We start from the raw sequence: 72,089 nt of genomic DNA on the forward strand, positions 1-72,089 counted from the left end.
GTTTGTTCTCTGACCTTAATGGAATTTAATTAGATGAAATTGGAAGAAAGAAAAAATATTTTCAAATATGTAGAAAAAGTGCTTAGAAGTTATATTTCCTTTTAAAGTTGGAAGGAGAAAAAGAGAAGACATCCTGAGTAAACTGAGAGTGTGAGGGTCATGGGAGAGGGTAGAAATGGAGAAGAGAGGAAGGGAGGAAAGAAGAGAAAAAATATATAGTTTAATAAAAACAATAAACAAGAAAAAAGTTATTTCTTTTATGTTTTGAAAAAATAAAGTAATTAATACCATTTCCTCCTCATCTTTCACCCCTCCAAGCTCTGTAATATATCTCTCCAGTTCTTTTCAAAATTCATCATGTCTTTCTCATTAATTGTTGTCTTACACACACACACACACACACACACACACATGCATGCATGCACCACTCTTAAAAATATAACATATCCAGCTCTTTCGGTATAATGCTAAATGTATGCATGTCGTCAGGTATGACTACTGGTTTAGTCCTTATAAGTAAACAATTAAAATAACAGATATAGAATTTGTATTATGAGAGTAAAGTGGTATTTAAAGACATGCTTATAACATTAAGTGGTTATATTAGAACCAAAGTACTGTCTTAAATCAACAAACCAATTTTCCACCTGAAGAAATTAGAAAATTAATTTTAAAAAGTAGTAAAGGGGTAATAATAAAATAGAATCAGGGTCAGTGAAATTAGAAACAAAATAGAAAATTAATTAAACATATTTACTTTAAAATGATTAGTTAAACATATTATTAACTAGACTGACACAAGAAACAAAGATATCCTATAAATCATGACTAGTAGGAATAAATGGTTTTCGATCACAAGGATTTATGTAAACGTTATCATTGTAGTAAAAAGAATTAGTAACTGCTACACCAGAATTCAATGTGCAGAAGTGAGTCAAAGCATATTAGAGAATAATTGCTTCAGAGTGCTTTTTCTTTCACTAGAAAGAGTTTAAATATAAAATTCATTGATGATGAAATGACCTCAGAAATCATGTAACTGCTTTTAAAATTCAACTTATAGCTAAGCCCCTCTGAAAGGGAACACTATGAGCCCAGCCAGCATTGCAAGCAGATTTTGGTACCATTTCAGCAAACAAATAGTCAGGTAGTGATGATGCACACCTTTAATTCCAGTACTCAGGAGGCAGAAGCAGGCATCTGTAGGTTCAAGGCCAGTCTGGTCTATAGAGAGAGTTGCAGTACAGCCAGGCTACATAGAGAAACTGTCTCAAAATAAGAAAAAGAAAAGAAATAACATCAATTAAGACATTCTTTTCTCAAAAACCAAAATGGAACAAATGCTCCTCCAGTAGGGACATCACTGCCTTGAAAATCAAACCAAACATGTAAAATACAGGGAGTAATAAATTAAAACAATTAATAAGTACGAAAAGCCCTCTTCAGTGAGGAAACCATAGGTGGACATGGGTTTACTGTGAGAATCCAAGGATTCAACAGAAAAATAGAAAAGAAAAGAAAAAAATCAATCAATCAACGTATTGAATAATTTAACACTTACAGGAGGAAAAAGCAATACAAATTAACAAAAAAACTCTATCTGACAAAATTTTGAAGCAGTTTGAAAAAAGAGATTTAGAAAACTATGGAGAGAAATTAATATATTTTCAGCACTTTGCTCTGAATATGTGGAAAAGAATCCACAGTCCAGTTTGGGGCCATTAAAACCATAGGACCAGAGATAGGCACCCACATGCTCCCTTGGAGCAGTTTCCTCTGAATAGGCAGAGAAGAAGCTGCTTAGTGGTCTGGTATCCTTATGGTGAACAAATATATGGTGGGGTATGGGAGGAAAGAGAAGCAGAGGGAGGTGTCCTATGAAGACAGAGAGATCATGGTGAAAGCCAAGAGCAGACTGATTTGAGAGGCCTGCTTGCCATCTAGGGCCACAGTGACTTCTGGACCCAGGCTACTTATGAGAGACATATCTAGGTCTATAGTCCTCTCATGGCAAAAGTCTGTGTTGATGTCTGTGGCCTATAGTGCCACCAAAGTCTACACAGGTGCACACAACTTGAGGCCAATATGTTAGTGCCTGAGGGCCAACACTGTGGTCATGCCACATGAGGCCAGGTGGTATCTGAGCCAGAACTGCTGCTGAGGGCCATGTCTAGGTCCCTGAACTTGCTGCACCTAGGGTCTGTGATTATGTCCATGGTCTGTGTTGACACAGGGGTCATAGGGATCATGCATGTTGAAATTCAAGAGATACAGGGGGAGAACCTTTTTCCTGCCTCCAGTGTTGTGACAGACTTTATTGACTCCACATGGGAGGCCTTGTCCTCTCTAAAGCGTGTATGGAGCACAAGATGTTGAAGTTGGGGAGAATGGGAAGACAGGAGGAAAAAGGAACTGGAACTGTTATGTAAAATAAATACTATTGTTTTAAAAATATCAAAATAAAAAATGAGTCAATATTTATTTTTCATATAAAATACATATGATAGACTGGGATGTATGTGGAATTTAAGGAAGAAATAAAAGAGGTTATTAAAATGTTACAGTTAAAAATAATCCCATGTTATACAATGATGAATTTTAAATTCAAAGGTTCCAGTAGGTCAAAAGGACATTCTTTATGCCTGGTGCTGCTCAGTTTTCTGTTAGATTGTTTGTGCTTTTGAGGGTAGCTTTGTCAACTCAAATGACATAACTTTATTTAATACATACACACACACACACACACAATTATGTATATAATTTTTAGGCAAATACAAAATAATATAATTTCTTAAAGTTTTTTTTCAAATAGTTCATTTTTACCCGCTGGATGTCAATGCCAGTTCTTTCAGAAGTGATACTACCAGACATTGTCCAATATACCCAAATGTGCAAAATCAACCTGGCTGAAAATCATTGGCTTTGCCTAATTAATTCTAACTATTAATAACTTACCTTACTACTAATTTTATTAACCAATATTCTTACTTAATATTATGATTTCTGTTTGCCATAATATTATTATGGTGATATGAATTTCTCAAATGTATTTACCTTTTATAGAATACATTTTATGGAATACATTAAAGTCATACAACAAAGATTTAAAAGTACTTACATCTTTTTAGTATAAATTTGCTTTATTCTTTATATATTTGCCTATTTGTTGATTAATTCCAATATTTTCTTAGTTTTCTATAATGAAGGTTAACAGCCAGAAGTTATTATGATCATTATGTTTTTATTGAAATAGTTTTTTTTCATACAATGAATGATGAGCTTATGGTAACCAATTGCATTTAAACTATCTTAGTGCTTACGCTTAAGAATAGTTTCTTTTCTTATTGAAGTTCCCTTGGAGAACATTTATTTTTCATTTGTAAGTGGTTAACAACTGGAAATAGCTAGTGGGTTAGGGATAGGTGTGTGTGTTCACTTCTTTTAGTTCTAGGACCTCACGTAGTGTGGAACTGCAGGCACTGTGTGTGCTGTATCACTCTCTGTGAGTTCATGTGAGCACCAGTCCTATCAATGTCTAGAAAATCTTGAGACCTCAGTGTCTTCTGTCTTCTCTTGCCTTCCACTCTTTTTATCCCCTTTTCTGCAGAGTTCCCTCAGCCCAGGGGTTCCAGCATGCTTTGATTGAAGCATCCTTTCAGGACTAAGTGTTATGATCATTATCTTTCAGTTTCTAATGTTTGTTAGCTGCATAGAAAATATTCTTACATCATTTTTTCTAAGAAAAATGATGATTTAGTAATAAATCTACTTTTTGTAAGGGGCTAGACTAGAGAAAATCTATGATCAATTTCCTGGTTTTGAGATCATTCAACACAACAGATAGCCCAGAAGAGGGAATTTTCATATATTGTGTCTTAAGCAATGGGTATTATAAAATTTGAAAGAGAAGAGATTGATAGAAAACTATTATATCTTTATTATTTTACAAAGTCAACTAATTAATGCTACAAAGTCTGTTGAATAACTAAGTCTTCTTGTCTGTCATCCCTTTGTTTTGGTCTCCCTTACAACGTTGTCACACTATTTCGATGTGTATCTATGTAGCGTTTGAGCAGATGTGATTTGTGTGAGTGCAGCTACACATTTGCTTACTTACTGCCCATTGATGATTTTGTGCTACACAGATACAATTGAAGAGTTACAGTAGAGATTGTCTGACCCAGAAAGCTGAAAATATTTGACTGTTTGAAGAAAAAGTTCATTAATGAGGATTCTAACTTTAAAATATTCAGATTAGAATATTAGATTAAAATTCTTTGGAATCAGAAGGAACCATATCATTAATGAGTCTGTTCTTATTTATTTGACCCATATTCAAAATTGTAAGTAAATTTGTTAAATGAAGGAAGAAAATATGGAAAGAAAAAACAAAGTAACATAAAAGAAAACACAGAGTCCAGGAATAAAGTATAGACTCGTGGAAGTAAAGCTATTAACTGATCTGAGTGAGAAACATCTATAATTACTAGGGGCTGAGAAAACCCAAGTGAGGCTGCTGAAATCTTTCACTACAAGTTTCAACTGTCCTAAGAAGCAGTTTAGTTTCCTTGCTCAGAAGCCTTCTTGCTGAGAGGAAGGTGACCATGACTCATAAGGAAAATCACAAATCATGTGTGCATTGAGCTGAGAGCAAATAAGGCCAGTTTTCTTATCTCTGCTCAACTGTCCAAAAGGGATACAAAAGCATAGCACCCTTAGCCCCTGAGTTCATAGGTCAAATCTCTAGTTTGTAGGTTAAATACACAAGATGATCTGAAGGCAGGAAGGACAGCTAGATTAAAAGACCTGCTGCATTTGTAATATCTTACCACCTCTGGAGCTCTTAGCTTTACTTCATGCTCATGGCTTTGCCGTGTTGATTTTGAAGCCTAATATTATACATCTATTTGTTTCTCCTTATACTGTCATCACTGAAGCATGCTAGCCTGATTCTATTCCAAGATTTTCTAGTTCTCGTTGGGTACCTGAGTTTCTGATTATAGTATCTCACCTGGGCTTGAAGCCTATTGCCTTCTCTCTAAGTTAAGCTGTCTTCAACCCTGGGATTGGGACCTGAATTGAATAAAGTATATTTTGATGTACTTATCAGGTAAGTTAGTTTCTTATATTTTTCTCTTCCATAGAACTTAAACATTTTATGAGAGACTCTGATGTTTTCAATGAATACTTCTTAAAGAAAATTATTATTTGACTTTATAGTTGAAGAATCCTGAAGTTTTAATATCTAGAATTATTGATTCTAATTCCATAAACTTACATGCACATGACAAAAAGTTCCTACCAAAAGTTTTACAGAAAAAGTGGATTTGTGGAAAGCCATCATTTATAAACTACCACTTAAGTCAGTGAAAAATTGAAGACTGCAAACTAAAGCTGGTAGAAACACCAACAAAGTTAAAGAGAAAGTTTAACAGGTTTGAAGTAAGCTACTGCAGTGAGCCCTTTAGTTGGGACTTTTTGAGCAGTCAGGAATACTGCTAGATCCTCAGCAAAGGCAGATGAAATTACAACTGGAGCACCATGGAGCACCATACTCACATAGGCAAGCGTGATTATTTGTGCTATCAAAAGTAGTTCCCCCTTACTTGAAAACTTTAAGATAATCCCAATATAAGTCTTTGCAAAGTAGAGTTGTTCATACATTGCATAAAGACATGATGTGGGATTCCCCTCCTATGCTCTGAATATATTTTATTAGCATTGGTTGAAAAAGAAGCTGCTTTGGTTTATGCCAGACTGAAAGAGAGAGAGAGAGAGAGAGAGAGAGAGAGAGAGAGAGAGAGAGAGAGAGAGAGAGAGAGAGAGTAGGTGAAGTCAAGGAAATGTCATGTAGCTGCCAAAGAAGACAGATGCCAGCTCTTTACCAGTTAGTCACAGCCTCATGCCAATCTGTAGATTAATAGAAGTGGGATAATTTAAGATGTAAGAGTTAATTAGTAAGAAGACTGAGATAATAGGCCAAGCAGTGTAGTAATTAATATAATTTCTGTGAGATTATTTGGGTTTGGGCATTTGGGAAACACTTGAGCAGTCTCATTCTCCAAAGTGGTGCTCATACATTTGGGGCTAACCGGTGTGGCCAGTCACACAATTTGGTAATTATATGCTCACTTGGGGTTACGAGTGAAGTAGCTGGGAACATGCTTGCTGTTCAGCACTACCACCTGGGCAAGCAGCTGGATTGGGTATGCTAGGCATGCACAGGTAGAAAAGCATAGTAGATTACCATCTCCACACACTGAGACATTTTCAGGACAATGGCAGATTTAGCTTTTACTCAGACCCAAAGGGTTTATGTGCTTTATGCTGCTTCTCAGAGTTGAGGCAGTAAGCACAGCTCCCACCTAGAAGTCCCAGAGCTGGCAGTAAATATACCTCTGCCATATTGAAAGGCCAAAAGTGGTGGAGCCAGCATCCATGGCTGCCACAACCACACTGCTAACCATTTAAAAATGCTCCTTACCAAGAAAGAATTTTATATAGACAATTAGACTGATGCAGTTATAAAAGACTTATAAATGAGACAGAGTGTGTTTAAAAATGTACATAGGATTTGGAGAGAGGGAAAGGAGTATAGACAGTTATAAAAAGAAGTAAAGTTATAAAAAGACAGTAAAAGTAATATAAAAGAGTACAGACAGTCGTAGATTAAAAGAGTAAAAGATAAATAAACCACATAAACATGAAAAATACACAGAGAGTCTGGATTATGTGTATTATTGTGTTTTCTTTAAATTTTTTGACTGTAGAGAAACATTTGATTTTGGGGGTAGCTAAATTAAACCAACATAAAGGAATCTTGACTTCAAAATTTGAGTCTAAGAATATGTTACTATGGGAAAGAGGTTCTGCTTTTGTTTCCACAGGAAATAAGAATCTGTGGATTCTATCTAGGCTAATGTGGCTTGACAGGCAAGAAACCCTGAAAGGTTTCTGTGAACCCTACAAATACTTGTCTAACAATCAGTAGTTACTAGTATCAAAAACTAAGCCCAAATTTCCAAGATTATTGTTTATAAATGTTTGTTTGTCATTTAAAGGGGGATATGATAAAGAAATACATATTTTACATTGGTATGGATTTTGGTTTATTGATACAAATTTAAAGTCAATTTTGTTATATGTGTATTTCTACTCTTGTTTGAGATATTAATGTTTAAGCAGCTTATTTAAAATTTAATATAGAATTAAAAATTGCAGATTAAAAGAGAGTCATTTATAATAGTCAAGCTTGTATTCATGTTAGTTAGATTTTCTAGATATCTAGATATATATTTAATATGCATATGTATTCTTCAAATCTTTCAATGACCTATAGAACATGGCATTTGAAGTGCTTAAAGAACTTAGACTTTTGTTGACAGTGAGGCATGTCTGCTTCTTGGCAGCACCAATTACTTCATAGAAATTGATGGCCACTGAAGAAACTCATTATGGTATTTGCCTTCAATGTGACAAGGTATTTGAGCAAGAAACTCCTCTTGCTTGTACTGTTTTATAGTATACTGTATGAACTGGCCATTAAAAGTAACTGCTGAAATTTCTCATAGACAGGATGGTTCTTCAGGGTTCCTTCTTCATTAAAGAGTCTGCCAGACATTCTATAGGACACAGAAGAAAGCAGCTGATGAATCTTGCCATTACAAGACAGAATAGATCTTCAAATTTCCTGCTTCATGGAAAGTCTGCCAGATAATATAGACCTGTAGGCTGAAGATGGATGTCCCAACATTACTGAAGATCTTTGGGTGACTCTCCAGGAAGCATGATGTCTCTGTCAATTTTCGAAATTTGAAAGTTGCTTACAATGCTCTTTCTGTTTATTTAGGTAATATTATATCCTTCTGAGGTCTTTGAAAAGTTGAAGACAGATAGTTATAGTTTTCCTTAGTTATGATAAAATATAAATTATATATGAAACTTTAGACTTACAAAGATAAAATAGGTGATAGTATATTTTCATTAATTTTGCCAGATACAAATAAACTAAATATTGTAACTTTAGTTCTTGCCTGATATCTATTTTGTTATATATAATTTTACTGTGTTAGTGTTAAAACCTTCCTTTCTAATTGGACAGAAAAAAGGGGGTGATGTGGGATTTCCTTCTGTATGCTGTGGATATGTTTTATTACTATTGGTTAACGAATAAAGCTGTTTCAGTCCTTGGCTTAGCAGAGCAAAGTCAAGTGGGAAATCAGAACAGAGATATATAGAGACAGTAGGTGGAGTCAAGGAGATGCCATGTAGCTGTTGAAGAAGAAAGACACCAGAACAGAACCTTACCTTTTAAGCCACAGCTTTGTGGTAATATGCAGATAATATAAAAGTATGTTAATTCAAGATGGAAGAGCTAGATAGAAATATTTCTGAGTCATTGGTCAAACAGTGTTATAATTAATGTAGTTTCTGTGTGATTATTTGTGTTTTTGCAGTCGGGAAACAAACAAGCATTCTTTGCCTACAAAGATGTATTTAAATGACGTGTGACACAGAAACTATGAAGTTAATAGGCTATTTATAGGGGAGCAATTTTGGTCAGCAGGAACATTGAGAATCTTATTAAAAATTTAACACAACATATTATGAAGCAATATACTAGCTGTGTTGAATAAATTCATCAAAATGATTTTTTTGCTCAACAAAAATCACTTTTGACAAAATTGACATGTTTTTCATGAGCCCCAAATAGTTATAGAATAGAATCACTATTATTATAGCTGAGGGACAACTGAATGGTTTCAGCATGTCTAGATTGTACTGTTGATTCCTTGTCCCAATGGCAAAATAAGCTAACTATAAATTCTATTACTCAAAACTAAAATATAAACTTCAAACTCTGAAAAATTTTTCTAGTATGTCTGACATAAAAATGAGGATTTACCTCAGATTTTCTGAATCCCTTTTTCTCTGTTTTTTTCAAGACAGGGTTTCTCTGTGGAGCTGTCATGGAACTTGCTTTGTAGAGCTGGCTACAACATAGAGATCTACCTGCTTCTGACTCCTGAGTGATGGTATTGAAGGATGTGCCACTACTCCCCAGAAGATTTTCTGAGTCTTATATTGATTATATTGTATTTTTAATTATATGTATATATACATATAATTATATATGTGTGTATAAGTGTAAATTACTAGTTAGTAAATTACAGCTTATTGATGTGGGATGCTCTTCTGTAGGCTGTGAATATGTTTTATTAACATTGTTTAATAAGAAGCTGATTTGGCCAATAGCCACATAGAATAGAGTAAAACAGAAAATCTAAGCAAAGATGAAGGGAAAAATAAGGAGGAATCTGGGAGATTCCAGTAGCCAGCCAAGAAGCAAGATGTGAGGTAACAAGCCATGACCCTTGTGGTAAAATATAAACTAATAGAAATAGGTTAATTTAATTGTAAGAGTTAGTTAACAATAAACCTGAGATAATAGACCAAACCATTTGTAATTAATATTAAGCCTCTGAGTAGTTATTTTAAAAGGAGCTGCGGAACCAGGCAGAATAAGAAACCTCCAGTTACAGTTTATGGTTTCTGCAATTTCAATTTCCCCTTGAGTTATAATGTTGATTTCCAAAATATGTCATTTACTTTTATCAATTATTTTGCAGACTTATATGTGTTGATATATTGTTTGTCTTAAAACAAATAAAGCTTGCCTGAGGTTCAGAGTGTGTAGTGAGCCACTAGCTAGCCATAGAGGCCAGGCAGTGGTGGCACACACCTTTAATCCCAACACTTGGGATGCAGAGGCAGACAGATCTCTGTTAGTTCAAGGTCAGCTTGGGCTACACCAGATTGATCCATCCTAAAAGAGAAACAGCCAGGCAATGGTAGCTCATACCTTTATTTCCAGCACTAGGGAAGTGGAGACAGGCAGGGATATGCCTGAGTGAAGAGCAAAATATCAGGTGGGAGGAAACAGGAGCTCAGCACATTCAGTCTGAGGATTCGCGGGGACAGGATCTTGCCCCCTTGATTTTCAGGATTCTGTAGAGGTAAGAACTAATAACTGGCTGCTCTGCTTCTCTGATCTTTCAGTTTTCACCGACTAAGATCTAACTCTGGATTTTTATTATTAAAACCAACTAGAACTTGCTCTATGTCTATACATTTACTGCTGGTGATTTCTGAATGTTTTTGAGCCCTGACGCGATCTTCAAAACCACTTACAAAAGAAGGTGAATTAAGATCGCATGATTCTTGCTCTCAGGGCAGGCATCTGATTGACAACCCAAAGGGTAGTCGCCAGGTGATGATCAGGCTGTCTTCACAAACAGCACAAAACAGCCTAAAAAGTCTCTCTCTTTGCCAGGAGTGGACTTTTAGAGTGACTAGCCCCTAATGCTTCTGGCTCCAGAAAACTGCTCAAAGTGTACTCTGTGTCTGAGGTTGGGTCATCCCAGAAGGAAACCCTGAGCCAAGGATTTTAATGGAAGTGATTTATTAAGGCAGTGATCCCAGGAGGAAAACATAATGGAATCCAGAATTGGGAGGAAGATGAGTTGACAAATGCAGCAATTTCAAGTGAAAACCCAGCATCAGCCAGAATCTATGAAAAACTATGGACGAGAAATTCCAGATCAGTTTGTCACATCTTAATGCAAAGCACCTTGCTTTTTACCTCTTTACCAATCTTTTTTAATAGACATATATTTCATATTTTCTCTACGTGAATTCTCAAGTAGTTGGGCAAATCTTTGTGTCACCCATGTGATTTTTTGCCTTGATGTTCTCCTGAAAATCATTCATTTTCCTTTGTAAGCATCAAGTAGGGAATTAGAAAAGAATTCATGAGTTCAATATACAAGCAAATGCTAGAAATTATCACTTTTAGTACAAGTATAAATAATTACAAAAGACAGATGACTTGTAATGACAAACTTGGTTGACATCAATAGTGAGATGCTTGTTGTTTTTTAGGTATTCTAGAGTGTATGCTTTCTATAGTTGTGTAATATAACAGACAAAAGATGTTAGCTTCAAAGTCATGAGGCATAATAGAGTAGGCAGAATTATAAAATGTCACACTATATCTATCTCCCAGTATCATTTCCTGATAGTCATGCTTCATATAGAGTAATAATAAATAAAATTATTCAAGATTAAAAAGGTGTGGGCAGAAAAATTTTAGAGCTAAACTAATATGTTCAGGTCGACTCATTTCAGAACTTTTTGCCAAGCTTTTAGTATGGCTGTATCTTAATTTATGCCTGAGAAAACCCCAAGCAATAAACCTAAGCCAAGTTCACCTGAAAGAGTAACCTATGATTATGAGAGCTCTTAAAAGACTGTGATTTTGCTGCTGTTTGTGAGTTGCTATGCAGCACTGGAACTTCTTCAGAAATGATGGAACATTTCTCCAAACAAAACCACTGTAACACATCATCTTAAACTCTTGGACTCAGTCAACAAAATCTTTCTGAAGGTATTTGCGGAACTATTCTTTAAAGCAAACTCGTGGGAAAATTAGTTCAATGCACTCTTATTCTGTTGGTTATAAAATTATAGATGGTGGCCCTTTCATTCCATTATCTCTTTGTCTCCACTGTGCATTTTTGCCTTCTCCTCTTTGTCCTCTTCCTTTATATCCTCTATCCTCTTCTTCCCTTTATAACCTCCTTTCTTTTTCTCCTCTCTATCTTTTTCTCTCACACAGAAGCATTAACCACATACACACATAAAATCTTATAACCATCTCATAAGTTTGCATGCCTTTGTACTCTGAGCCCATCTAAATGGATTCAGGTCCATCTACCTATATCATGATCCTTATTCACATCTATAAAGTCTGTAAAGAATCTCTTCTTTGGGGGAAGGGAGAACTTATAAAATGACATTCAAAAATTCCACATACTTGTGTATGAATAACCTTTGGAGCATGCCAGTTTTCTCCCTGCACTCTGAAGAGTCAACCAAAATCATTTGAGATTTTGGTGCCCTTATTGAAAATATGGGAATGAAATGCATTTTTCGGTGCATTAGTATCATCAGAAGTGAAATCATAGAAAATAATAAAGTGCCTAAGAAAGAGTTGACACTCAAGGAATGATGTTGATTATTAATATTAACAGAAGAAATAACCAATGGAGCCAAGGAGGTTAAATACACACATACTTAAATATTCAAGCTAAAAAATGTAAGAATCTTTTAACATAAAGATTTAAATTAATTTTTCTTTAACATAACCAAGAAATTCATAATTGTATAATACTTGGTAATAGAAATTGTCCAATTAAGTATGTCTATTTCAGAAAATTGTGAAATATCTCTTTGCTTCTTACCATTATAACGCAGCTGCATTTGACCTCAACTTTGGATGTTTTCTCATTCTGCTACATGTAATGAACTCTACTGTTCACCAGGACATGATTATACAAATCAGGCACACTATACGACTTAGCTACACAGCCCATACTAGAAGAACAAGGATTTGCAGGATATCTTGTTTCATGCACAAATAAATAGAGTAGTAATTGGATTACTTTAATTTTACAGGATATGTATCAAAAATTGAAAACCAATATCACCAACAAACAAGAAAAAAAGATAAAGTACTAAAGACAATTGTCCAATTCATGGACAATTAAATGAAAATAATATATACCATCAAATGTTTTGATGACAATATTCTCCACTGGTTTTTGCAATTTGACATCTTTAGGAAAATCAGCGTGTGAGAAGTCATTATCATTTGTTTTATTTGTTCACTGTCTAAGGAAAGCCTGTTTGCTCCTGTATCTTATAGCAATGCTGCATCAAGCTCCCTGACATTCATAGAATGGCTGTGAACTCCTGCAAAGTCTGCAGCTCCTCAGAAAGTCACTGCAAGAACTTAGGGGTCCTTAATAATGAATGGCTCTGATTTGATTGTTATCCTTTGCTTTAAGTTCTTTTATTAGCCAACCCTAGTAAATAAGGTACTGCTACTTGTATTGGCAGTGACCCTTGGGTTCACAAAACTTGTATATAACACAGCATAAAAAGTACATGGACTACAAGTGTGCTAAAAGTAGACAAAACATTAGAAAAGGACACAGAATGGCTCCAAGGAACTCCCCTACTTCTTACTGGTTTTTTTTTTGTTTGTTTGTTTTTTAAATAATACTTCTAAAGTTAAGTCTAGGCAGGCAGTTTTGTGATATTAGAGACAGCTGTTTCTATTAGCATTATTATAATAACATCAATGCACTTTCCAGCAAGTCCCAATATAAGGTTTCTTCTCTCATAGACTATTAGCATATGAGGACTGGCAAAAATATAGTAAAATTAAAATAAATTTAAATTATTTGCTTTTATAATAAGGCTTGTCTTTTATGTGGAGGCCAACTGTCAACAGAATCAAATGCAAAATAACATACGAGCTGGGAATATGTTGGATTTTAATATTTGAACTCTGACCCTTTGAGTCTGATGGAAACACTTTATCTTTCTCATTTCACACTTTATAAAGCAGTTCAGAATAGTTGGATATGCAGTGTTATAAGTATCTTTATATAACCATGGGGCATGTGACTTCTTGGTATAACATTCTAAAAGCCACATCGCTATACAAACAAGTAGATTGATGCAGTAGAATCCAAACCAAACCTTCTATTGGAGTGTGACTGCCACAACCATTTTCCAAGTGATAGAACAATCCATTACTAACTTTGACATCAACAAAACAAAGCTATTATCTCCTTTTTTTTTTAATGAAAGAAAAGACCAAAGTCAATGTCTTATTTTCTTGCTCTTCCTTTCTAGCTTAGGTCTACACAAATATGTAATATACTAAAAATCATGTAAGATATGAAAACAGTGGTGGCATACACCTATGAATCTAGCACTTGAGAGGTGGGGTAAGAAGAGTCAGGAACTTAAAATCGCTCTCGTAGATAATGAGTCAAAACTTAGCCTAAAATATGTGAGACCTTCTCTCAAGAAAGAAATGTAAGAGGAGAGAAAAGATAAGGCAGAATAGTAATTTGGTGGTCTTGAAATACATGTGGATACCTTTTCATTTTTAAGTGCCCTGCATAGTCTATTGATCTCTAATCCAATTTAGAGTTTAATGATCGTTAGAGAGGAGATTGCTCTGGGTGATGACAAGAACTATAAAAGCTCCAGAGCAGTTTCACAGGTTCAGCGCCTTCTGTTTTCTTTCCATTTGGAGCTAGCTTCACATGAGCTGAGGCCAGGGAAGAGCTGTCTGGAAAGAATGATTAGAAATATCAAAATTTGTTTCATGAAACAATTTTTTTGTCTCCTGTAAATGGAGTATTTTCTTTTAATAGAAAGGTAAAAACATTTTGAAATCCATTCATTTTGTATTTCATTTACGTGAACAAAGGGAACAATTTAATGCCATAGTTAAACATTGCATTTTGTCAGTCAATATCATATAAAATTTCATTCTTTTTTGAATAAACTATAATTTTGACACCCACACAAAGTACAAAATAATACAAGTGCTCATATCATATCAAATCATATATCCAAAAGACGTGAAGCTCATTGACTCAAACCAGAAGTTAAAACTTACTCTGTAGCAGAGAGCCCATGAGAGTCAGTGACATATGCCGCAGAGGCCAATTTCTAGAGCTTTCTGGATGGTTGAAAACGGCCCACATGTGTCTCAGAAAGAGGACTACCACTTCTATTCTGATCTGAGAACTATGTTTAGTTGTGAGTTTTGAGAATTTTAAATTTAAAACAAGGCATTAGACTCAGTCCCACCTCACTATGCTTTCCTGTCCGTTGGCTGTTAGATTTGGTGCCATGGTCGTGTGGCACATTCCTTCTTTTTGTTGTTTTTAAAACAGTGGGATGGACCTGCATGGAACTGACCTAGACACTCTGAATATATGTGGCATCTGTGTAGCTTGGGCCTCTTCTGGGACTCGACTCCTAAGAGTGGGAGCAGGGCCAGTCTCTTACTCTTTTACTGACGTTTGGGTCTCCTTAAAACATGGGGAGGTGCTTAGTATTACTGCAACTTTATATTCCATGTTTTGTTGATACTCAAACTGAGTGGAGTGAATGGTGAATGTGGAGATCAGAGACTGGGAGGAGACAAGGAAGGGGAAATTTCGGTTGGAAGGTAAAACAAACAAACAAAACCCTGTAAAACAATGGTGCTCAAAATCATGTTCAGTGATCAAGAACTTTCCATTTATTTTGCAAAGATAAAGTTAATATCCTATTCTCAACTTCAGAATTGGGTACTGGCTACACCAATGAATATTCAAAGGCAACAGGATAAGCTTCCAATTCTGATTGCATCCAGCACTAGAAGATTGCACTGTCTAGAAAAGAAAATGACTTCTCATTGACTTGGGCCAACAGCAGGCTGGGTTGCCTCTGCGTGGTGGCTGCACTGCAAGCTTCTTATTAGGAGTATTTACTCAGCTCCTGCAGCAGTCCATGCTGCTGCTTGCTCTCTTGTGTGCTCACCATCTATATTGATTTGCTTTGATAAGTAAGAGTACTTGAGCTTTGTTCTGTTTAGAAACTCTCCTTTTGTACACAGAATGATTGCTGAGTGTTCAATTAGAGCTGAACTTTTAAATGGTTGAGATCCAATTATAATCGACTTCAACATAAGTCAATAGAGTTTCCTATATGGCAAACATAGCAGCCCTGAAGTTCCATGCTGAAGGACTGGTTAAGCCTCCATCATTATAATTCATGCCTGAATCAATAAATAGTATTATATTTCAGTTGTGACTGGGTTCATGTTCTGTCTGGAATTGAGGCAGTTGGAGCAGCTTGTTGACAGACGGGTGTATGCTATTTTGTAAACCTGTGCCTAGCAGGCCAGAGAAAAACACTTGAAATGAAAAAATGATAAACAACATGCTTAGGAATATTTATTTTAATCTGAAGAATATTTTTAGGGGATGTGAAGAAAGGCAGCTATTGCTTGGCATTAGGTACTCATATTACCTTCAATGGTGGACAAAGTGTAATTTATTTTAATACACAATGTCATGATTACAAAGCATTACAGTAAAATGGTTAGACTTCAGGGAAAGATAACCAGAAAAACCAGTTCTTAAGAGGGTGGCTGATTAGCTGTTTAGCTAAAGATAAATGTTTCCTCTTCCAAATATTCTGAAAAAAAAAAGTAGACTAATAGCTAGAAGTGTAGTGATTTGCACATTATCCAAGCCATTGAGTTATTCCTGCCTGTCCCCATTCTGGTTCTTGATTTGCAGGCCAGCTATGCTCTGCAGCTGGAGCAAATTATATCAGCAGAAGTGCTGATGTGACCACAAGTTGACAAAAGGACATGATTTCTAGTAGCAAAAAAGCAACTAGATTTTATGAAATTGTATCTAATAATGTTGTTTAACTCATGGATCCTGCATCTGACGCCTGCTTTTTATCCAGTCCTTTCAGCGGCCCTTTGTTAACAGTCACTCAGAAGAGGAAATAAAATGTAGCCATTGAAATAAAAATTGCTCTACTCTTTTTAATAGCTCAGCTGCAGGCTCTATTGTTTTATTAAATGGATTGTATAACTGAAGTCTCCTCCTGATGATTCCCATTTGGCTTCTGAGTCCCCAATCTCTGTCAGAATCTTGAGGGTTCCAGAAGGTGTCTGGCATATTTCTTGTTTGGAATACAAGTGGGTAGTAAAAGCAATAATAGTCTTAAAAAGTAATTTCTAATACAGACTTCATAGTAATGTGTACAAAAAGTTAAGCTTTCTCAAAAAAAAAAAAGAAAAGAAAAGAAAAAAAGAAATGCACAATTAGTCTCCACCTTCAACTATTCCAGTCCAGGATATTGTGAATTTCCCTGCTTTAAACAGAGAGATTCAAGCAGACTTGCAAGTGGTGTAAAGGACAAAAGGTGAGGGAGAGCCCAGAAGAACTGAAAGAAAAAAACAAAGTAAAACAATTGCCTTTTTGGTTTGCCAAAGTCAATGTCTTTTCTTTGTCCTGAAGAACCTGGAATGATGCTCCTTCTGCTTGACTATCGTGGCAACTATGGCCAATGTGCCTGCGAATCATTCCAGAGTGACTTACTATCATTCTAAACAAAGATGTATGGATATTGTACTTTTAATCATTTAATGTTTATTTGCTCTTTAATACTGTTAAGATGTGTCTGAATTATATATGTGGCTTAAAATATATTTAGATTCCACTCTTCTATGATGACTTGTATCACATGTACATTTAGAGGATCACAGTTATAAAAAATGGCCCTTCTACAAAAGAGAAGGTGGCATAAAATACCGAGACAAGATTAATCCCCGCTTCATCTAATTAATATTTTAAATATGTGATCTGCAGAGTATTTACCTGACTCAAACTACTAACCTCTGAGTCTGTCTTGACAGATCCCACAAAAAGCTTTTGTGGTTTATTTTTGTATCATCTTGATAAGTTTCATCAAACAAGTTTATAGTTTTATGAAGAGGAGGAGAAAAATGTGTTAAATTGTGAATTACTAAAAACCTTTAAGCTAAGAAAATATACAATGTTTAAAGCACTTTAAACCAATTCTACAGTATAGCTGTTAAGAATGTAATTGAGATACATGCAATCATTAACCTTGGAACAGGCTGAGAATCTGTTAATGAATCAAATCAATACCCTCTCCACTGATCCATAATAATTTGAATGAAATGAAAAATGTAATAGTTACTGTATGTGAGGTTATCGTGGGCTGCAATTAGCTACCCTCCAGGAGATTATGTTACCTAGTTACCAGAAGGTGAGTATAATTTCTGTAGATCTTATAGACAGATTGCCATGAAGACAGATGCCAGACATGAAAACAGGTCAGGAAGAGATATTTGGTGTAGTCCAAACCTGGGCCATGTTTCTCTCTCTCATATTGGTTATCCTCATTCTGCCTCTTCAGGTTCAGAGTTTAAATAGATCTATTGCTTTGAAAATAGTATATAATTGAAGTTTTTAAGTTAAAAAGGTGATTATCCTTTTTAAAATACCTGATTTCATATTTAGATCCCACATGAGATGACAAAGAGGAAAAGAGAATATTCTGCATCTGGGAAGAGCATAACAAAAGTTTCTTGATGCAGGCAGAATCCTTGGACATGAAAGTAATTTATACTTGTACAATCAACTCATCTTAATTCCACCAAGGCTGTCCTTGCAGTAGAATTATACACATCAACAATGGGAAGAAATGAATTGTTTTCTGTTACTACTTCACCACATTTTTTAGCCCCCATCTGTAAGTAGCACGTGTATTTCCCATTGGTTTTTCATATATTGCTTTCATATAAATCTTGCTTAGAAGAAACAATTTTATATGTTAAGTTTCATAGAAAAACCTCAATTTAGGAGTGGTATATACATAAATATATAAAAGATTGCTATTCCCTGGAGATTCAGTAAATAAAGCGGGGATGAGAATTTAAAAAAAAATGCATGTGAAATATATGCGTATGGAAATGTTAAGAGCCTTATTTTATAATGCCAAGGAGGGCACAAGATAAAAACTGTTGTCATTTGTTTCCAGGGAAAGCAGTCGGTGAGACCAGGCACAGTAGGATAGTTAGTTAGCTACCACATGTAAAGCTGAGAGCAGATGGTTCCGTTGATATAGAGCGCAGGAATGTGCGTGTTTATGCGGGTGCGTTTCTGTGCGTGTGCGTGTGGAAACCAGCAAGGAGTTTGACACTGATGTACTCCATCAAGTCCAGTTATAAAGAACAGGGAGATAGAACAACATTCTGTGCATCTGGCAGCCTAACTAGCTCTGTCAATCTGTGGATACTGCTGACATTGTACTATAAGCTTCAGTTCCATCTGTGTTGTTTATTTTGAGCTGGATTTACTGCACACTATGTGAATTGATGATGGCTGGAAGGTCCAAAAGATTCCGAGTCTGTTTAAAGTTCCAAGGTGTCAAATTACACAGGATTGTGTCATGAACATTATGAAAGGGTAAGTAGAGAGGCAAACTGATTTCAGTATTTTGTTAGACATCCAAGAAAAGAATTCTGCAAATATAGATAAAAAGGTTTATGAAAACATCTAAAGACTAAAGACTACATATGAACTCCAGCAATCAAATGTTTCCTTTTCAAGTTATATTGTGTCATTTAAAAAATTCAAAATATGTACAAACAAATAGACACATCAAGTCAGTTCTCTCCTCTGAGACTGTGACATACACATTACTGAAACCTTCCTGATCAGTATCATATCAGATTGACGTTGTAAAGGAGTGGACATGATGATTGAGGGCCATGTCTGCCTTCTTTTGATGTGATTAGAACTGCAAAAAGAAATACATTTCTATACATTTCCTATTAAATATGTATTGACATTTCTTTATTACTTTATTTCTTTCTGCATAATAGGGTATTTGTCAAACTGCTAGGGTGTTTACATAATATATATTTTGATCTTTATCAAGAAATCATTAAGAATTCAGTCTTTAATGAAGCATATTTTACTAGAAAACAGTATTTAATGTGTATCATCTGTATCAAAATTTTTACCTATTTTACTTTTAAAAACATTATGCAGCTGAATAGTACATGTGGGAGACACTAGAAGCGTAGGAACAAGGAGCATATGTGGTGAGGAAGAAGTTTAATTTGTAGATGATCTCTAACTGATGTCAGGAATTCAAATGGACCCTCTTGTAAGCTTGTGTGATAAGTACACTGGATCAGAATTTTCCTGTGCCACACATGACACAAGCTAGACTGTAGTCATGAGGGAAAAAACATTTTACTTATGGTGCAGAAATTTTAGTTGCTACTTTTTATCAGATGTACTTCTTGCACCATTACGGTTCATCATGTCACTAAATACATATATGTAGTTATGTATAACTCTATACTGCTTTAAAATAGATCAGCTGGATTCAGTGAGAGTCTCTGTGTCAAAAATTAAAGTGCACATCAAACAATGACATCACATAGTGCCAATTTTAGTACTCTGTACACATGTGAAAATGAATACATATAAGTGTATAGCACATGCACACACATAAAGAATATAATCCTGTTTTATTTGTCAGAGTTGTAAAAAGAAAGCAACTTCTGTGAAATTAGTTTGACTTATCATATTTAATACACATTTGTTCAGTTTTTATTCATGTGTAAAATGACTGCTGGTAATGTGAGATACACAAACTAATATGCTACAAAATACTCATCATAAAGGACCTTTAATATCTGGTTGATTAGGTAAAACATTCTTAGAGAACTGTTGAATAGCAAAATATGAATATATATTAAATATCAAAAAGAGCAGAAGATCAGCACAAGTGAAAGAAACACATTTATTACTTTTGATTTTTTGTAGGAAATAATCCTAATAGCATGAGGCTTGAAGAAGGTAGTTTTAAATTGAATTACATATTCTGAACATGCTTTGCAAATGTAGATAAAGGAAAAATTGAATACTGCATAAAAGCTTCATTTGCCTTTACAAAATATTGAAAAAAAATCCCAAGGAACTAGAGAAAAAACATCCTGAGTGAGGTAACCCAGACTCAGAAAGATGAACATGGTGTATACTCACTCATAAGTAGATACTAATTATAAAGCAAAGAATAGGGAGCCTATAGTCCACAATGCTAGAGAAGCAAAGTAACAAGGGGAACCCTAAGAAAAACATATAAATTCCCCTGGGAAGGGAAACTAGACAAGATCTGACAAAAATGGGAGCATGGGGGTGAAAGGAGAAGGGAGGGAGGAAGGGGAGGAAAAGGGAAGGAGAGGAAGGTGAAGGAGAACTTGAGATGGAAGACAGAGACAGAGAGCAAGTAAAGAGATATCTTGATTGAGGGAGCCATTATGGGGCCAGCAAGAAACCTGGCACTAAGGAAATTCCCAGAAAATCACAAGGATGACTCCAGCTAAGATCTTAAGCAATAGTGGAGAGGGTGCCCTAACTGGCCTTGCGCTTTAGTCAGATTGATGACTATCTTAAATGTCACCACAGAACCTTCATCCAACAACAGATGGAAACAGAGACAGAGACCCACAATGGAGCACTGGGCTGAGCTCCCAAAGTCCAATCAAAGAGTGGGGGGAGTGAGAATATGAGCAAAGAGGTCAAGACCATAATGGGGACATCCACTGAAACAGCTTACCTGAGTTGATGGGTGATGCGGGATTCTGTATGCTGTGAATATGATTGGTTAATAAAGAAACTGTCTTTTGCCTGTGATAGGGTAGAGTAGAGCTAGGTGGAGAAAACTAAACTGAATGCTGGAAGAAAGGAGGCGGAGTCAGAGAGAACCATGGAGTCATGGTTGGAGACATGCAGGAACCTTGTTGGTAGACCACGACCTCAGTGGTAAAATATAAAATAATTAAAATGGGTTAAATTCAGATTTAAAAGCTGCCCAATGCAAAGTTAGTGCTAATAGGTCAAATGGTGATTTAATTAATACAGTTTCTGTGTCGTTATTTCAGGAGTCTGGGCGGTGGGGAAATGAAGAAGCTCATACAGCAGATGGGAACTCACCAACTCTGGCCTATCAGGGAAGAAACCAGCATTGAACCCAACTTGACCCTCTGAATGTGGGTGACATTGTATGGCCAGGGCAGACGGAGGGACAGTTGCAGTGGCACCAGGATTTATCGCTACTGCTTATACTGGCTTTTTGGAATCCATTCTCTTTGGATGAATACCTTGCTCAGCTTAGATATAGCAGGGAGATACTTGGTCTTTCCTCAAAGCAATGTGCCTTACTCTCTCTGAGGAGTGGATGGGGGTGGGATGGGAGAGGTGGAGGGAATGGGAGTAGGGAGGGAGTGGGAATTGGGATTGTTATGTAAAATTAAGAAAAGATTGTTTCTGACTGTCTCTGCCTCCCCAGCGCTGGGGTTAAAGGTATGCACCTCCACCACCCCGTCTAAAATCTTAAAGTTGACTGTTTTATAGCAATTTATTCGTGCTAAATGCTTTCTTCAATCATCTGTGTCATCCAAATGAACCAACACCATCAGTCTCTTTGTCCTCCACCCTGTCTCTATCAGCTTCAGTTAGTTTATTTTCAAGTTTACACAGGCTCCCTGGTCTAATGTTTCTGTTTTCTTCTTGCTGCACATTTCTTGTATAAATTTTCATAACATGTCTTTCTTGAAAAACCTCCAAGACTGGAGAGATGGCTTCGTGGTAAAGAGCTTGTACTGTTCTTGCAGAGGATCCAAGTTCAGTCAACTGCACTAGTGTCTGGCAGTTCCCAGTTGCTAGTTAACACCAGCTCCACAGACCTCACCTGGTTCCCATGAGAATCTGGACTGACATACATATTCACACACAGAGACATACAGACACTAAGACATTAAAAAGAATAAAGTAAGATAAATAAAAGTTAATAAAATAATAGAAATTTTCCCCATATTGAGCAAATATATTTTCATTTCTGTAATTTCAGCAAGTTTTTTTTGTCATTGAAAACCAAGGCTTCCACATTTATTACACTCTACAACAGTTCACTTCTCACTTGCATGCACATGATCTATTTGCATGCAAAATGAAGAACCATCATTCAAATATTACAGTTATCAGCAATCATTGCTTCCAACTCTTTCAATCAAGTTTGTTTTACAAATATATTGTTCCTTCAGCATGTAGTAAATCCTTTCAGCATTGATCTGGATTTCCTATCCTCTCATCATGGGAATAGTTTCTTAAAAATTGTCTTTATTATACCCTTTCCTCTTTTTCATTTCAGTTTTACATATTTTCATTGTCTCTTTATTAAAATTATTATATAAGTGACTTAATTTTCAAATAAGCCTTATCTTTATGACTAAGTTAATGTTTAGTTACTCTCCTACCCATTCCTTGAAAGGGCAAAGATTCTGAAAAAGTAGCCCACAGTCCTGTGTTCTAGCCTTTCTTTGACTTCTGTGCACTCCTCAACCCACTGTGGCATGAGAACTCTCACCAACAATTTCCTCAAAGTTTTCTTAACTTGTGTCACTAATGACTGTGCTTTTCCTAAATTCCCTAAATAAGATATGCTCTTACCTTAGGTATTTATACTGCTATTGAATCCCTCATCTTTAAACATATCTGTTGTAATTTCATGTTTCTGTACTCTTTCTTCCTAAACATTTCTCTTCCACAGTGATTTCCCTATATGTTTGTGTCTTTAGACTTATATCTTAGGCTCTTGGTTCTTATGATTTTATATTTTCTTCCAGAGGAATGCCATTGGTAAATTTTTTTATCATTTGATGTTTATAACCTCAATACATATTGTCTATATGTATAAGATTCCAATGCAAAGAACAAAATCTTCAACTAATGCCATTTTGATGAGTTTGAATAATACCTCAGTTCCCTCACTTGTATACATTTCCCCAGGCATCTATTTTAAAATGGGTACATTTTCTCCTTTCCTTTTCTTAACATAGTCTTTAAAATATTTTTTAAACTTACAAACTTTTTTACCCATTTGTAACAATATTCTAGTCCTAATTCAGGTTAAATGAAAGGGCTCAATGATTTCAGATGTCTTATAATCAAGTAGAACAAAAATCAAAAAGAATGTATAAACAATTAAAATGAAGCAAGTTGTCGGTATGCCTTTCAATTATACTGAATCAACTGAATGATCATAAATACCAAATTATAAAAGAATAACATGAGAAACAATTATGTAAAGTAGTTGAAAATTCATATGATCTCTATATTTCTATTTCTAACTCCCTACTTTGGGAATGAAAGAGTTTCCCTGTGATTAATATTTATTTAAAGACTGAAGGTGTTTAAACTTAAATATTGTGAAGATTAATTAACTGAGAGGATTTATACGTTTCTCAGATCACAAAGCATGTAGACTTGCACCTCTGCAAGTTTTTCTATGGCCGATTAATAAGAACATCAAACTGTCTCAATTTACATTTGATAAAATTAGAGATTTTTTATAATATGTTAATAAATAATATCAGGAACAAAAATGGCTAACTATATTTGTACTATATATGAAGAAAATTGAAATATACAGCCTCAATTTCCGTGGAAAACTGATAACTCTGCTTATAAGAAACAAATATTAACTGATGACCTACCATATTTCCATAAGTGGAAAACTCATATTTTATACACTTTTATAGTGAAGAAAAATGAGTTTCTCATATTCAAAATTCATTTTATCCCATTTTCATCAATGAGGTTATTTTTACTTGAACAGTATATGTGGACTTGCATGCTAACAAAAATTTATAAATTTAGTTCCTTATGCAGTAATATTCGGGACATAAAAAAGTATTGATTTTTAAAAGTAGATGTGTTTGTGTAATACAGGTGTTTGCTTGTGTATATTTGCATGGGTGCACATATAGACATGTTCATTGCAGGAGGAGACTAGAGTTTGATGTCAGGCATTTTTTGTCACTGTTGTGAGTAAATTTTGAGACAGTTCCTCATTGAAACAAGAGATTGGTGACTGGCCAGGCTGACTGGCCAGCAAGCTCTGAGGATGTGCTTATCCCTGCAGCACCTCACTCGAACACCTCCTGGCACCACATCAAGCTTTTGTATGGGTATTGGGGATCCAAACTCATGTCCTCCTGTTTTATTGGTAGACAATTGTATAAGTGTGCTTCAGTCCAAGTGAATTTTTTTGTATTCATATTCTTTTACAATAATATGCACAAATGTGAAAAATATATAGAAATTAAGTTCCTAGTTTACTGAATTGTAATAAGATAAACATCCAGAAAACTACTACCAGCTACAAGCAAAACTTTAATGCCAGCCTAACCAAACTTCAAAGCATTTTCATATTTGCCTATTTTCTTTATAGTAATACTACTTGGAATTTAATACTAAATAATATAACTCAGTTTCCTGGCTTGAACTTTTTATAAGTGGAATTAGAGACCTTGTAGTTTTTTTGTCTGACTTCTTTCACTTCTTATTGGGTTTAAGATTTGTCCACCTTGACAGCTGCAATTGTAGTTCATTTTAATGGATGATTACTAATGCATTATTATTTAATATGCTTTTCCATTTTATTACTATGAAACAATTTGGTTTTGTGGCTTTTTTATATATAAATAAGGAATCTTGACATTTGGTATATGTCTCCTACTATACCTAAGCATGATTTTTTTAAAAAAATTATTTTAGTTTATGGGGTTATAATTACATCATTTCTTCCTTCAAGCCTTCTATTATATTCCACCTTGCTGTCTCCCAAATGTCATCTCTTCCCATTAATGGATGGTCAACTCTGAAAACGTATACACACAAGTCACATTATATAGACTGAGATGTTTGTATTTACATATTAGGAATATACATAGGATGTCTTTTTGTAGAATAAATGAAAGAACTGCTAATTTGATAGTAGTACAATTAATGTTACTAGAAGAGAAAATGAAAATAAATAATAAATTTAGAATACTAGTTTCAGCTGTGAATTCAGTTGTAGTTCAGAAAAAGTTTTACAAATTCTGCAAGTAAATCCTAGCTAGTATTGCATATTTCACAAGTAATCAAAAATAGACTACAATTTCTAAATATTCAAATGAGAAATGGAGCAATATCTCATGCGTTAAGTGCCTCTGGAACAGGCATGAAGACCTATGCTTGGTTCCCTAATATTCATAGAAACTTTGGGAGCCATGGTGCGTGTCAATAACCAGAATTATGGAAGACAGAAACAGGGACATCTCAGGGGATTTTTGGCCAGATAATCTAGTTAAATCATTGGTAGATGTCAGGTTCAGTAAGAGGCCCTGTCTCACTAAATTAAGTGCAAAATAGTAGAGAGATGTACCAGATTTCAGTTTTTAGCCTCCACATAAGTATACCTACACAGACAAACACACACACACACACACCGGGTGAAGAATGACAGGAATACATTTAATATCAATTTTTAGTTTCCATTTGAACTGTGTATACAATCACACAGTTACCCCTACAACACATAAATATATGTAAGATATTAGTTTCTAAAGACAGTAGAAAATATTTGTACTTTCATTAATAAAAATATTTTCTCATAAATTTGGAGGTGTGTGACCATGGTTTTCATGTATACTCTCATGCAGATGAAAGTAAGTACATGTTGTGAACATTTAAAAGTGCAGTATAAACCTTAGAAATTTTATGGAATTCACATTTGTCTTATAACAAACAATGGAAATATTGTCGAACATACAATTAAACAAATGCTATTTATTTTAAAAATTAGTTTATTTAAGAAAAAGCTCTTAAAATATAACTTCCACTTTTCTCTCTAAAAGTTGAGCATGGGAAACTTGGCACTAAAAACAGTAAATCAAGTTGACTCTCTGACCTGGGAACTAGTGACTGGTTTTTCTGTAATGGAAAAATAAGTCCTCATACTTTGATTTACCATGAAGTAAAATCTCTTTCCCTAAATTACATCAACATTTTTTGGAACTAATGCATGAGAATTGTTTTAATGTTCACTGTGAGTTTGTAAGTATGAGATGTTCATAAATAAGGGTTTGCTTCTTAATAAAAAATAAAAATAAAAAACCAAAAAACAGAGAACTCTGTCTTCGGAGTCTATAAAGGCTTTGGAGTTTCAAATGTTTGTGCCATGATATACAAGAATACAGAATACACTTTTTAAGGTTAGTGTAATGTAGAATAAAATATGGTTTTCAAATTATTTGGCTAAATTGGTTAAAGACACTTTCCCTAATAACATTTCTCTTACATATTGAAAATAAGTAATACTTAAGAAGTATTTTTTGTAAAAATAAGCTAAAATAATGTTCACAAAGCATAAATATTCTTCTGCAAAGGAAAGTAGCAAGTATTTTTTTAGCTGAACTAAACATTTGGAGATAAAAAAGTTTATGAGAAGGAAATACATAAAAATAACACTTAAGTCATCAAGAGAATTTGAGCTTACTAGTTTAGTCTTTATTCTCCAAACAATATAAAGAAGTGGCACCAGATATGTTTCAGAAGGGATGCTAGACTGTTGATCAAAGAGCTGGAAAAGCAAACCTATAAGAAACCTGTGAGGACTTAAATGAGTTCAGTAGATTAAGATAAAAACACTTGCCAGGTTTTATATATTATATAACAAAATGTAATAAAAACTAAATTTGACAATCCCATTCAACACAGCCCCAAAATGTAGTAGTATATGACATATGTGTGGGTATGTGTACAGATATCTAGACTCACAACAGTATTTGAAAACAAACATTACTTTTTAAGTCAGAAAGTGTACGTGCTCTGGAATAAAAAAATCAATGAATCAATATAAGATGAATCCAGGAGAGAGAAAGCTTTTCTGTGATTCTATCTACTGAGGCTTAGTAATCGAGGAATTGAGTTTTATTGCCATCCACATGTGGTGGTCCAAAAACAATCCATGCTCTCCATTTCCTTCAGATTAACCGCTCTGATGTGGGATATCCTTCTGTGTATGTGTTGGTTTTATTGGTTGATGAATAAAGTGTTTCAGCCAATGACGTAGCATAATAAAGCCAGGTGGAAAATCTGAACAGAGATATATAGAAAGTGTAGGCAGAGTCAAGAGAAGCCATGTAGCTGTTGAAAGAAAAAGGATGCTGAAACCTTACTAGTAAGACACAGTCTCATGGTGATACATAAATGTATAGAAATGTATTAATTTAAGATGTAATAGTTATTTAATAAGAAGGTTGAGCTAATAGGTCAAACAGTGTTACAATTAATATAGTTTCTGTGTGACTATTCAGGTCTAGGAAGCTGAGAAATGAATGAACAATCTTCAATTGCATAATGACACCTAACATTTGGCATCATCCACATAAGAATTCTTTTAAAAATCACTTCTGGATTCCCAAAAATGGAAGTCAATTGGATTTTCTTGGTAACTGAATTTTTCATATAGGCTCTGTTTGCTGGCAGTGAGCCAAGGTGTGGTTCCTTTAAGGGAAGGCTTCCTGACTCAACATTAGCAGCAAAAACTGCATGGCTTCTTTGAGAAAAGACTTCTGGATAGCTCTGCCTCATTTGGCAGGTTCTGCACTTGAATGGGATTTGTGAGCAGTGAGCTACTAATTGCTTAATGATGACATAGTCCTGCTGCATCCCTGGAGCTGGGGCAGCGAGTATGGCTCACAGAGATGGTGAACATGCTTTGGCCATGTTGGATTGGACAGAGCAAAATGGCAGGACTGTGGAGTTGGTCCTGGCAATGCCACTTAGCATAAAAAAAAATGGCACTCTTGGTCAGATTCAAACATAAAAGACCTCTAAATGAGAAACTATATTTTTTTGAAAAATTGTATGTAGGCTTGCAAGAGAGAGGAAAAACAGTAAAGAGACAAGAAAAGTAATGTTAAAACTACAGACATTCATAGAGTAAAAGAGTAAAAATAATTAAACATTAAAAAGTAATAGAGTAAAGAAAGCCACATAAAGATGAAAAATACACAGAGGGCCTGGATTATGTATATTATTGTGTGTTCTTTGAATTTCTTGATTTCAGAGAGACATTTGCTTCTGGGGGTGCTAAGATAAAATAACATAAATAAAATATTTTAAAAATATCTTAACTTTAAAATTTGAGTCTAAGTCTGTGTTACTTTGGAAAAGAGGTTCTGCTTTTGTTTCCAAGCTAATGTGGTTTGATGGAACAAGACCCTGCAAAAAGTTTCTGTGAACCCTAAAATACTTCCAAACAGCAGAAAATAGTTTGGAGAAAACTATGGCCAAATCTCAAAATAATTGTTTATATTTGTTTTCATTTAAAGGGAGATATGATACAAAATTGAATACTTTACAGTGGTATGAATTTTGGATTATTGATGCAAATTCAAGGTCAATTTTGTTATATGTAGATTTCTTCATTTGCTTAAGGTATTAGTTCATACAGATCATTTAAAAATCTAATGTATAATTACAATTACAGATTAATTCATAGTTATTTATAATAGTCAAATGTATAGCCATGTTAGTTAGGTTTTCTAGATATATAGAGATATAGTTCAGTTAGATAGATAATGTTTAAAATATTCAAAGACAAACAGAATATGGCATTTAAAATGTTTTAAGGACTTAGCCTTTTTTCAACAGTGAGACATGTATGCTTCTGGAAGTACCACTTACTTCAGAGAGGCTTATTGGCATTGAAGAAACTTGTTATGAAATTTGCCTTCAGTGTGACAAAGTTAATCATTTGGACAAGAAACTGCTCTTGCCTGGACAGCTTCATTACCATTATGATGTATGAACAGGACATGCAGGACTCACAGAAAAGTGACTGTTGAACTTTCTGAAAGACAGGATGGTCCTTCAGGGCTCCTACTTCACAGAAGAAACTGCCACACATTTTGCAGGACACAGAAGAAAACAACTAATGAACTTTGCAATTAAAAGGCAGAAAAGATCTTAAAAATTCCTGCTCCATTGAAAAGTCTAACAGATTTTATGGGACATTAGTCTGAAGATAGAAGCCTCAATGTTACAAAAGAACTTTGGGTGAATGTCCAGTCAGTGAAAATGTGTCAATTCTAGAGTTTTGGAAGTTGATTACAATAAACTTCCTTTTTACTTAATTATATTATATCCTTCTGGGGCCTTTGATAGAGTTGAAGAATCATTATCCATTAGAGTTCCCTTAGTTATGATAAAAGATGAATTAGGTATAAATTTTAGACTCATTAAAATAAAATAGGTGACAGTATATTTTTAATTTTTCCAGATACAAATAGACCAAATATTTTAACTGCAATTCTTGCTTAATACCTGTTTTGCTGTATTTAATTTTTCTATATTAAAGTTAAAACCTTCCTTTTCAGATAGACAGAAAAGAGGATATGATGTGGGATGTCCTTCTGTATATGTGTTGCTTTTATTGGTTGATAAATAAAGTTGTTTTGGCAAATGGCTTACCAGATTAAAGGCAGGAAGTAAATCTAAACAGAGACAAAAAGAGAAATTAGGCAGAGTCAAAGAGATGCCCTGTAGCTGCTGAAAGTAAAAGGATTCCAGAACATTACTGGTAAACGACAGCCTTGTGGTGATATGTAGATTAATAAAGATGGATGAATTTAAAATGTAACACTTACTTAATATGAAGGATGAGCTAACAGGCCAAACAGTGTTGTAATTAGTATAGTTTCTACGAGATTATTTGAGTCTGGACAGCTTGAAAATGAACAAGTAGTCTCTGATTAAAACCTCTACATGTTTCTTGAGGCTGTAGTTAGTCTCGGAGACAGGATAATAAAGAAGAAACACTGTCTATACTAATATGAGACATGTAGAAAAATACAATTGCTAGAAATGAAAATGGTGACAATATGATTTGTTTAAATTCATCAGACAAATGAAATAATTCTAAATATGGGAACTCCATATAATATAACTTGAAAATATACAAAGTGGAAATTTGACATTAATTGAACCATCTTTAGGTAAATTTTATTTATTTTTTATCTTTATAACACGAAAATAAAATAATAGATTTGATTTAAAAACTGAATGGAATGGAGTTATCAAGTTGGTGCTTAACTAGAGCTTTCATCTCTACAGATTAGTGTTTATGGTACTGGAAAGTATTCTGCATACTACCAGAGACAAAATGTAACCATCAATCTGCTACAAAACCTGCGATCTACAAGAGTCCTCTGCCTTCATTATATGCTGGTGCCATAGTGGTACAAATGTTGTAGGAGTACCCATCTCTAACTAATTGGATTTAAGATTTATTTCACATGATGGTGTTCATGTGTTACATTGCTCAGGTGGTTAAGAACTTGAGACAAGATAGGTCATGGGCCTATCTGAAAACCAAAGGCTGACAGACAGTGATTGCACCTATTGGATCAAGAGGTGGGTGAGTGGCTCCCTGTTGGACAGACAAGCATCCAGTTAGGCTCAGGGCCATGGGGCAAACCCCAGCTCCCTTCCACATTTATCTCAGCTTCACCAGCTTGTCAGGAGGAAAGGCTCCTGTGGGCAGGTTCTTCTATCCCCCCACTGACCCTTTAAACTACAAGTCTCATTCCATTCCCAAATATACCCACTCCCCTGAAACTTCAACAGCTCCCTGAGGCACAGACACCAACTGTACCAGTCAGACCATGGTCACTTCCCTAAAACACACACACTCATACACACACTACAATTATCAAATCAAGGGGAGCAGATACTGCTTGCACTGATTGGAGGAACAGATGGGTAGATGCCACAGCAAAAATACATTCAACAACCCAAAGAGCAATATGGTACCATTTTGTGGTTCTACAATAGCAAGACATGAACATCCCAATGTAGAAGAAGCAGCAGAAAATGACCTTAAAGATAACTTAGGAAGATGATAGAGATCTTTAAAGAAGAAATGAAAAATTCCCTTAACAAAATTGAGGAAAAGACCAACAAAAATTAGAAGAAATCAATAAATCTCTTAAAGAAAACCAAAGAAAAGCAATCAAACAGGTGAAGAAAACATTTCAAGACTTGAAAATTAAAATAGAGGCAATAGAGAAAAGACAAACTGAGGGAATTCTGGAAAAGGAAAATCTGGGTAAACAAACAGAAAGTACAGATTCAAGCATAACCAACAGAACCCAAAATACGGAAGAGGAATTTCAGATGTTGAAAATACAATAAGGTAAATAGATTCATTGGTCAACTAAAGATTAGAGTTAACAAAGTCATAATATAAACATCCAGGAAATCTGGGACACCATGGAAAGATCAAACTTAAAAATAATAAGAATAGAAGGAGAAGTCCAGCTCAAATGCACAGAAAACATATTCAACAAAATCATAGAAGAAAACTTTCACAAACTAAAAAAGGAAATGCCTATGAAAATACAAGAAGCTTACAGAAAACCAAAAAGACTGGACAAAAAAGAATTCTCTCACCACATAATTATCAAAACACAAAGTATACAGAATAAAGAACGAATATTAAGAGTTGCAGAGCAACAAAGGAAAAAGGACAAGCGATATATAAAGGCAGACCCATTGGAATAACACCCTACTTCTCAATGGAGACTCTGAAAGCCAGAAGGTCCTGGACAGATTTTATGCAGACACTAAGAGACCATGAATGCCATCCCAAGCTACCTCTCAACCCTGATCAGATATGTTCATTTTTCTAGTGGTGTTCAGATAATGCCAAGTAGCATACTTGTTCACAGCACTGAGAAGAGATGAGACTGAATGCTCAGTCCTACATGGGATATCTTTGTTACTTTCCAAGGCTAAGAGTTCATTGCAGAAAGGAAGTCAACAAGAACGCAAAGGCTGGAGAACAGGAAGAAATGTGCTGAAATGCAGCTTCCTGGCCATGACATGACTATTGAATTGATGAACTCAAAACAGCTGTAGTTACCTGCATAAGGTCTGTCCAAGATCAAGCCAACTGAATTTCCAAATAGATGGAGGATATTATCTATATGCTCCACCCCTTACTGACTACCTATTGACAGATTAGTGATGACAAAGAAGGGTAAAAGTGAGGTATAGACAGAGGTAGGTTTCCCATGCCCTAGTGGATGACTCCATACCCATGGACATATGTACAGCAATAATTGGACATGGGCATTTTTTAAATTAAAATGAAGTTAATTTGAGGGGATACTGATGGAAGGCAAAAGAGAACTATTAAGAGTTGTATATGTTGGGGCAAGATAAAATAAAGAGAAAGCAATATAAATAAACTCACATATTGATGAAAATTTGCATTACTTTTCTTTCCTTTAGTGAGTATTAATACTGTCTAAGGTGGGAATTTGGGGAATGCTTATATGTTGAAGATGAACTGACACTAAACCCATAACCAGAAAACTGTGTAAATTCTAAAATTCAGCCAAAAAAAAGCAGGGGTTTTGTGATAAGTTACCTCAGAGCCAAGAAATCCTATTCTTGAGGCCCATGTAGCTAAAAGTTTAGGATACATAATAATCACCAGGAGAGATTGATAAAGCAGACATGGTCCTTTACTCCCAGACTCTTTAAGAGTCTCCGGGAATGCTGGTGTGCTAGATCAAAACCACATGCTGAAGAGCAGTTCTATAGACCAATAATTCACTTCAATAAGATTGGTGATAGGTTGAAAGAGTTATTTTTCTAGTAGCAAGTCTATGCCACAATCATTTCTACTTCTCACCAAATTGAACAGTCAACAATGATATTTCTGTAGGGTTCTTTCCAACTCAACCACCTCACTGAGCCTCTGCTACTTGCTTAATAATTCCCACACACAGGTGTGAACACTCAATAAAAGGAGGGGTGTGTATTATAAGTGCTCCACATCTTTTTCATGATCTGGAAGTTCTGGTCAGAACTTGAATTGTTTCTTCCTCAAGCAGGTTTGAGAATTTGTCCAATATACAAAGAGATAAAAAGAAGAAAAAAATTCACTATTTAAGTTAGAACTCAGAAGCATTTGTAGGCCATGGAAGAACAGGGTCTGGGAGAGAGGATGCAAATGCACTTCTCATTAAGGGAATGGATTTCTGTCCCCCTTAGTAATTTCTTTAGGTATTCAGTGTTTCTGATGGATTACCTTCTGGGCCAGGGATTGATAGACTCAATCGGACTAACCCTTAAGGGAAAAAAGCGAAAATTAGAATGTAATGTTCTGGGAAGCTTAGAAGGTCATTTCCCCAGCCAAGGACCAGAGTTAGAATTCAGATTCTATTATTTTGGACAGCAGGAAACAGCTTTCCCTGGATAGGCCTCAACAAACCCCTCCCTTTTTACACCATATTTTAGATCAGATGGATGGGAAATGACTGTATTTTTCTTTCCTTTTTGCCAGGGAAATAGGAAGCAATGACCAAAGCTGTGTAAGCAGAGACTGTTTCCCAGCAACCCAAACCTGAATAATAACACAGAAACTCTATTAACATTAACACTGTTTAACCAATAGCTTAGGCTTACTTTTTAGCTAACTTTACATCTTAAATTAACCCTTAATTCTTGTCTGTGTTAGCCATGTGGCTTGGTACTTTTACCAGTGAAGCATTCTCATTTTGCTTCCTATGTGCTTGGGTGACAACTACAGACTGAGCTTTTCCTCTTCTCAGAATTCTCCTATTCCGGTCACCTTGCCTATACTTCCTGCTTGGCTGGTCAATCAGTGTTTTATTAAACCAATGCAAGTCACAAATCTTTACAGAGTAGAAGACCATTGTCCTACAGTAACACTCGTTATGTTGAAAGAGACTAATGTCAAGGGGCTACAGGTCTGATAATGCAGCTCTAAACACTTTGCACTATAAGCAAATATAAACCAAGATTTCAGTCTCATTTTTTACAAGTTTATTGCATAACTTTTAGTTTCCTGATTGTTTTAAATCACAAATTGTTTTTTACTGCTGAGTAGTACTCTAATATGTATATATTCCATACTTTCTTCATCCATTCTTCCATTGAAGGACATCTAGGTTGTTTCCAGGTTCTGGCAATTACAAACAATGCTGCTATGAACATAGTTGAGCATATACTTTTGTTGTATGTTTGGGCATCTCTTGGGTATATTCCCAATAGTGGTATTGCTGGGTCAAGAGGTAGGTTGAACCCGACTTTCCTGAGAAACCGCCACACTGCTTTCCAAAGTGGTTGCACAAGTTTGCATTCCCACCAGCAATGGATGAGAGTGCCCCTTTCTCCACAACCTCTCCAGCAGAGGCTATCATTGGTGTTTTAGCAGTAAAAAACAATGACTTCTTGAATTTTGCATACAAATGGACGGAAATTGAAAACACTATCCTGAGTGAGGTAAGCCAGACCCAAAAAGAGGAACATGGGATGTACTCACTCATATTTGGTTTCTAGCCATAAATAAAGGACATTGAGACTATAATTCGTGACTCTAGAGAAGCTAAATAAGAAGGTGAACCCAAAGAAAAACATATAAGCATCCCCCTGAATATTAACCTTCATCAGGCGATGAAAGAAGACAGAGACAGAGACCAACATTGGAGCACTGGACTGAAGTCTCACGATCCAAAGGAGGAGCAGAAGGAGAGTGAGCACGAGCAAGGAACTCAGGACTGCGAGGGGTGCACCCACACACTGAGGCAATGGGGATGATCTATCGGGAACTCACCAAGGCCAGCTGGCCGGGGACTGAAAAAGCATGGGACAAAACCGGTCTCGCTGAACATATTGGACAATGAGGACTACTGAGAACTGAAGAACAATGGCAATGGGTTCTTGATCCTATTGCATGTAATGGCTTTGTGGGAGCCCAGGTAGTTTGGATGCTCACCTTAATAGACCTGGATGGAGGTGGGTGGTCCTTGGACCTCCCACAGGGCAGAGAAACCTGCTTGCTCTTTGGGCTGAGGAGGAAGAAAGACTTGATTGGGGGAGGGGGAGGGAATGGGAGGTGGTGGCGGGGAAGAGGCAGAAATCTTTAATAATTAAATTAATTAATTAATAAAAAAAATCAGCAAGAAAAAAAAATCACAAATTGTTCTAAGATTGGTTTGGTAATCCTCCAAACATTTTTCTGTACTGGGAAGGCAGGATTGTCAGATTTATATTAAGTATTTTATCCATTCCTAAACAAGCAGCAGAGAAAACCTAGTATTCTATTTTTTCTCTTAATGTGCAATTAGTCCACAAATATTAAAATTTAGATTAAAATGTTTGTTTTTTTAGAAGCATGGGATAAAATTTGTTTGTGTTAGACTTAGAAAGAGTTCCTTAATTCATTTAAAGCAGAAGAGAACATTTTACATCCATTTTTTACATTAACTTCCAAACTATTCTCTTTTAGGAAAAAAAGTCTTTTAAATGATTTATAAGAATTTGGCATTCCTTTATAGTGAAAAAATTAGTATAGTTTTTATTTAATTTTTATTCATAATCATAAACTTAACTCTGCAATCATCTGGACTTGGAGAACAACAAGGAAAATATCAAACTGAAAGGACTTAATAAGAGCAGAAATTACATGATCTTGTGGAAATATGGGGTAGGAGGGCTCTCATAAGCATTACACATCGATAGGCCTTCCCCCAAACATTAAATTTGAAATTTATGCCTAGGAAATGTGGAAGCAACATGGGCAGTTGTAAATGGTGGTTCTATTGAACTTATCAATTCTGGGTTTCATGGTCTAAGTTGATGAGGACGACTGACCAGGTCTTTTCCTCAAGTGGTCACCAGATGTCATTACAGATGGTTGTGAGCCACCATGTGGTTGCTGGAAATTGAACTCAAGACCTTTGGAAGAGCAGGCAGTGCTCTTAACCACTGAACCATCTCTCAACCCCTAAAAATGACTATACAGGTATTCAGTATTAGTATATATTGGTAAACAAAGTCAAACTGTTTTTTTCTCCACCTTTAAGAAATCTGAAGACATTACTGATCTTTTGAATTGCTCAAATTTATGAGCTAATTTTGGTAATAAGGAAACAATTCTATTAACCATTTTAATTTAAATATAAATGCTAATAGGACCAATGCATTGATCCATGACAGTAATGTCTTTTCAACATCTTAAATTTATACATGTTTGGTGGCAATTGACGATGAAACTTTGAGTAGAAGTGCTGGAGTAATAGCTCAGCTGTCAAGGTCAGTAGTTGCTTTTCCAGACAACCTGAGTTTGGTTCCCAGCTCTCACGTCAGGTGGTTCAGTTAACTTGCAACCAATAGTATTTTTGGCCTTCATGCACATGTGTACACACACATACACACACACCAAATATATCTCTCTTAAAAGAAACATTGTTTTCTTTATCTCTGGGCATAGTTTAAGGTTATTCACAGTAGTATATAATATCCAATAGTAATATTCAATTTAGTAATATTAAAGGGAAAGATATTGTTAAATGGTTTCTTAGTACAATTTCTTCTGTTCTATTGAATTATTCGAAAAATATTTACAAGTTAAAATAGACATAACCATATTACTTATCACTATTTTAAATTTAACTATTTTCTTTTTTTAAAATTTATTTATTTATTAAAAATTTCCACCTCCTCCCATTTCCTTCCCACTCCCCTCACTCCTCCTCCCCTCCCTCTCCAGTCCTAAGAGAAGTCAGGGTGCCCTGCCCCGTGGGAAGTCCAAGGCCTTCCCCCCCTCCATCCAGGTCTAGGAAGGTGTGCATCCAAACAGACTAGGCTCCGAGAAAAGCAGTACCAGCAGTAGAATTAAAACCCAGTGCCGTTATCATTGGCTTCTCAGTCAGCCCTCATTGTCAGTCACATTCAGAGAGTCCAGTCTGATCGCATGCTCATTCAGTCCTAGTCCACCTGGCCTTGGTGAGCTCCCATTAGATCAGTCCCAACAACCCCATGGATGGACGCACCCCTGGTGGTCCTGACTTCATAGCTTATGTTCTCCCTCCTTCTGCTCTTCATCTGAACCTTGGGAGTTCACGCCAGTGTTTCAATGTGGGATTCTGTTTCTATCTCCATCCATCGCTGGATGAAGGTTCTATGGTGATATGTAGGATACTCATCAGTGTGGGTATGGGTCAAAGCCAGTTCAGACACCTTCTCCTCTGCTGCCCAAGGACCTAGCTGGGGACATCTCCTTGGACACCTGGGAACCCCTCTAGAGCCAAGTCTCTTGCCAACTCTAAAATGGCTCCCTTAATTAAGATATCTTCTTCCCTACTCCCATATCAACCCTTCCTCCATCTCTACTATCCCACTCATCCAAGCTCTCCCCAATCCTCCCCTTCTCCCTTCTCTCTCCCCACATCCCCTTTCCCCCACCCTCCCCACTCCCCCGTGCTCCCAGCTTTTGCCTGGGAATCTTGTCTATTTCCAATATCCAGGAGGATAAATACATGTTTTTCCTTGGGTTCCTCTTCTTATTTTTCTTCTCTAGGATCATGAATTAAAGGCTCAACGTCCTTTGTTTATGGTTGGAATCCACTAATGAGTGAGTACATACCATATTCATCTGTTTGGGTCTGTGTTATCTCACTCAGGATAGTGTTTTCTATTTCCATTCATTTGCATGCAAAATTCAGGATGTCATTGTTTTTTACTGCTGAGTAGAACTCTAAAGTGTATATGTGTCACACCTTCTTTATCCATTCTTCTATTGAGGGGCACCTATGTTGCTTCCAGGTTCTGGCTATTACAAATAGTACTGTTATAAATATAGTTGAACAAATGCTTTTGTAGTGTAATTGGGCATCTCTTGGGTATATTTCCAAGAGTGGAATTGCAGGATCCTGAGGTAGGTTGACTCCCAGTTTCCTGAGAAACCACCACACTGATTTCCAAAGTAGTTGCACAAGTTTGCATTCCCACTAACAATGAATGAGTGTTCCTCTTACTCCACATCCTCTCCAGTATAGGAGATTTGGATTTTAGTCATTCTGACAGGTGTAAGATGGTATCTCAAAGTTGTATTGATTTGCATTTCCCTGATTGTTAAGGAGGTTGAAAAAGACCTTAAATGTCTTTTGGCCATTTGAACTTCTTCTGTTGAGAATTCTCTGTTCAGTTAAGTACCCCATTTTTTAATTAGGTTATTCAGAATTTTAATTGGTTAATTAGAGTTCTAATGTCTAGTTTCTTAAATACTTTATATATTTTGGAGATCAGACCTTTGTCTGATGCAGGGTTGGTGAAGATCATCTCCCATTCAGTAGGCTGCCTTTTTGTCTTAATGAGAGTGTCCTTTGCATTACAGAAGCTACTCAGTTTCAGGAGATCCCATTTATTCATTGTTGTTCTTATTATCTGTGCTACTGGGCTTATATGTAGGAAGTGGTCTCCTGTTCCCATGTGTTGCAGACTACTTCCCACTTTCTCTTCTCTCAGGTTCAGTGTGGTCAGATTTATATTGAGGTCTTTAATCCATTTATACTTGAGTTTTGTGCATGGTGATAGATATGAATCTATTTTCATTCTTCTACAAGTTGACATCCAGTTATGTCAGCACCATTTGTTAAAGATGCTTTCTTTATTCCATTGTATAATTTTAGCTCCTTTTGTCAAAAACCAAGTGTTAATATGTTTGTGGATTAATATCCAGGTCTTTGATTCAATTTCATTGGTCAACATCTCTGTTTTTATGCCAATACAAAGCTGTTTTCATTACTGTAGCTCTGTAATAGAGTTTGAAGTCAGGGATGGTAATGTCTCTGGAATTACTTTTATTGTATAAGATTGTTTTGGCTATCCTGGGTTATTTGTTTTTCCATATAAAGTTGATTATTGTTTTCTCAAGGTCTGTGAAGAATTTTGTTGGGATTTTGATGGGGATTGTATTGAATCTATAGATTGCTTTTAGTAGAATTGCCATTTTTACTATGTTGATCCTCCCAATCCAAGAGCATGGGAGATTCTTCCATTTTCTGGTATCCTCTTCAAGTTCTTCATTCAAAGACTTAAAGTTCTTTTCAAATAGATCTTTCACTTCCTTGGTTAGAGTTACCCCAAGATACTTTATGCTATTTGTGGCTATCATGGAAGGTGATGCTTCTCTGATTTCCCTCTATGTTTCTTTCTTTGTTCTTTGTGTGTAGGAGGGCAACTGATTTTTTTGGAATTGATCTTGTATCCTGCCACATTACTAAAGGTGTTTATCAGCTGTAGGAGTTCTTTGATAGAGTTTTTTGGGTCGCTTATGTATACTATCATATCATCTGCAAATAATGAAAGTTTGACTTCTTCCTTTCCAATTCGAATCCCCTTGATCTCCTCATGTTGACTTATTGCTATTGATAGAACTTCAAGCACTATGTTGAAGAGGTATGGAGAGAGTGGACAGCTTTGTCTTGTTCCTGATTTTAGTGGAATGGCTTTAAATTTCTCTCCATTTAATTTAATGTTAGCTGTTGGCTTGCTGTATATTGTTTTTATTATATTTCGGAATGTAACTTGTATCCCTAATGTCTCAAAGACATTTATCATAAAGGGGTGTTGAATTTTGTTAAACGCTTTTTAAGCATCGAATGAAATGATCATATGTTTTTTTTTCTTTCAGTTTATTTATATGATGGATTACACTGATAGACTTTTGTATGCTGAACCAGCTCTGCATCTCTGGGATGAAGCCTACTTGATCATAATGGATAATTTTTCTAATGTGTTCTTGAATCCGGTTTGCCAGTATTTTATTGAGAATTTTTGTGTCGATGTTCATGAGTGAGATTGGTCCATAATTCTCTTTCTTGGTTGAGTCTTTGTGTGGTTTTGGCATCAGGCTAACTGTAGCTTCATAAAAGGAATTTGGCAATGACTCTTCTATTTCTATTTCGTGAAACACATTAAGGAGTATAGGTATTAGCTCTTCTTGGATGTTCTGGTAGAGTTCTACATTGAAACCATCTGGTCCTGGGCTTTTTTGGTAGGGAGGTTTTTTATGACAGCTTCTAATTCCTCGTGACTTACAGGTCTATTTAAATTTTTCACCTGTGATGGAGGTGGGTCATCTTTCTATCTATTGTTTCATTGGTTAAGTAATAAAGAAACTGCCTTGGCCCCTTTAATAGGACAAAAAATTAGGTAGGTGGAGTAGACAGAACAAAATGCTGGGAGAAAGAAGCCGAGTCAGGAGTCGCCATGATTCTCCCACTCCAGACAGACACAGGTTAAGATCCTCCCTGGTAAGCCAGCTCATGGTACTACACAAAATATTAAAAATGGGTTAGATCAATATGTAAGAGCTAGCCAATAAGAGGCTGGAACTAATGGGCCAGGCAGTGATTAAAAAAATACAGTTTCCGTGTAATTATTTCGGGGCATAAGCTAGCCATGTGGGCGGCTGGGTGCCGGGGACGCAGCCCCGCTCCTCCTATTACAACACACCTGGTCTTGATTTAATTTTAGTATATGGTTCTTATCTAAAAAAATGTCCATTTCTTTCACATTTTCCACTTTTGTGGCATACAGGCTTTTGTAGTAAGATCTAATGATTCTCTGAATTTCCTCTGTGTCTGTTGTTATGTCCCCCTTTTCATTTCTGATCTTGTTAATTTGTGTGTTCTCTCTCTGCCATTTGATTAGTTTGGATAGGGGTTTGTCACTCTTGTTGATATTCTCCAAGAAGCAGCTTTTTGTTTCATTCATTCTTTGGATTGTTTTCTGTGTTTCTATTTTGTTGATTTCAGCCCTCAGTTTGATTATTTTCAGTCTTCTGCTCCTCCTGGGTGAGTATGCTTCTTTCTTTTTCTAGAGCTTTCAGGTGGGCTATTAAGTCTCTAATGTGTGCTTTCTTCATTTTCTTTATGTGCGCACTTAGTGCTATGAACTTTCCTCTTAGCACTGCTTTCATAGTGTCCCATAGGTTTATGTATGTTGAGTTTTTATTTTCATTGAATTCAAGGAAGACTTTAATTTCTTTCTTTATTTCTTCCTTGACCCATGGGTGGTTCAGTAGTTGACTCTTCAGTTTCCATGAGTTTGTAGGCTTTCTGTGGGTAGAATAGAATTGTTGTTGAATTCTAACTTTATTCCATGGTGATCCAATAGTACATAGGTGGTAACTACAATTTCTTTGTATCCGTGGATGTTTGCTTTGTTATTGATTATGTGGTCAATTTTTGAGAAGGTTCCATGAGATACTGAGAATAAGGCATATTCTTTTTTGTTTGGGTGGAATATTCTATAGATGTCTGTTAAGTCCATTTGGGTCATGACATCTGTTAGTTCTCCTATTTCTCTGTTAAATTTCTGTCTGCTTGACCTGTCCATTGGTGAGAGAGGAGTGTTGAAATCTCCTACTATTAAAGTGTGGGATTTGATGTATGCTTTGAGTTCTAGTAATGTTTCTTCTACTTTTGTGGATGCTTTTATATTAGGGGCATAGATATTCAGGATGGAGACTTCATCCTGATAGATTTTTCCTGTTATGAGTATAAAGTGTCCTTCTCCATCTCTTCTGAATGATTTTAGTTTGAAATAATTTTTTTTAGATATTAGTATAGCCACACCCGCTTATTTTTGTTGTTGTTGTTGTTTGTTTTGGTCCATTTGATTGGAAAACCTTTTCTCAACCCTTTACCCTAAGGCAATTTCTGTCCTTGAGGATGAGGTGTGTTTCTTGTAAACTGTAAAATATTGGATCCTGTTTTCATATCCATCCTCTTAACCTGTGCCTTTTTATTGGTGAATTGAGTTCATTGATATTAAGTGATATTGATAACCAGTGGTTGCTAACTTCGGTTATTTTTTCTGGTGGTAGTATTTGTGTGTTTCCCTTTGTTAAGTTGTGCTTAACAAATGAAGATTTGTCATATGCTTGTGTTATTATGAGTGTTGTTGGCTTCCTTGGTTTGTGGTTTTTCTTCTAGTATTTTCTGTAAGGCTGAGTTTGTGGCTACATATTGTTTAAATCTGTTTTGTCATTCAATATCTTGTTTTCTTCATCGATGGTGAATGCAAGCTTTGCTGGGTATAGTAGTCTGGGCTTGCATCCATGGTCTCTTAGTGTCTGCAGCATATCTGTCCAAGACCTTCTGGTTGTCATGGTTTCCATTGAGAAGTCAGGTGTAATTCTGATAGGTTTCTCTTTATATGTTACTTGACCTTTTTCCCTTGCAGCTCTTAATATTCATTCTTTATTCTGTATATTTTGTGTTTTGATAATTATATGGTGAGGGGATCATTGTTTTTTTGATCCAGCCTATTTGGTGTTCTCTATGCTTCTTGTACATTCATAGGAATATCCTTCTTCAGGCTGAGAAAGTTCTCTTCTATAATTTTGTTGAATATATATTCTGTGCCTTGGAGCAGTAATTTTCTCCTTCTTCTCCCCCTATAATTCTTAGGTTTGTTCTTTCTATGGTGTCCCAGATTTCCTGGATGTTTTGTGTTAAGAATTTGTTGGATTTGTTATTTTCTTTAATCAATGAGTTTATTTCCTCTGCGGTATCTTCAGTGTCTGAGATTCTTTCTTCTATCTCTTGTGTTCTGTTGGTTATCCTTGTCTCTGTAGTTCCTGTTCATTTACCCAGATTTTCCATATCCAGCCATTCCTCAGTTTGTGTTTTCTTCATTACCTTCATTTAATTTTTCAAATCTTGTTTATTACCTGTTTGATTTTTTTTATTTTTTTATTTTTGGTTTTCTTGGGTATCTTTGAGAGATTTATTCATTTCTGCTACCTTTTTGTTTGTCTTCTCTGTTTCCTTATAGTAGTTTTTCACATCCTGTTTAAGGTCCTCTATTATTTTCATAATGTCACATTTAAAGTCAATTTCTTCTACTTCTCCTGGAATAGGGTGTTCAAGTCTTTTTGTTTTTCATCCCTGGATTCTGGTGGTGTCATGTTGCCTTTCAGGTTGTTGGAGGAATTCTTGCATTGGTGCCTGCCCATCTCTTCCTTCAAATTCATCCAGAAGAGTCTTGGCAATTTGGTCCAGTCTTTGCTGTGACTGACTCTCTGGGTGGACCTCCTCAGTGCAGGAGCAGGAACTGTTCCTGAGCCAAGGACCTCACAGACAATAGAGCAGGCATGGGGGGGCAGGGTCATGAGGAACAAAGAAACTGTGCTCAGTTTCTGGACCATCTGCCCCGGGATGGAACACACTCACCCGTCTGGATGGATCTCAGCACAGGAACTCCTGGTAGTCTCAGGAACCCGGAGACAAAAGGGCAAATTTTGGGAGAGGGCAGGGTCATGTGGAACAAAGAATCCCTTGCAGCAGGAGCAGGAGGTGCCCTGTACTCCCTCCAGGGAGACACTCACCCCTCTGAATGGATAGCCTCAGTGCAGGAGCAGGAACTGTTCCTGGGTCAAGGACTTCACAGACAATAGGGCAGGCTTGGGGGAGGCAGGATCATGTGGAACAAAGAAGCCCCTGCAGCAAGAGTTGGAGGAGCCCTGTGATCTGTTTCCGGACTGTCCACCCCAGGATGGCACACACTCACCTGTCTGGATGGATCTCCTCAGCACAAGAACTCTTAATTGTTTTCTTAACCAAACTAGTTCATTGTTTTTCATCTTGGTTTCAAACAGCATTCTACTTTCCTTTCCAATATAACTTCATCTTTCACATCTGAAGAAAAATAATCAGAAAAAAAAACACATTGAAAAAGAAGTCTTCAATCTGGCAATCATCAGAGTAAAGACTCTGCAAGGATGTGTTTAAGATTATTCATGGTGACTTTCAGAGTGAACAATAAAAAAAAGCAAAGTGGTTAAAAGTAGAACATTCTACAAGGACATCAAATATTATATACATTAAAATATAAATTGATTATGCTAGTGATTTGTTAACATTAGTTATAGTAGACTAGATAAAAGTCATCCACTATTGCAAACCAGAACGTCTTAACAGAAATAAAGGAAAGAAAGAAATATTGAACTTGAGCATCTTAAGAGAATAGAATTGGATCTTTTACTCCCTATCATTTCATGAATTTTCTCATCTGACTTAATAAAGCAACCTTTACCAACTTGAAGGTGATTAAACTACTTACTGCCTGTGAACTTGGAAAACTGTTTACACTGCCCCAGTGTTTATAGGGGGGAGGAAATGATTACAATCAAACAGGAAAGAAATACCTTTAACTCTCCCAGATCACTCTCTGTTATGAAACAGCACATAGTATGCTTGATTCAGACTTGCAAGCATAATGCAAGCCCTCTTCTTCTTTGGATCCATGTTTAAGCCTGTAGATCAATCCATGTGCATGTTTAGGCATCTGTCCAAATCTGATTACTTTTGAAGACTAATAATTGATTTATCTAGTCATAGTTCAAAAGGTATCCACTGTAATAAATTTTGTGAAAAATATAAAGATCCTCTTCCAATGAATTACAAACTCAGAAAACTATAAACAGTGCTTACCATGGGGCTGGAGCAGCAGCTTAGTGGTTAAAAGCACACATTGTTCTTGCAGAGAACCTGAATTTAATCAACACCACATATGTCAGATGGTTCAAAACTGCTTTAATTTTAGTAGGAGGGGAAACCAACCACAAAGGCCACTAAGGTTTACATGCAAATACCCACATATAGATACAAACACATACATTTTAAAAAATAAAAACTTAAAAGTGAATATCAGTTATCGAGTTTTTATTATCTTTCTTTTATACATTTTTATTAGAAAGTATTAATATTATATATTCTGATCATGGTTTCCATTGTCCTGACTCCTCCCAGATCCTTGACACCTCCCCATTCATGCAACTCCAGACCCTATTTTTATCTTTCTCTCTTTAAAAAGTCAGGAGGAAAAAAACAAAACTTCAGCTCAAAAAATGAATAAAAAGCTAAAACATAAGAAACATGTATCACCGAGTGGTGGTGTGTAGGCAGAGACTGTTCTTGCATTTCCCAGCTGCCCAGACCCAAATAATCACACAGATACTATATTAATTACAATAGTGTATGGTCAATAGCTTAGGCATATTTCCAGCTAACTCTTACATCTTAACCCATTTCTATTCATCTGTATATCACCATGATTCTGTGGCCTATTGGGAAGCTTCTGGCTGGTTGCTGGAGTCTTTCTCCTTTGGCAGCTACATGACCTCTCTTTGATTCTGCCTATTTTTCTCTATATCTCTGTTCAGATTTGCAGCCTAGCTTTACTCTACTAAGCCATTGACAGAAACAACTTCATTAATAACCAATGATAATAAAACATATTTATAGGATACAAAGGGGAATTCTGTATAATCTCCCCTTGTCTGTCTAAATAAAAAGGAAGGTTTTAACTTTAACATAATAAAAGTACATATAACAAAACAGGTATTAAACAAGAACTGCAGTTATAATATTTATATCTACTTTATCATTTATTAAAACTAAAGAAAACTATAATTATACCTATTCTTCAACTCCATCAAAGATCCCAGAAGGATATAATATTATCTAAGTTAACAAGAAGTATATTCTAAGCAACTTCCAAATTTCTAGAATTGACAGAGAATTGACTGCCTGGACAGTTACCCAAAGTTCTGTAACATTGAGACATCCATCTTCATACTACAGGCTCAAAGAGTCTAGCAGTTGTTTCCATGAAGACTATTTCACCTATCTTGGCAGTTTGTCAGTCATTTTCTTCTGTCTTCTATGTAGTGTTTGGCATTTTGTTCTATGAAGCAGGAAACCCGAAGGACAATCCTGTCTTTTGGAATGTTCGATGGTCACTTTTTTGTGGATCTTGCATGGCCAGTTCATAAAGCATACCATCAAACAGTCAAGGCAAGATCAGTTTCTTGTCCAAATGGCTAGCAAACTCCATAATGAGCCTTTTCAATGCCCATCATCTCCTTGAAGTAGATTGGTGCTGCCAGGAGCAGATGTGTCTCATTGTCAGGAAAAGTCCTAAGTTCTTAAAATATTTTAAATGTCACATTCTTTTTAAGGTTGGAAGAATACCTATTCTTCTGAAATATATTTATGTACATCTAAAAAACCTAACTTTACTAGAAGCTTGAAATTATAGATGACTATTAGGCTGTATTTCTTAAATATACATTCGATTTTTAAATGAGCTGCACAAACTTATTACCTTAACCTAGCAGGAATATGCATATAACTAAATCTATCTTAAGTTTGTATAAATAAAACAAGATCCATACCAATGTAAAATATTCATCTCTATACCATAACCCCCTTTAAATGTAAACAAACATTTATAAACAATCATTTAGAGAATTTGGGCATTGCTTTCTAGCCTACTTCATGTTGGTTGGGGGTACAATTAATCTGGTCTTTCATGGGGTATCCTGTGTGGTAGGTTCATCTCAGCAAGCAGTCCTGAAGCTGTCATGGATGTTGGACCATCTGGGCCATTGCTTCAGGGGTTCTTTTTTGATCAAACCATATTAATCAGTAAGAAATCCATAGCATTCTATCCTCTGTGAAAACAAAAGCAGAACCTCTTTTCCAAAGCAACCTATCCTTAGACACAAATTTTGAAGTCAAGATGCCTTTATGTTGGTTTAACTTAGCAGTCTGTACAATGAAATGTCTCTCTGTATTTAGCTCATTTACAGTCAAAAATTCAAAGAAAACACAATAATGTATATAATCCAGACTATGTATTTTTCATCTTTACATTGCTTATTTTTCTTTACTCTTTTAATCGATTCCTATCTGTACTCTGTCTCTTTGAAGGCTTTTTTCATATTTTAAAACTTTATTTTTGTAACTATCTATACTAATTTTCTTCTTTCTCTCTTAAGCTTAGGAATATTTTTTTAAACACACTGCGACCCATTCAGAGGCTTATTTCTGTCTGAATCTATCTTTATTGCATCTCTGTAATCATTTCCTTACCAGGAGCACTTTGAAAATTGTAAGTACTGTGATAGAAGTGGCCCTAGATGCCATCTCTGCCTTTCTCAGCTTTTCAATATGGCGGAGGTACTTTTACCTCTGGCTCTGGGACCACTGGGTGGTCTTCACTACCTCAACTCTGGAAAGCAGTTGGCCCATGTTATACTAAGTAACTTGCAGAATGCTGCCCACAAACCCCATTCAAGTATGAGGCCCCCTGAAAGAGCCAGAGCTGTACTTGCAAGTAGCACAAACCAGGAAGCCTTCTCACAGGAGACACCCTGATTTTGCTGCTACTGCTGAGAAGGAAGCCTTCTCTTAATGGAACTTCGCCTCTGCTTGCTTCTAGAAAACAGAGCCCACCCAAAAAAATTCTGCTACCATGAAGCCGTGCTTAACTTGTGTGTGTGTGTGTGTGTGTGTGTGTGTGTGTGTGTGTGTGTCTAGAACTCCTTCCCAAGCTCTCTCTGCTTTTATGTGGACATAGTTGGCCTACATTGATGTGCCATTCTGTAGGCTGATTGCTCATTCATTTCCTTTGCAGCCTGGACAAGAATAGTTTATACAGAAACTATATTAGTTACAACACTGGCCAATAGCTTAGGCATATTTCTAGCTAAATCTTACAACTTAAATTAACCCATTTCTATTCATCTGTGTATCACCATGAGGCTGTAGCCTACCTGGTAAGGTTCTGGCTTTTCGGTGTCTGGTGTCTGTCTCCTTTGACAGCTACATGACGTCTCTCTGTCTCCACCTACATTCTCTCTATATCTCTGTTCAGATTTCCTGCTTGGCTTTACTCTACTAAGTCATTGACTGAAACAGCTTCTTTAATAACCAGTATTTGTTCAAAGCATACAGAGGGGAATCCCACATCAGTAGTGACACATGCCTTTAATCCCAGAACTTGGGAGGTAGAGGTAGGCGGATCTCTGTGAGTCCAAGGCCAGCCTGGACTATAAGAGCTAGCTCCTGGACAGGCTCCAAAGCTAGAGAGAAACTCTGTGTCAAAAAAGAAACACGGAAAAAGAAAAGTAAAAAGAAACAAGTACCAATATAAATCAAATCTGAAACTGTAACTAAATAAGCAAAAAACTTACAAGACATAAAAGACCCAAAAGAAGCAATTATGAGTAGTTAATTTTGTGTTGGCAGTCTGCTGTTGGTCATAAGGTTTGGCTTAAGTGTGGTTAATATACCCAGTATGACTCCACTGGATAAACATAACTTTTCTTTGCAAAAAGCAATCAGAGATAGCTTCTTGGTTATCTGTGAGAGTCCATTTTCAATTCACCTTCTTAGTGCTGGGTCTCCCATCTGGCTTGAATCTGTGCAAGCCAGGGCATGCTGCCTCAGTATTTGTGAGTTCACACATGTGATAATCAAGTTGTATCTGGAAGGTGGTTCCTTTTTTACCTCTTAATTTCTGGCATTAAGAAAGTCTATTGCTTTAAAAACTCTAAATAAATTTTGGATAACCTCAAGCATAAAATTCAATGCATAGTGTGAAATCAGAGAAATGACAGATGTATTGGAACTTCTTATTTGGTTCCACACATCCAAATAAAATTAGAAAAGGTGAATTTTGAGTTGGCAGAGCAATATGAACACTGTTGGCATAAGTATGTTTTAAGAGAGATTTTTTTCTTTGTTTTATTATGGCACTAATATAGGCCTTTTGACTTAATACAGTTTTCAAAGCAAAACTATTTAGATGTATTTTTAAGATCTCTACACAGAGTCTACAATGTCCTTTCTTGTAGTTCTTGCGGGATTGGAGGAAAAGGTGAGAGTTAAGTCACTTGCAACGTTGGATTTCAGTGTATGTCTCCCAAAGTAGAAATTTCTTTTTCTTTAAAATTCCCAAGGACAGGGCACCGGCAGGCAGGCCTAGGCAGCGGAAGCACCGGCGCGCAGGCAGGCCCTGGTGGCGGAGGCATCGGCAGGCAGGCCTAGGCGGCAGAAGCACCGGCGCACAGACAGTTCCGGGCGGCGGAGGCACCGGCAGGCAGGCCCTGGTGGCGGAGGCACCAGCAGGCATGCCTAGGCGGCGGAAGCACCGGCGCGCAGGCAGGCCCGGGCGGCGGAGGCATCGGCAGGCAGGCCTAGGTGGCGGAAGCACCGGCGCGCAGGCAGGCCCAGGCGGCAGAGGCACCGGCGTGCAGGCAGGCCCGGGCGGCGGAGGCACCGGCTGTCAGGCCCGGCAGGCAGGCCTAGGCGGCGGAAGCACAGGCGCGCAGGCAGGCCCAGGTGGCGGAGGCACCGGCAGGCAGGCCTAGGCGGCGGAAGCACCGGCGCACAGACAGTTCCGGGCGGCGGAGGCACCGGCAGGCAGGCCCTGGTGGCGGAGGCACCAGCAGGCATGCCTAGGCGGCGGAAGCACCGGCGCGCAGGCAGGCCCGGGCGGCGGAGGCATCGGCAGGCAGGCCTAGGCGGTGGAAGCACCGGCGTGCAGGCAGGCCCGGGCGGCGGAGGCACCGGCGTGCAGGCAGGCCCAGGTGGCGGAGGCACCGGCAGGCAGGCCTAGGCGGCGGAAGCACCGGTGCACAGACAGTTCAGGGCGGCGGAGGCACCGGCAGGCAGGCCCGGGCGGCGGAGGCACTGGATGCAGGATAGTGCGGGCAAGAAACAGTGAAGCCTGCACTGAGAGCAGATTGCCCCGCTACAATTAAATCAAACCCAATAGATAGCATCGGTAAGAGGAGATGGGCAGACGCCAAGGCAAGAATTCACCCAACAATCTGAAAAACAACATGAAAACACCAGAACCCAATGATCTTACAACACAAGGACTTGAACACCCTAACACAGGAGAAGAGGAAAAAACTGACTTTTTGAAAGCAATAGAGTCCCTTAAACAACATGTAAAAAACGCCCTCACAGAAATGGATGAGAAGTATAACAAAAAGTTTGAAGAAATGAGTAAATACGTAAATGATACCCTGGGAAGCCAAGAAAAAACGATCAAACAGGTAATGGAAACAGTCCAAGAATTGAAAACTGAAATGGAAGCAAGGAAGAAAACACAAACTGAGGACCAGCTGAATATGGCAAATATAGGTCAATGAGCAGAGACTACAGAAACAAGCATAATCAATAGAATACAAGAGATAGAAGAAAGAATCTCAGATTCTGAAGACAACATAGAGAAAATAAACGGACTGATCAAAGAAAACACCAAAACCAACAAATTCTCATCACAAAACATTCAGGAAATATGGGAAACAATAAAAAGACCAAACCTAAGAATAATAGGGATAGAAGAAGGAGAAGAGGCACAGCTCAAAGGTCCAGAAAACATTTTTAACAAAATTATGGAAGAAAACTTCCCCAACATAAAGAAAGATATTCCTTTGAATATTCAAGAAGCATACAGAACACCAAACAGACTGGATCAAAAAAAAACGTCCCCTTGCCATATAATAATCAAAACACAAAATATACAGATTAAAGAAAGAATATTAAGAGCTGCAAAGGAAAAAGGCCAAGTAACTTATAAAGGTAAACCGATCAGACTTACACCTGACTTCTCTATGGAAACCATGAAAGCCAGAAGGTCCTGGATAGAGGTACTACAGAAACTAAGAGACCATGGATGCAAACCCAAACTACTATACCCAGCCAAGCTATCGTTCACTATCAATGGAGAAAACAAGACATTCCAGGATAAGAACAAATTTAAACAATACGTTGCCACAAATCCAGCCCTACAGAAAGTAATAGAAGGAAAATCACAACCCAAGGAATCCAACATTGCCAACACTGCCTACAATAACCCAGGCATCTAGCGACCCTTCAACAGCACAACTCAAAGAAGGGAGACACACAAGCTCTTCTACCAAAAGCAGTAAGAATAACCGGAGTTAACAACCACTGGTCATTAATATCACTTAATATTAATGGTCTCAATTCACCAATAAAAAGGCACAGGCTAAGAGATTGGATACGAAAACAGGATCCAACAGTCTGCTGTTTGCAAGAAACTCATCTCAACCACAAAGACAGGCATCTACTCAGAGTAAAGGGTTGGGAAAAGGTTTTTCAAGCAAATGGTCCTAAGAAAAAAGCAGGTGTGGCCATACTAATTTCTAACAAAACTGACTTCAAACTAAAATCAATCAGAAGAGATCGAGAGGGACACTTTATACTCATAACAGGAACGATTCAGCAGGATGAAGTCTCAATCCTGAATATCTATGCCCCTAATATAAAAGCACCCACTTATGTAAAAGAAATATTGCTAAAACTCAAGGCAGACATCAAATCACACACACTAGTAGTAGGAGACTTCAACACACCTCTCTCACCAATGGACAGGTCAATCAGACAGAAAACTAATAGAGAATTAAGAGAATTGTTGGAGGTAATGAATCAAATGGACTTAACAGACATCTATAGAACACTCCACCCAAATAGGAAAGAATATACTTTCTTCTCTGCAGCTCATGGAACCTTCTCGAAAATTGACCACATACTTGGAAACAAAGGAAACCTCCACAGATACAAAAAAATATCAGTGTCCATATTGGAAAGGAAGAAGTTAAGCTTTCATTATTTGCAGATGATATGATAGTATACATAAGCGACCCCAAAAACTCTACCAAAGAACTCCTACAGCTGATAAACACCTTTGGTAATGTGGCAGGATACAAAATCAACTCCAAAAAATCAGTTGCCTTCCTATACACTAAGGATAAGGAAGCAGAGAGGGAAATCAGAGAAGCATCACCTTTCACGATAGCCACAAATAGCATAAAATACCTTGGGGTAACTCTGACAAAGGAAGTGAAAGATCTATTTGGCAAGAACTTTAAGTCTTTGAAGAAAGAAATTGAAGAGGACACCAGAAAATGGAAGGACCTCCCTTGCTCTTGGATTGGGAGGATCAACATAGTAAAAATGGCAATTCTACCAAAAGCAATCTATAGATTCAACGCAATCCCCATCAAAATCCCATCAAAATTCTTCACAGATCTGGAGAAGACAATAATCAACTTTATATGGAAAAACAAAAAACCCAGGATAGCCAAAACAATCTTATACAATAAAGGATCGTCTGGAGGCATTACCATCCCTGACTTCAAACTCTATTACAGAGCTACAGTACTGAAAACGGCTTGGTACTGGCATAAAAACAGAGAAGTCGACCAATGGAATAGAATAGAAGACCCTGACTTTAGCCCACAAACCTATGAACACCTGATTTTCGATAAAGGAGCTAAAAGTATACAATGGAAAAAAGAGAGCATCTTCAACAAATTGTGCTGGCAAAACTGGAAGTCAATCTGTAGAAGAATGAAAATAGATCCATATCTATCACCATGCACAAAACTCAAGTCCAAATGGATTAAAGACCTCAATATCAGTCCAAACACACTGAACCTGATAGAAGAGAAAGTGGGAAGTACTCTACAACACATGGGCACAGGAGAACACTTCCTACGTATAACCCCAGCAGCACAAACACTAAGGACATCATTGAATAAATGGGACCTCCTGAGACTGAGAAGCTTCTGTAAAGCAAAGGACACTGTCACTAAGACAGAAAGGCAACCCACTGACTGGGAGAAGATCTTCACCAACCCCGCAACTGACAAAGGTCTGATATCCAAAATATACAAAGAACTCAAGAAATTAGACCGTAAAAGGTTAATCAATCCAATTATAAAATGGGGCACTGAGCTGAACAGAGACTTTTCAACAGAAGAAGTTCAAATGGCCAAAAGACACTTAAGATCATGCTCAACTTTCTTAGCAATCAGGGAAATGCAAATCAAGACAACATTAAGATACCATCTTACACCTGTCAGAATGGCTAAAATCAAAAACACCAATGATAGCCTTTGCTGGAGAGGTTGTGGAGAAAGGGGCACTCTCATCCATTGCTGGTGGGAATGCAAACTTGTGCAACCACTTTGGAAAGCAGTGTGGCGGTTTCTCAGGAAAGTCGGGTTCAACCTACCTCTCGACCCAGCAATACCACTATTGGGAATATACCCAAGAGATGCCCAAACATACAACAAAAGCATATGCTCAACTATGTTCATAGCAGCATTGTTTGTAATAGCCAGAACCTGGAAACAACCTAGATGTCCTTCAATGGAAGAATGGATGAAGAAAGTATGGAATATATACATATTAGAGTACTACTCAGCAGTACAAAACAATGACTTCTTGAATTTTGCATACAAATGGATGGAAATTGAAAACACTATCCTGAGTGAGGTAAGCCAGACCCAAAAAGAGGAACATGGGATGTACTCACTCATATTTGGTTTCTAGCCATAAATAAAGGACATTGAGACTATAATTCATGATTCTAGAGAAGCTAAATAAGAAGGTGAACCCAAAGAAAAACATATAAGCATCCCCCTGAATATTAACCTTCATCAGGCGATGAAAGAAGACAGAGACAGAGACCAACATTGGAGCACTGGACTGAAGTCTCACGATCCAAAGGAGGAACAGAAGGAGAGTGAGCACGAGCAAGGAACTCAGGACTGCGAGGGGTGCACCCACACACTGAGGCAATGGGGATGTTCTATCGGGAACTCACCAAGGCCAGCTGGCCGGGGACTGAAAAAGCATGGGACAAAACCGGTCTCGCTGAACATAATGGACAATGAGGACTACTGAGAACTGAAGAACAATGGCAATGGGTTCTTGATCCTATTGCACGTAATGGCTTTGTGGGAGCCCAGGTAGTTTGGATGCTCACCTTAATAGACCTGGATGGAGGTGGGTGGTCCTTGGACCTCCCACAGGGCAGAGAAACCTGCTTGCTCTTTGGACTGAGGAGGAAGGAAGACTTGATTGGGGGAGGGGGAGGGAATGGGAGGTGGTGGCGGGGAAGAGGCAGAAATCTTTAATAATTAAATAAATTAATTAATAAAAAAAAGAAAAAAAAGATATTTTAATATAAATTAAAAAAAAATCAGAAAAAAAAAATTCCCAAGGATATTTTCCTTTTACAGTAAACACCCTTCATCTCCTCTCCACTTCTCTTGCTATTGTCTGGTTGGTTGTGTGCTCATTGCAGCCCTGTTATGGTTTTCTCTTTCCATTATGATTTTTCATTGAAATGTGCAACATGTTCATAGCTATATAACTTCATATAGTAAACAAACTGTGTAACTGTCCAGAGAAGTGCTTATAACTGATATAATGTGTAGAAGATAAAAGAAAATATTATTTAATACCAGGTTTTCTAACTTAAGAATAGATAATTTTATCATGAAAAATTAATCAAATTTTATAGAAAAACTAATCACTTCCTGAGGTATGTAACCATGTTTTGAGTTGATTATTCTAAAATAATTTTATTTTAGCATTTATTTGTTATTAAATATTTCATTCTGATCACCATAGTTTTACAATTTGCTTTATCTTTCAGCAATGTGCATTTATGCAAACTATGTGTAGCTTAATTGGTTATATAACCTAAAAAATATATCTGTGAACTGGGATTTGCAATTGATTTGAAAGTTACTATCTATGGAAAAGGTCTTTCCCAAGGTAAGCATATATTTTAACTTCTGTGTTAGCTGTGGATACCTTTAACTTTGTACTTTCTAGAGGCAGATCTGCCAGTCGAGTAATCAAGCCCATAAATACTTCCTGCTTCATCCTCAAAAAAGTGTTTCAATTAGTTTTTAGAATACTTTTACTTTAGTAGATCATGATGATCTTACTCAAAACCATAGGCAAAATGTACATCTTAAAAATAAGATGAGAAAATACTTTATGCATATACACTATAAATACATATATGCTATATACCAAAGGCACATCAGTTTTAATAATTATTTTTATTTCTGAGATTATAATGCAATTATAATGCTTCTGTCTTCCTCCTTTTCCTCTCTCCAAACTCTTCCATGTAATCCCTCTTGCTATTTCTCAAATCCATGGAATCTTTTCTTTAATTTCTATTATATTCTTAAATGTATAAGACACACACACACATATAGATATAGATATCCCTAAATATATAAATACAACTTGTTCAGTCTGTTTAATGCTGCTTGTATGATACATATTTCCAAGGCTGGTCTATTCATATTGGATAACCAATATTTATTCATACTTATTGTTTATAAGATATATCTATAGATATTTACATATGCACATTATAAATACAGAACTTTTGCTGCAGTCCCACTTTTAAATGCATAAACATTCAAGCACAGGGATACATTGTTCTTCTTTCTGTTGCAAGCTTCTTTGTGACCAATCACCTGTGAGAAGCTTCTTCTACTGAAGGCCAATCAGTGCATTAAGCATTTCTTTTTAAATGTGGTTTTAGGAACAAAGATAAAATTTAGTCTGTGGCTAGTTGATCAACTATAGACTAAAACTGCACACATTGTAAAATATATCTGATCCTGCTTTCTGTCTTTTTTGTCTTGGGTGGCCATGCCTCACCAACTATGTCCAATATGAGCTCTGACATGGACTTTCATACTGTACATCTTCTTGTCTGTCAAAAATCTCCCAAAGGCTTACATTTAAATTTCTAAACATGTCATGCCCCAAAGGCATTTGGTATCTCCTCTCTTCCACATATCTCTGTATATCAATAGAAGCCTCTTTAGCAAAAATCTTGTCATTATCCTTATTGCCATATGAAAAGCTAGATGTTGCCCTTTGAACTTCATGGATGAAATCATTCATATGTTCCTAGTCAGGCTGTTTGCAGTTTTGTTCTGACAATTTCAAGATCTTTTGTCTAATTAGTATGTCATATAAATGTAACACTACCACTACGCAGCACACTTGCACTGTGTGTCTTTCCTTCACCGGTAAACTGGCAGTCATTTAGCTTCACATATCTTAAACAATTCAACATAATTACTGGTATAAAAAGGCTTAAGATTTTTTTTCTATTTCTTCAAAGTGATCAGCAGGTGAAAGCATAGAAGGCTAGTCCTCCACCATGAAGCTGTTATCAAAACATTTGTAGAACACACCAACATCCCAGCATCTACCAGGTCTATATGACTTCAAAAACAAATTCTGTCAGATGGAAAGGATATATCCCATGTCCTATTTTGTCTTGGTATACTAGAATATTCTTCAATAGTAAAATGTATCCATATTTCATCCTAGCAACCCTACAAAGTGTAAGTGGAATATTCTCTATAATTAACTCATGCCTAATCTTTCTGACATATTTCAGCCTTGACTGTTCACCACTCTAATCCTTTGCCCCATCCTATGGAATCATTCTTCTATCATTACACACTTTTCCAGTAATCTATCTTCATAGGACGTAGTATCTGTGCATCGATTAACTCTTTTTTTCACTGCTTTCTTTTTCAATTATAAAATTAGTAGGAAATTATCAATAGGATATGCTATTTTATTTTAAAAATGATTTTAATTGAAAAATTACATCACTTCTCTATTTTTTCTCTTCAACTCCTACCAATTACTATTCTTCAAACCTCTATTCCCTTTATCACAAGTCTCAAATTGATAGATTTTTCTTTGATTCTCTCTGTCTCCCTCTGTCTCTGTCTCCCTCTGTCTCTGTCTCTTTATCTCATACACACCCAGAGGTATATGTATGCATGTGAACAAAAGTAGATAAACAGAACCAGCTGAGATCATTTGTGTTGTTTGTGTGCATATGATTTTAAGACTGAGAACTCTGCATTTGACAACCAACATAGAAACTCATCCATGGAAAACACTAATTATTCTTTTCTCAGATGTCATGAGTTGCTTGTAATTCTTTGTCAGGGGTGTGGGAGCCCACAAAAGTCTTCTCTTTCCACAATAAAGAGTTTATTCATATAGCTCTCATTCCACGTTTGTTTATGCACTCATGTCTGAGAGACACTGATTCACAACAAACTTCTGTTATGCTGGCCTTACACTCTTTTTGGCCCTTTTTCTGTGGTGTTCTCTGAGCTATCTCCTCATTGGAGATTCCCAGCTCCAAATATTCAGCTGTTAGTACACAATGCAAAGTAATGACAGAAACCAGGCATGTGTGAAGGTACCATAGGTGGAGAATGAAACTCAGAGAATAGCAGGGAGCAAGTGATATGAAGTGGGAAATGAAAAAGAGAGAGGGCTCCAGCTGCTAAGTAGGGAGGGAACTCAATACTGAAGGAAGAAGAGAGACAGATAACGCCAATGTTGTCTAATAAAGGAATCCTATTATCAAATATTACCTCAAATTATGCAATATATGCATATATATATACATGTGTGTGTTCAATTTTTCTAAAACTTAATTTAAAATACATGGCAGTGCTTTTCAAAAGCTAATACAACAGGTTACTCTCATCACCTTTGTTTATTCTTTAAACTGATTGCTAAGTATCATCTTTTTAGTTACACTGATTTTACCCATGAGTCTGTAGTTGCTGTTTCTAACAGTCTCCTTCTCCTCATACAGTAAGTCTTAAGGGCATACTTTTTTCAGGCATGAGATTAGGTAGGTCCAATGATTAAGAATTAAATATTAAAGACAGGTTGATATTTCAATGCCAAGTACCCATCAGAGTTAGATGGGCACTTGGGGATTTGTAGGAGATCCAAGTCAGAGTGCATCTTTGTGAAGAACTGAGGCTCTGTGTATTAATGAGAGCTCTCTGCTGGAACAGAACCAACAATATGAATGTACATTACAAATGGGATTTGTTCACTTGGTGTACATCGCATGGACCAGATGGCCCAAGAATGGCTGTTTACTGACTGGTGAAGTGACAAATCCAGGAACTTCTCAGTCCGCAAGGCTGGATGCTTCATCATATCCGTGCCTTACAGAACTGCAGGACTCCTAGAGAGCTGCTTGTCTCCAGATTATGCAGGAAAGTTTATGTTTTATTTTATTTTATTCTTCTCTTATACAAGACATTCCAAGCACAGCCTCCCCTCCTTCCCCTCCTCTCAGTACTTCTTTTCCCCAGATCCACTTCTCCTCTATTTGCCTTCAGAAAAGACCCAGCCTCCCAGGGATAGCAACTGAATATGGCCTAAAAAGTTACAGTAAGACTAGGCACACACCCTCAAATCGAGGCTGCATGAGGCAACCCAGTAGGAGAGAAATGGTCCCAAGAGCAGGCAAAAGAGTCAGAGGAACCTCCACTACCACTGTTAGGAGTCCCACAAGAACACCAAGCTAGACAATTATAACGTATATGCAAAGACGTATCACAGACTTATGCAGGCCTTGTGATTGCTACTTCAGTCTCTTGGATTCCTATGAGACCTGTGTTCTGCTGGTGTCCTTAACCCCTCAGGGATAAGGATAATAGTGTGAAAGATAAAAAGTCAAAATGAATTTAGAGCCAATTACTCAACACAAGAAAAATAGCATTGAAGCACTTAATGGCTGACTCTGGCAATCTAACAGATCTGGCTTTTTGTTTTATTTTGTTTTTTCCTGGGGTCATTTCTATATTCAGGATATCTCAGGAGAACTCTGCCTACTTGAGAAGGTCTTTCTTTTCCCTTCAGTTGATCTTTCTGGAAATGCTTTCTTAGATTTGCACAGGGGTATATGTCTCAATTAACTCAATATTCACTCAAGTTTAAAACCAGGATTGGCTGTCATATTTACTGGTGAGGTAAATATTTGAAAAGACATTGAGTTTAACACCTGGAAAAACAAACATTCTAAGTTCATTTTTAAACATTTTTCTGGTTTGAAATATTCATGTATTAAAATTATCTCTAGTTACTTTTTTCTCTGTGTGTTTATGTGTTTGGTATGAGTATATATGTGTATATGATGTACGTGCATTTATGTGCATAAATATGAGTGCACAGATACCATGATAGACTTTTTTATTGATTTTTATTGAGCTCTACATTTTTATGTTGATTAGATCTATGTATGTCTCTCTTAGGGTCCTCATTGTTGTCTAGGTTCTCTGGGATTGTGATTTGTAGGCTTTTTTTTTTATGCTTTAAACTACTTATGAGCGAATACATGTGATAATTGTCTTTTTGGGTCTGTGTTTCCTCACTCAAATGATGTTTTCTAGCTCCATCCATTTTCCTGCAAAATTCAAGACGTTGTTTTTTTATTTGCTGTGTAGGAAATACTCCATTGTGTAATGTACCACAATTTCCTTATCCATTCTTTGGTCGAGGGGCATTTAGGTTTTTTTCAAGGCTCTAGCTATGACAAACAATGCTGCTATGAACATAGTTGAGCATGTGTCTTTGTGGCACAATTGAGAATTTTTTGGATATATACTCAAAAGTGGTATTGCTGGGTCTTGAGAAATGTTGTTTTCTAATTTTTTGAGAAATTGCCATATTGATACATGATGGACATTTTTAAGTCATTGAACAACATTTGTGATTCTAAATCCAGTCAAATTTTCAATGAATTTGGATCACTTGCCACATAGTATTTTATGCCCTACTTATCTATCTATCTATCTATCTATCTATCTATCTATCTATCTATCTATCTATCTATCATCTATCTATCTATCATCTATCTATCTATCTATCATAGATAGATATCATAGATATCATAGATATCTATCTATCTATCTACACATTCTCCCATCTTATTTGAGATATACTCTTATTATATAGCCAAAACAGAGACTGAACAGTTTAAGATTCTTTTTTTTTTGACTTCCAATACTGACATTTCAGAGTGTGCTTCCACACATAGCCTTTTTTTATTTTTTATTATTTTTTTGCTGTTGTTTTGGTATAATCTCTATACTTGGTCCTCAGTAAGTGTATCATTTCATATGCCCACCAATAGTATACAAATCTGATTTCTCCTCATGCTCCAAAATGCATGTTATGTTTATATATTTGATAATTGAAATCCTAACATATATAAAATGATTTCAAATTCTGTTTATTTATTTATTTATTTTTATTTGCATTTTCACAAATATTGATAACACTGAGTACCTTTTCATGTACCTTGGGACATGGCTTCTTTGGAGGAAAGTCCATTTAAGTCTTTCATTCTCTTTTTCCTTATCAAAAGTCGAACATTACTGTCAAAGGTTGTAAGTATAATGAACTAGACAGGAAGGAAAGCAGGGATTCTGGTACCTCCAACAGTGATTTTCTGTTTAGGACTATTTTCGTTCACTTTGGTCATTTGTGTTTCCACATGAAGTTTAAGAATATTTTTTCAATGTCTGTGAAAAATTGCATTGTAATTCAGATAATATTGCACTGAATCTGTATGTTCCTTTTTGTATACAATTATAGTCCTATTAATCAGTGAGTATGGGTCTCACTCCTGGCATCTTCTTAAATTTCTCCAGCATCTTAAAAATTCCATTGTAAAAGCCCTTGACCTCATTGGTTAGTTTTATTCCAAGACGTTTTATTTTATTTTAGATTTTTGTGAATAAGATTATCTTTTTAAATATTTTGTTTCTAATTTTTTATTCATTTTGTATACAAACCACTGTTCTCACATCCCACTCACTCTTGTTCCCTCCTCCTCCAACCTACCCCTATCCACTCCTCCTTAAGTGTAAGGCCTCCCATAGGGAGTCAATAGTGTTTGGCACATTAAGTTGAGGTATGACCAAACCCCTCCTCTCTGCCTCAAGGCTGAGCAAAGCATCCCACCTAGGCAATGAGCTCTGAAAAGCCAGTTCATGTACCAGGAATAGATCCTGGTCCCACTGTCAGGGGCTGCTCAAACAGACCAAGCTGTACGACTGTTTCCCACAGGCAGAGGTCCTAGTTAGGTTCCATGCAGGCTACCCAACTGTCTGTCTAGACTCCGTGAGTGCCAATAAGCTCAGGTCAGCTGTCTCTGTGTATTTCCCCATCGTAGTCTTTACCCCGTTCCTCATATAATCCCTCCTCCCTCTTTTCAACTGAGCTCCCAGAGCTCAGCCTAGTCCTTGGCTGTGAATCTCTACATCTGCTTCCACCAGTTATTGGATGAAGGCTCTATGATGACAGTTAGGACGTTCACCAATCTGATTACAGGGGAAGGCAAGTTAAGGCACCCTCTCTACTATTGCTAGGAGTCTTAGTTGCGGTCATCCTTGTGGATTCCTGGGAATGTCCCAAGCACCAGGTTTTCCCCTAACCCTATAATGGCTCCCTCAATCAAGAAGTCTCATTCATTTCTTTTCCACTCATTCCCATACCATCATCCCATTCCATCATGGTCAAGTTCTCATTCATCATCCTCCCCCTCTATCATCCCCTTCCCCCAGTTTACCTAGGAGATCTCATCTATTTCCCCTTCCAGGATATCCATGTGTCCCATATAGGGTCCCCCTTGTTACCTGGTTTCACTGGAGCTATGGATTTTAGCCTGATTATCCTTTGCTTTACGTCTAGTGTTCACTTATGAGTGAATACATATTGTGTTTGCTTCTCAGTCTGGGTTATGTGATTCAGGATGATTTTTTTTTGTTCAATCAATTTGCCTGCAAATACATGATGTCATCGTTTTTTACTGCTGTTTAATACTCCATTGTGTAAATGTTCTTTCTCTGTTCTTCAGTTGAGGGGCATCTAGGTTGTTTCCAGGTCCTGGCTGTTATGAGTAATGTTTCTATGAACATATTTAGGCAGGTGTCCTTGTGGTATATTTGAGCATCTTTGGGTATATGCCCAAGAGTGATAATGCTGAATCTTGAGATAGATTGACTATTGGTAACTTGTACAATAGTAGTAGCATGAATATTATGGGAGTAATTAATCACTTTCTGATTGGATTTAAAGTCAGTGACACAAGATAGAACACATATTTAACATCATTAATTTGGACAAAACTCCAGGCTAACTAGGTAAAAAAGAAGTCCTAGGGGAGACCCTAATGCTATTATGCTGATAAATGGACATGCCAAAAAAACTTTCCTTTATTTCTCATATCCATACCTCAGATTAGTGAATCTTCCAACACATATCATCAAAGCTTCTTTTTTACAGTAGATATCAACTAATAGAGACCCACAACTGGTCAACATGCAGAGAATGAAGTCTGCTGAATTTCCTGCTCTAAATGGGACATCTACGTGACACTCCCTACCCCATAGTCAGGTATCATTGCAGAAGAGGAGCCAGATTATTGTAAGAGTGAGAAGTAGTGCTTGTCTGCAGTTATCCAATATTTGACAGACATGACAGGGAGATTCACACACTTGGCTACCATTTCGCAGTGAACCAGTGAGCAGAATAGATCTGACTATTTTTAGATAGACCTTTGCTAGAGTTTCCTATACTATTGTAGCAACTGTGTAACATGGGCAGCAGTCAGCCCTCTGATTCTAGGTTTTTACCCCTCCATGTTCATGTTTCTCAACTAAACAATGTAGTCAAGCAATGAATTATAGTCAGAAAGGGCAGATCTGGAAGGCAAGTTGGCTTTCTACTCCAGAAATTTGAGTTATAAAGCTTTCTGAGTTGTGAGTATTCACACAAGTCTTCTTCAATTTGTTTTCTATGTTTTAAAAAATATTTATTTTTTTCTTTTCTTCTCTATTACTGCTAAACCTGATTGCAAGTGCTCCTTCCCCTTCCGTCTGCCTCTCCCTTCTCCCTGAGTTCCACCCCAGCCTCTGTCTTCCATTAGAAAAGAGCAGATTTCAGAGGTACATCAACCAAACATGGCATAACATAACATGCTATAATAAGACTAGACACATACCATAATATCACGGCTAGTTGAGACAACCTGGTAGGAGGAAAAGGATCCCATAAGCAGGCAGAAGTGCCAGTGACTGCCACTCCCGACTCTCACTGTTAGGGTCTTGCAAAATCCCCAAGCTGAATGACCACAACATATCTGCAGAGGATCTAGGTCAGCTCTCTACAATCTCCCTGATCTCTGGGAACCCCCATGAATCCCAGTAAATTTATTCCGTGTGTTTTCTTGTGGTGTCCCTTACTCCTAGGTTCCTCTTATCCTTCCTCCTCCTCTTCTACAGGACTCCTCAAGCTCTGCTAATGTTTGGCTATGGAAATCTGCAACTATTCCCATCAGTTTCTGGATGAAGTTCTCTGGTCTCTTAGATGATGATTCTGCTTTACTATGTTTTATCCTCATTCTTTTTGAAACAAAAAAATAAGAATCTAAGGTTGGGTGTAGTAAATTTATATTTATTTATTTAACCCATGTGTTAAAACTGCATTAGTTGAACCTTATCTCTAAGATGTGTTAAAAATATCACAATTTTTAGTAGTTTTGTTTTACTAGAAACAAAAATAGGTTTGCATAAAAAATATCTTAATAAAATCAAGAGAGTCAAAAGTATGGGGGATAGTTATATATGTACAGCATCTCTTTTACAATTTATATCTCAGAAAAGTAGGGATTGTGCTTTACATGTATCTAATTTGAACCAGCATAAATGTGATGTTTATATTGTAATGCCAAGAGCAAATAAGATTATTTTTCTTCTTTCACAAAGACCAAAGGGTTTCAGAATCAATTGTGTCTTCAAGCAGCAGTAAAGGCTTGATGACAAGATATTTTGGAACATCTTTCAATTAGGAAGGAAGTATGAGTGGGAGGATGAGAAACAGCTCATGCTCATATGACACATGTAAGTTGTGAGCGTGTTAGAAGTTCATGATATCGAATATAAAATGGTATAACAATTTATCTCAGTGACATAAAGGACCCTTTTCTAATCTATATTTTTATGGCTCTATTATGAATTAGATTTTCTTTCACTCTCTACTTTGCTCTCTCTTACCTCAATCAGGTCATATGCTGCTAGTCATAAACATCATAGTTTATAACTGTAAAAATATACAAGCTACCAAACTATCTTAAATAAACTGTGTGATCTTTTGTGATGAAGTCTTGCCATTGATATTCCAGTAAACTATGGCAAAATCATTGTTACATGAGAACTACTAGAGAATGTTATCCACTTTAGAAATCTAATAATATTCTATGCATTTAGAGTTACTTTGTGAAAAATTGCCACAATGGTTTATATGTAAGCATCTTTGCATCCCTCAGGCATTGTTAATAAAAAAGACACTGTCAGATTATTGCCCCAGAACAAAAGAAAATCAGGTGATTCTTCTGTAACAATACAGTACACATAAATTGGAAAGCCATCCAATAAGTTATTCAATAAGCAATTATTGCACTTCCTCAACTTTTAAAACTCATTGACAAGTGCTTTAGTATTTTAGATATGAAGATATAAAGTTCCTGCTCGTGAGAAGTTCACAGTCCACTTCATTGCTATATAAGTCTCTATACTCCCAACTGTATCTGTCTTTCCTCTACTATACACAGCAACAAATGGGTTTCTCTCTCTCTCTCTTTTTTTTTTTTTTTTAGTTTTTCGAGACAGGGTTTCTCTGTAGCTTTGGAGCCTGTCCTGGCACTAGCTCTTGTAGACCAGGCTGGCCTCGAACTCACAGAGATCTGCCTGCCTCTGCCTCCCAAGTGCTGGACCATTGTCATGCTATGGATTTCACTTATCAAACTTTGCCAATAATATATATTAGCCATTTATACATAACAGTAATCTCAAGAGCTTGCAAGCCTAAGTTTTTTGAGGAGCTCCAGTAGCACCACATGGAGCTCTCTGTCTTTTGCAATATAGTGCACTAAATGTGGTAATATATGGAGCATAACATGAAATCATTGGCATCTTTATCATCAGTCAGTTCATAAAGCATGAATGTCCAAGTTAACATTCTTGACCTGATTTTTACTCAAAGAAATCTGGAGCAATCCTGATATTTTTCTTTCACACTGGTCCACTTTTCTTAGGATGATTGGTCAGTGTTTTACTAAATAGTGTCTTTTAGCATTGTGAATTTCTTAATATATTGCTGATGGTTACATTAGTAGACATTTTCTTAAAACCGGTACTCTACTGTGAACCAAGTCAAGACAGGTACTGTAATCCAATAAACTTAACATCCATAGATACTTTCTAAAACAGATGTCAGAAGATGAAAATTCTTTCTCCCTACCTATCCCATCTTTCTTGTTTAGTGGAATTTATCTGGGAAACATACCACTTAACCTATCTATGGTCTCAAAAAAGTATTAAATTTGCATTCTTGACTCCATCTGTAGGTTAGAAGAGGCAGAAAGAATTTAAGAGCCAGAAGGAATGGAGGACACAAAGGAATAAAGGTCTTCTACACACAAGGCTGGCACATACATTAACTCACAGAGATTTTGCAACATCCAATGATCTTCATTGGTCTGTACCAAATGGGGTCCTGGAGCCGACAGGAAAAGTAGACACATGCCCCCATCCCTAGCCCAGAACATATATCCAATGAATAACCACTTGCAATAGAAAAACATAGTTTTCTCCAAGGGGGTCTCACTGAGGAAATAAACAACTCTTAAGGGTAGGTGCTATGCCCAGCAGTGAATTGCTTGCTAACTGAAACCAAACTCAAAAGCATCTATGGATTGTGTTTTGTCTCATAATGTTGAATAGCAGCATTCTTCACTTAAAAAAACAATTTATATGTCCTTTGTGCATATATTATGTTTATGGTTTTCACTTTTATGGGATTCTTGTGGGTGAAATGTGTGTGCTTCTGTATCTGTATATTATTTGTGCTTTTTCCTTGTCTCTTTTTCTTGTTATTTTGTCCTATTCTGATTTTTGGTTTATCTCGTATTTTATTTTATTACTTAGATGTGCGTTTGTTTTTTCTTTTTTATATTTATTCTTCTCTCACATATTATATCCAGATTTCAATTTTCTCTCCCTCCACTCTTCCCAGTTCCTCCCCGACCTTCCCTTTCCCCCACGAACTCCTCCTCTGTCTCCCACCCCCACCCCAAAAAGAAAAAAAAGAGCAGGTTACTATTGCAGGAAAATTGTCAATCTACTGTGCCAATAAAGCAACCATGAATATAGGATGGAGTCAGTGACTGACTGATGAGGATTAGCCATAAGTTTTTGAAGGACTTTGCAGGGTGGCTAGAGACAACAGAAATTGGCCCGGGAGGAGTTTGGGGGATTTTCCTGAGCTGGAGGTTCTGGAGACTGTGGAGAGCAGGTTAGTCATTAGCCGATCACTCTGCATTCCTTGGATGTTTTTTAGGTCTTTCTCTCAATTTCTGACCCTGGAATTTTATTTTACTAGAACAAATTAGATAATCTATTCATCTGACAGCTACATGCCTCTGAGGAATACCCAATAAACACAGCCTAACAAGATACAATAAGACTGGGTGCAAATCCTCATAGCCAATAGGAGATAAAGTGTCCTAAGTGCAGGCAAAAGAGTCAAAGACACCCTGTCTACTCCCATTGTTGGGAGTTCCACAAGAAAACCAAGCTATACAACCATAAGGTATATGCAGAGGACCTATCTCAGAACCATAAATGGTCCATGTTTATTGCTTTAGTTTCGGTAAGACCCTATGAGGCCTGCTTAGTTGATACTGTGGGCCTTGTTGTTGTGGTATCCTTAACCTTTCCGGTTCTAAACTTCCACTATTTTGTGGGGTTCTCCTGGCTCCTCATAGCTTTTGACTGTGGGTCTCTGCATTTGCTCCATCAGTTTCAGCATGATGCTACTCTGAGGATAACAGAGCTAGGCATTAATTTATGAGTATAGCAGAATATCATTTCATTGACTTGCCAACCACATTTGGTTGATCGTGGGTCTCTAGGCTGTCCTCCCCCTGGCTTCTGGCCTTCAAGTGTGGGTTCCCTCTCATGGCCTGAGCCTTAGGTTAGACCAGTGAGGGGTTGGCCACACCCAAAACGTTCTATGCCACCATTGCCCCGGCATGACTTGCAGACAGGACAGATTTAGGTCATAGATTTTGTGACTGGATTGATGCTTAGCCACACTGCCACTCCTAGGAGCCCTGCCTGGTTATAGAAGATGGCCAGTCCCCCATTAGTAGGAGGCTTCACCAGGGTCACTCTCATAGATTGTAGGGAGTTTCCACTGTACTGTTTTTACATTGCTCCCCCCAAATACCTCCCAATTCCAGTCATCTCACCCAGTACTCTTTCTCCCAGTCTCTTCTACACCAGCCGTATCCATATTGTTCCTTTCATACTTTCCCAGAGTTCACCTGCCAAAGTTAGTTTACTTCCTCTTCCCATTTTAACCCATGTGTCACTGCTTGAGGCCTTTTTATTATATAGTCTGTCTGTGTCTGTGGATTTCAGAACACCATTGACTTAACAGCTAATATCTAGTTATAAGTGAGTACATACCATGTCTGGATTACCTCACTCAGGATGGCTTTTTTTTAGGTGAATCCAGTTATCTAAAATTTCATAATGTCATTGTTTTAACAGCTGAGTAATACTTCATTGTGCAAATGTACCACATTTTCTTTATCCATCTTTTGTTGAGTGATAGCTAGGTTGTTTCCAGTTTCTTGCTTGTTGGATGGCCCTGCTGATTTGTCAGAGGCTGCTGTCTATCATGGCCTGACAGCTTTTAGCAAAAGACCAACAACGTGGAGACTTCATTCCTTTCCAGTAAAACTTCCTGCCCATATGTGGACAATGTCTATAGGCCCAGAGGTCTGAACTTATCTGAAACTGTCTCTAAACCATATGGCTGATTTATCTTTAGCTTGTCTCTTGGCACAATTTCCTGCTAGAACACTTACTTATTCTAGAAGCACTGCTATCGGACCCTGCAGCCACGTAAGAAGACTTGGGATAGGAGTGTGCCACTTAATGCAAATTAGGGTTTGACCCATACCCTTCAATCCTATATATTTTCTATATTCTGCAATAATGTTTGGCTGGTTCACTGAAGTCTGTCTCCTAGAGGACAGTCTCCATCGTACCCACAGGCATCTGAACCCTTTTCACCACTTCTTATCCCTCCACAATTATGGACAAATGTAGTCAATAATCCCAAGGAAGAAGCAATGCCACACTGGCTATTGTGAATCAAGCGGCAATGAACATTGTTGAGCAAGAATCCTCATGATAGGATAGAGAATTTTTTTGGTATATGCTAGGAATGTTATCTTGAAGTTGATTAATTTACAATTTTCTACGAAACCATCATGTTGACTTCCATAATGACTGAGTCCCGGAGCTGTACTCTTACTAACAATGGAGTGTTGGCCAAGTTTTTGTCGGGACTGCTGGCTCTAAAACAAATACACAGAGACTTAATATTAGTTATAAATGCTCAGTCAATAACTCATACTTACTTAAAACTAACTCTTATAAATTAAATTAACCCATTTCTATTTATCTATGTTTTGTTACATCGCTCCTGGCTTTATCTGTCTTGCTCCCTCTATGTTTCCTGATGCTTCCTTTGACTCTGCTCTTGTTCTTCCCAGTGCCCTTAGTCTGATTCTCCTACCTACTTTTATTCTGTCCAACTATTGGCCAGTGCGCTGCTTTATTAAACCAATCACAGTGACAAATCTTTATACTATACAAAGGGATTATTCCACAGTATTTTCCTCTTTCTGTCTAATTAAAAATGAAGGTTTTAACTTTAATAGTTAACAGATAAGAATTACAGTTATAATACCTAGTCCATTAGTATTTTGCAAAATTAGAGAAACCATTCTATTATTTACCTTATCTTTGTGAGTATAATGTTTTATACCTAATTGACCGAATCATAGCTAAGGAAAACATTAAGTCTAATTATTTAGTCTTTTACACCCCAGAAAGGTGTAATGTTATCTAACAACAGATACATTTGGCTGCTTGTACAAACACCCAAAGTTCTTCTGTAACATTGGGGCACCCAACTTTGATCTATAGTCCTGGTATAGAGGTTTCTGAGAAGCAGGAAATTTTGAAAGACTGTCCTACCTTTTCTTGGAAAAGTTTAGCAGTTAAATTTTGCATCCTGTTGGTCCAGTTTTGACAGTATACTGTCAGCAATTGAGGTAAGGACAGTTTTTTTCAAATGGCTAGCTTATACTATAAATAAACCAAACTCCATATTGGGTTCCATCACTGTTCAACATCTTCTCTTCCGTAGATTGGTGTTTTAAGGAGGAGACATTTTTTTTGTTTGTTTGGTTTTTTGTTTGTTTGTTTGTTTTTGTTTTTCGAGACAGGGTTTCTCTGTGGTTTTGGAGCCTGTCCTGGAACTAGCTCTTGTAGACCAGGCTGTTCTCAAACTCTCAGAGATCCACCTGCCTCTGCCTCCTGAGTACTGGGATTAAAGGCATGAGCCACCACCACCAGGCAGGAGGAGACATTTTTAATTGTCATGAAAAGCGTTCGGTTTCCCCATAATCAATTCATGTCTTTGCAAGTACTTTATTTTTGCTATCATCTCCTCCTCTCACAATGTCAAACTGAACACTGAATATGACAGTATAAGTCCAGTCTATCTCAAGTTGTTATACCCATCAGGAATCAAGCAAACAAAAAAATTGAATTTTTTCTAGTGAATTTATATTAGAAATTAGAACTTGAATGATCATGAAACAAATTATAAATTAAAAAAGAGGTATATCAATTCCAGAGATAGCATCCAGTCTGCTCTTATCAACAGGGGTTGGAACTTGACTAGAAATCTAAAGGCTAAGTAAAAAATATGAGTTAAGAATCAATATAAATATATAAGTGCAAGTGGAGTTGGCTGATGTCTTCTCTGAGAGTCTGTAACAGGAAATTTGATGATATTAATGGATCATCTATTGAGCAGTGGAGTTACCTGTAAGATTGTATCTATATTTAAATATGAGGACAAATCAGGTGTTACCTGTAATGCTATTATTCCTCATTGCTTCTATCTGGTAGTGACCATGAATAAAGTACCAATGTTTTGCTTCCACCTTCCAAAATATTTATAACAAGCTAGTACCTAGAAGCTTGGAGAAGGTGCATTTATTAAGAAAAATAGTGCTCTGGTAAAGCAAGATGAGAGGAGAACAATTCAGCCTGATATTCTGATGGAGGAAGGTCATTTGTCAATAAGCAAACTGCATTGGCCCATTTGATAGGCCACCCCTTAGGTGGGTAGAGTAGACAGAATAGAATGCTGGGAGGAGGAGGAAGTGAGCTCAGACGCGATGCTGCTCTTCCCTAGGGCAGACGCGATGAAGCTCTGACCCAGGATGGATGTAGGCTAGAATCTTCCTGGTAAGCACACCTCAAGGTGCTACACACATTAATAAAAATGGGCCAGGCAGTGTTTAAAAGAATACAGTTTGTGTGTTGTTATTTAGGGGCATAAGCTAGCCAGGCGGCCAGGAGCTGGGTGGTGGGAATGCTGCCCACAGCTCCTTCAACAATATTCATTGAAGAAAATGTGGGAATTAGAAAACTGTCAAAAGCAGAATAAAAAAATCCATAAACTCATCATAAATGTTGTGAGGATTTTCATAATTCTCATTTTTTTAGATTTGACAGTCTATATTTTTGTTAACCAGAATTTTATAACAGTGATACACTTACAAATTGTAACATAATTTAGGTCTGAAATTTTAGTTGCTGAGCTTAGACTGAATACCAGATTTGTGATTTGTTACCAAGTAACTATTTGGCCTTTGGGAAAAGCAACCAAAAAATTTCACCTATTGCTTGTAGAATATAACCTTTAAAACTTGAAAAAATGTCCACACACTAATCTCTACAACATAGATATATTACAATTCATCAAAAAGGAAGAGTGAAGATTGAAGCTGGAACTGAGTGTACTAACAGGTTTGGATTGAGGTGGAGATTTGTATAAATATTTAGGTAGGTCAAGAATAAGTACAGTGGCTAAGGCATTGCATTAGAAACTACAAAAAATGGGTAGTATGAGGAGGACTCAGCTAGATATTATGGACGGTGAAGATAAATAAACTAAGAAATACCACCCGAAGCTATTCTGTGTGTTCAAGCACACAGAAGGAATTCCTTGAGTTTTGAATGTCGAACCTTCAAAATTATGATGAGAAACTTGTGTTCAATTGAACCACTAAGACTATAATATTTTTGCAATGGAATAGGAAGATAAGATACAACTTCAAGTGTTTAAATAGGATAATATAAATAAACCATACTAAAAGTCTTCCAAAAATAACACATTTATTTGTTTAATATGTGGAGTTCCCTGTGAGCTCTGTGGAACCCTGCCATATACCCTGTGCCCAAACTTAGGGGACATAGGAGCTGCCAGCATGGAGCTTCCCTGCTAGCCCTCAATCCACCCTGCCCCCATTTCCTGTGAGCTCAGTGGAACCCTGCTAAACACAGCCTATGGCAATACTGAGTGGACCTAAGAGACAGCCAGAGCAAGGATTGGACCAAGAAGCCAAGACACTGCTGGCCTCATTTGAAGGAAGAAATGAGTAGGTAGCAATGCAAGAATTCTTCCAGCATCCTAAGAAACTACATGGTAACACCAGGACCCAGCGGACACACAACAGGAATACTTGATCATCCTAACCCAGAAGATGTAGAAGAAAATGGCTTTAAATGTAACTTTATGAAAATGATGAAGACTTTAAAGAGGAAGTGAAAAATTCCACTAAAGAACTAGAGGAGAAGACAAACAGAAAGTTGGAAGAAACTAATAAATCTCTCACAGAAACCCAAGAAAACCAAGAAAAAGCAATCAAATAGGTGAAGGTAATAGTTCAAGACTTTAAGATTGAAATAGAGGTAATAAAGAAAACATAAACCAAGGGAACTCAGGAAACGGAAAATCTGGGTAAACAAACAGGAGCTACAGAGACAAGTATAACCAACAGAATACAAAAGATAGAAGACAGAATCTCAGGTGTTGAAGATGCTATAGAGGAAATAGACTCATTGGTCAAAGAAAACACTAAATCCAACAAATTCTTAACACAAAACATTCGGGAAATCTGGGACACCATTAAAAGACCAAACCTAAGAATAATAGGAGTAGAAGAAGATAACCTCCAACTCAATGGCACAGAAAATATATTCAACAAAATTATAGAAGAGAACTTTCCCAACCTACAGAAGGATATCCCTATGAAGGTACAAGAAGCCTACAGAACACCAAATAGACTGGATCAAAAAAATCCCCTCACCATATAATAATCAAAACACAAAATATG

The sequence above is a fragment of the Chionomys nivalis genome, chromosome 15, assembly GCF_950005125.1.
Source record: "Chionomys nivalis chromosome 15, mChiNiv1.1, whole genome shotgun sequence".
In the NCBI taxonomy this organism is placed as follows: domain Eukaryota; kingdom Metazoa; phylum Chordata; class Mammalia; order Rodentia; family Cricetidae; genus Chionomys; species Chionomys nivalis.